General features: G+C 42.1%; 5 protein-coding genes across 8 annotated transcripts in view; 2 read left to right on the top strand and 3 right to left on the bottom strand.

Moving 5' to 3' along the window:
* Positions 1-23,740, bottom strand: part of dtx1 (deltex 1, E3 ubiquitin ligase) — a 33,150-nt gene extending 9,410 nt beyond the window's left edge. The window contains exons 1-3 of the mRNA XM_086111427.1: positions 23,319-23,740; positions 22,401-22,952; positions 5,770-6,484 (exon numbers count right to left, since the gene is read on the bottom strand). Coding sequence (XP_085967553.1) covers positions 5,770-6,484; positions 22,401-22,659 — 974 coding nt within the window. The 5' untranslated portion in view covers positions 22,660-22,952; positions 23,319-23,740. The remainder of the gene's footprint in view (positions 1-5,769; positions 6,485-22,400; positions 22,953-23,318) is intronic.
* A 2,201-nt stretch (positions 23,741-25,941) lies between these two features.
* On the bottom strand, positions 25,942-31,200 carry slc20a1a (solute carrier family 20 member 1a). 2 transcript variants are annotated; one of them, XM_086112246.1, is made up of 11 exons: positions 31,089-31,200; positions 29,621-30,175; positions 29,368-29,508; positions 29,155-29,240; positions 28,819-28,915; positions 28,088-28,207; positions 27,800-28,000; positions 27,211-27,673; positions 26,925-27,110; positions 26,753-26,837; positions 25,942-26,658 (listed from the first exon to the last, which is right to left on the bottom strand). In XM_086112246.1, the coding sequence occupies exons 2-11, from the start codon at positions 29,970-29,972 to the stop codon at positions 26,503-26,505; spliced, it is 1,887 nt and encodes a 628-aa protein (XP_085968372.1). In that variant the 5' UTR covers positions 29,973-30,175; positions 31,089-31,200; the 3' UTR covers positions 25,942-26,502. The 2 variants fall into 2 exon arrangements, with proteins under 2 accessions (XP_085968372.1, XP_085968373.1); XM_086112247.1 differs by having other exon boundaries at positions 29,621-29,771; positions 31,089-31,178.
* A 2,147-nt stretch (positions 31,201-33,347) lies between these two features.
* Positions 33,348-36,995, bottom strand: vgll4l (vestigial like 4 like). Its single transcript, XM_086112546.1, has 5 exons — positions 36,783-36,995; positions 35,493-35,613; positions 35,128-35,404; positions 34,481-34,562; positions 33,348-34,344 (listed from the first exon to the last, which is right to left on the bottom strand). Exons 1-5 carry the CDS (start codon positions 36,847-36,849, stop codon positions 34,043-34,045), a joined length of 849 nt encoding a protein of 282 aa, XP_085968672.1. The 5' UTR covers positions 36,850-36,995; the 3' UTR covers positions 33,348-34,042.
* Positions 36,996-40,995: 4,000 nt separating this feature from the next.
* Positions 40,996-53,774, top strand: syn1 (synapsin I). 3 transcript variants are annotated; one of them, XM_086111949.1, is made up of 14 exons: positions 40,996-41,180; positions 41,493-41,825; positions 43,560-43,620; positions 44,085-44,176; positions 44,736-44,892; positions 44,984-45,073; positions 45,557-45,619; positions 45,701-45,843; positions 45,926-46,000; positions 46,096-46,198; positions 46,290-46,430; positions 46,975-47,044; positions 49,434-49,875; positions 50,975-53,774. In XM_086111949.1, exons 2-14 carry the CDS (start codon positions 41,503-41,505, stop codon positions 51,000-51,002), a joined length of 1,788 nt encoding a protein of 595 aa, XP_085968075.1. In that variant the 5' UTR covers positions 40,996-41,180; positions 41,493-41,502; the 3' UTR covers positions 51,003-53,774. The 3 variants fall into 3 exon arrangements, with proteins under 3 accessions (XP_085968075.1, XP_085968077.1, XP_085968076.1); XM_086111951.1 differs by having other exon boundaries at positions 50,943-53,774; XM_086111950.1 differs by having other exon boundaries at positions 49,434-49,879.
* Positions 53,775-63,407: 9,633 nt separating this feature from the next.
* Positions 63,408-69,963, top strand: unm_hu7912 (un-named hu7912). Its single transcript, XM_086112226.1, has 2 exons — positions 63,408-63,625; positions 65,565-69,963. Exon 2 carries the CDS (start codon positions 65,614-65,616, stop codon positions 68,812-68,814), a length of 3,201 nt encoding a protein of 1,066 aa, XP_085968352.1. The 5' UTR covers positions 63,408-63,625; positions 65,565-65,613; the 3' UTR covers positions 68,815-69,963.
* Positions 69,964-71,054: the final 1,091 nt, after the last annotated feature.

The raw sequence follows: 71,054 nt of genomic DNA, 5'->3' as shown, positions 1-71,054 counted from the left end.
GTCCTGTATTCAATATGATGTGATACAATGAGACAGTCTGACACATGGACGGGTCTGATCCATGCGAACAGAGTTTTGACTTGACTTCACCGCATATGACAACAACTGTTGATTTTTGATATTTTTAAAGCCTATTCTGCACAGTAGTAAAAAAAAAGAGCAATACTCTAAGACAGCGGTCCCCAACCCCCGGCAGCAGACTGACACCGGTCCGTGGGTCATTTGGTACCGGGCCGCACAGAAACTATAAATAAATAACTTCATTATTTTCTTTTTTTAATAGAATCTGAAAGTTGTTTTATTTTGAAAAATAAATATCACTCTTCACGCAGGTCAAGGTGCGCTTCTCCGTCACGTGATATGTTACTGCCAAAATGAAACCCAGGAGCTTGCAAACTGAGTAAAAAACAAAGGTCTTTGGAAAGTTTGTTTAGGAAGGGGAAAAGGCCCAACCAGGAGACAGAAGAGGAGCTTATGACTTTCAAGAAAAAGAAGGCTTCATTATCAAGAGTCCTACTTAAAATATGGATTTATCTCAACGGGAGATTCCCACGCACCAGGCCCACTCTGCATAATATGCGCGGACGGTGAGTCGTAGTTTTGAAGCACTTTGTATTCGTGGTGTATCTTATTTTGAAGGCACGTTTAAACATTCCCATGGCAAACAGAGAGTGTTGCGGCCAGATAGGACGATCCTCGTGTCATGATTAGGGTTTATTATTATGTTTCGAAAACACTGCAGTTTTAATGCAGGTCATATATTATTTTGTTGTATTTATCCGTCACATCTTAAAGGCTGGGCCCTGAAAATATTGTCTGACATAAAACTGGTCCGTGGGGCAAAAAGGTTAGGGATCGCTGCTCTAAGACATCCATCCATCCATTATCTGAACCGCTTATGCTCACGAGAGGCGCAGGGCGGACAATTTGGAGTGTTCCATTAACCTGCCACGCATGTTTTTGGAATGTGGGAGGAAATCAGAGTACCTGGAGAAAACCCACACAGGCACGGGGAGAACATGCAAACTCCACACAAGAAGCCTGGATTCGAACACACGACCTCTGCATTGTGAGGCCAGTCGCCCACCGTGCCAATCTACTCTATTATATGATCATGTTAATCACACTGTTTAAAAAAACTGTCATAAATGCTCAACTTGAGGTTAACAAAACAAATGAAACAAACAAGTTGGATGTGTACAGCATACATACACATATTCATATGCGACTTCCGAACTCTTTGTCTTTTGTGGCATCGGTCTCAATAAAGAATAGATACACATCAAACAACCATAATTCAATTAGGTGACTGCAGAAGAGGCTATTGTATCTTTATTAATGGACAAGAGCTCCACAAATGACCTCCCCGAAGTCACATGCAGTATTCACGTGTAAACGGGGTGGTGCTCACTTCATCCACTCAACGCCACCTAATAAAGCTTTAAATCACTCTGCTCTTTGGCCAGGAGGGACCTGAGGTCTTTGGCCTCGCAGCTTTGAGGAGTTTTGCGAATCCACATCAACTGGCTTCTTTGATGCCTCTCTTTTGGGGCCAGACGAAGGGCAAAAAAAAGCAGGGCTTTCGCCTTGACACACTGTAGCCCAGCAAAATCCAGCTTACTCCTGCTGCATGAGTACTCCCCCCTCCCCACACATAGTTCGATCAAGACTGCAATTTACCTCCAGTACTAGCTTCCCATGACAATACTTCAAAATCAAATAAATAAATAACGGTCCACTTGATGTATTTAGGCCAAACTCAGATCAAAACTCCATTAGGAGTGGGTATACAATTTAGGTTGTTTAGAGAACAGCAATCAAACAATTCATCAATAGGGTTAAATGTATCTTATTCTCAGTGAAGGTACAAACTTCACCATTAAGTGCAGAGAGCTTGTAACTTGAATTAGGGATGCTAGATCTCACAATGAGCTCCACAGAGGATTACATCACAAACATGCAATGTGACGATACAGCTGCCCACTTAGTGACTTAAAAAAAAAATCAAAGAGAATGAGCCAGACTGAAACAAGCAGGCAAACACGTATGTATGCTGTTTGTTGATACAAAGTCAAGACATATTGCATCTTGCAAGCAGTGCACTGCAGCTCATCATTTTGTGTACCGGTAACTTAAACTAGCAGGACATGAGTTTCAAGACATCAGTTTGGGGGTGCTGAAGGAACCCGATTTATTGAATTGGCTTTGATCAAACTGGACTGGAATCATTTTCAACTTTTAATTCACTATTAAATAATATAATCCATACAAACAGTATTCCATAATGCCAAAGTGGTTGTGTTTGGTCAGGTCGGTATTGTAAACAAGAACAGCACTTTGTTCTATCTGGTTGAGCGCACCTCTTTGAGCCCATTCAGTCAAAGAGGATGAACCCAACCACCTTGACAGCTCTTGCACTCTGCCAAATCAAATCGCTCTCTTCTGTCTGACCAGTGTTCATTCCCTCTTTACCAACGGTCTGTATTTTTAAGCCTCATCTTAATATGTGCACGAAACATAAAAACTAAAATAAAATTGAAATTGATTTCCCGTCTAAGTAATCCTCCGCACTTTCCATTCCTCTGCTATCGTGTATTGGATTTTTTTTTCAAGCTCCTTCAAGATCTATCATCACGACTTGTGGTGTTGTCCAAGTCTTCAAAACGGGTTACCTTGATGGCCCCTTGGTGTGTGTGTGTGTGGGGGGTGCGGGGGAAGCAAAGCGAGTGCTTCATCAAAATTCAAACCCATATAATGTGTAATGGACTATGGGTTATGCAATATCGGACCTTTCTTTTGACTTCCTGTTGGGCAGAAGTCTTATTTTGAAGGAATATGGAAGGAGATAACGGCTGATTAGACGGTGAAATGGTCGTACATAGAGACGATTCCGAAGAAGTAAAACAGATTCACCGGCGACAAAATTAACAGTTTGAAGACACCCTGTTTGAAAGCGGCAACAAGTTGAATATTTGTGTTTATCTGTCTATAGATTTATGTTTGTGATTAGAATATGCACTTAATCGCACATTATATGTACGGAGATAAGCGTGACTCATGGCATCATGTTTGTTTTATTTTCTAGCTCTAGAGGTTTATGTACAAGACAAACGGAAATAAAAGGAAATTTCAGACCACCAGTAAAGTTTCAATATTTCAACTGACACCACATCATCAATGCTTGGTTGACATTGGCACCTCTGAAAGGTGTGATGTTAACAGTAAAATGTGATGTAACTGTAAAAGAGTGACTCCCCCACCCTCCCCCGGAAGAAGCATCACAAAGGGTGCCCAGTATCTGTGTTTCCATATCCTGCAATCTGCTGTGTGCAAAAATCTGATGTCTCACATTCTGTGTAAATTCCTGGTGTCCGTTTGCCTCCCACAAGTGAGCGTGTGCGAGTGGTTTGCCTTTGTGCACATGTGAGTGAGTGTGCTACCACGTACATCCTGTATGTTGAGCCACTCGCCTGAGAATTTTTGTACTCAGTTTCACCCCAGCCTCTTCGGCAGCTTTCTCTCTCAGTCTCCACAAAAGTGCCGGATGAGAAAGCCCCCGCACACCTGTGCTCTCATTGAATTCTTAGCATCTTTTTCCATCACCTTTGTAGGCTCATCATGCAGATACAGAAGAGAGAAAATAATCTATTTGCTATTGAGTGAATACTGTGAACTCTCAGTCACGCATAATAAGTCGGTTTAAAGTTAATTTATGTGCTTCTCGTCACAGATATAAGCGTCTCTCTCTCCCCATGAAGGCTAGAACAAAATGGAATGGAATTAGACAAAGAGAGGGTTTTCATTTAAGCTAAAAAATGGGTTGGGACTGCAAAATCACTGATACTAGAAAACCTGATTTCCCTGTTATTTTCCACTGAAGTCAAACCACTCTGCGCAAACCCTAATTTTCCATGATCCATTATTCATTTTTTCCCTGTGGAGCCTGATCTCCATGGCTGAAAGGTCCCCATAGCTAACCCACAGACCGCCTCTCATGCTCGAACCACTCAACAGACACACAGCTAATGAAAGCAGAAAGATGATGACATCACATGCTTCTACAATCCATGCTGCAACGCCACTGTGTGACAGTGACATATGCGTTCAAAGAAGCAGCAAGAGAAGAGACTGGACCGAGGACATAATCAGCAATGCCAGCATTTGTGTTGCTCATTTCATATTTGGTAACTTCTTGTGACCATTTGGTTTAACTTAACCCCCCTGACTTGAAATGTTGAGTAAGTGGTCAGGGATTGCAGAATAATGGCACGGTGTTTGCTGCTAGTGTAGTGCAACTCATTCAGGGATGAGCTTTGGTGCACACTCGCGCCATGTAGCTTAAATTCGGAATTTGTTTGCATTATTGTTTGCGATATTTGCCTTGGCCGAACACTTCAGCAAGTTAAAAGTAGCTCTACAATGTGATCCCACAGAGATCGCCGTCATTACAATTACTATTATCAGTTCCCTTTTATGTAATATAACAAGCATCAAAACAAACGAGCAGGCTCAGTGGCTACATTACTCGCCCTGATATGCAAATAGAGTTGACTGTGAAGATGTAGTTCTCCTTTCTGTTGGCGAGGGCCCAATCAGGGCTTACAGTTTTCTCTCGAGTGTAAACACTTGGTTTTGACACTAAATAAAGATGAACTTTGTAACATCTTCCTCCCATTCTGTAATCCCATAAGGTTCGGAAACTTCATTTCCATAAGGCGAAATTAGTTTCGTTTCTGTAGCTGGACCGCCAAAGTCTCTGGCTTTTGCCGCCACCCAGCTCACAGGGCACCTAACTCCTTTGGCCACTCTCAGAGGTGGTGAGCCCATGGGAAATGGGACCCAAGCTGCCTTTTCGGGCTGAGCACGGCCAGGCCCGATGGGTGCAGGCTCAGCCACGACGCACTCGCCTGTGTGCTCCACCTCCAAGCCTGGATCCAGAGGGGGTGAAATGCCCTCTCCAGATCAGGGATGAGAGACTGCCCCAAGTGAAAGAGTTTAAGTATCTTGAGATCTTGTTCACGAGTGAGGGCAGGAGGGAGCGTGAGCTCCACAGGCAGATCTGTGCAGCGTCTACTGTGATGCGGACTCTGTATCGTTCTATGAAGAAGGAGCTGAGCCGAAAGGCAAAGCTCTCAATTTACCGGTCGCTCTATGTTACTACTCTAACCTGTGGTCACGAACGGTGCGTCATGACCGAAAGAAGATGATCCCGGCCGGATACAAGTGGCCGAAATGGGTTTCCTGCGGAAGGGGTCCGGGCTGTCCCTTAGAGATGGTGGAGAGGTGAGAAGCTCAGTCATCAGATTCGAGCTGCTACTTCTCCACATTGAGAGGAGCCAGAGGAGCTGGCCTGGACATCTGATTAGGATGCCTCCCTGGGGAAGTGTTGTGGGCATGTCCCACTGGCAAGAAGCCTCGGGAATGATGCAGGACACGCTGGAGAGACTATGTCTCCTGGCTGGCCTGGGAACGGCTTGGGATCCTTCCAGAAGAGTTGGAAGACGTGGCCGGGGAGAGGGAAGTGTGGACTTCCCTGCTAAAGCTGCTGCCTCTGTGACCCGATCATATAAGCGCAAGAAAATGGTTTGGTATGGTATACAAGAACTTTTTACAAGAAACCTTAGTCGACTTGTGTGCATATTAACGTACTCCGTCGTTCTTTCTGCGCCACAATGCACGTGCATCTTGATTATGCTATTTTTGTTTACAAGCTGAAAATGGGTCTATAGAGAAACAATCAGTTAGCAAATAAAAGACTTGGCTCATTACCCTGGTGGAATGGTTCCTCTAGGACTGGCCATAGAGATGCGCTGAGTGCCTGGTCGGTTCAGGTTGTTCTGTCCGTTGATTGCAAGTGTGTTGTGGCCATGGGATGACATCACAGGAAAGTTGGCTGGGGACAATGGCACCTGCACCTGCTCACCTTTGGCTTGCCCGCCTCCTATACTGACATTATTGGTGCCAGGCGAAGTTGGAGACCAAAGAGAGGTTCCAGCAAATGTGTTGCTCTGCCGCACGGTCGTCAGGGTCCCTGTGGCACCCATATTGCCTGCTGCCCCTCCGTGGAGCTTCCGTCGCTGAGAGGCAAGGATTGCATTCGATGCGGCTCTCGTACTGTTGACCAGGATACATTGCTGGCAGGAGCAGGGCTGACCGGAGCTGGCGCCCACAGGCCAAGATTGCGACTTGGGGATGGAACCCATGATGAGTGGGTAAGCAAGATCCATCCGTCTCCGAAGGCGCCGTTTGCGTTGGCTCTGCTTATTGGTTTGTGACATGCTGTTGAAGTCGATGAGGTAACAGAAGCCTATAGAGGTCAGATCCAGCCACGGGTGCTGCTTCTCGTAGGCATTCTGGATGGTCACACATATCTCCATGTCATATGGCGTCCATGAGCCATTGTCGTTCTCCCACTCCCACACCACGCCTTTGCCCGGAGCAGAAGACGGTTCGTAGAAGTTCCTCTGCACTGGTCTCATGGTGCCTGAAAAGACAAGAGAGAATTGAAAAGGAACATTATGATAGTCCCAATTTAAACTACAAGGGTGCTTAGCAAAGTATGAACAATATTGTTGCCTTTTAGAAATGACAAACAAAAATACTCTGGTTTATCTGCTCTTTGGATCATTTGAACATTTTGAACGACAATTGAAATTTTGGGAGCTGTCAAGCATGTGAAGCTCTGTAGGTGTTAAATTTAACCAATGATTACAGTTCGCAAGGCCGTTAGTAAGAAGTGAAATTGCTATTTTGCCCTCAACTCAAACTCCAGTTAATCCAATTAGGAAATTAATAGGTGCTGTGGCAGGAACTATAGCTGCTAATCAGGATTACTTTGTGATAAATGTCAGCAAGGCTCAAGGCATATATTACTAATTGTTGCATTAGATCAGTGGTTCACGTTATTTTCGACAGATCATCATAAAACAAGGTTGTGTAGGCTCAAAAAAGCTCAGGAGACTCAGCAGGACCATCAAGTATTCAGAGAATCATATCTGCAGTCCTTTCCTACTCAAAGCAGCAATGCCCTTCTACTCATGGTCGCTTAACTCTCTCGCTCATTACAACGCAGCATAGTGGTCACTTGGGAAATGTTATTCTTAAGACGTTGGCAAGTGCTGCCAGACAGCCCTCCTTTCCAATTCGGGTAAATTGTACTGCACATTATTCGAGTAACAATAGTGTGATGAGAGTGCGTGCAGCGGCCTGATGACCACGAGAATGAGTACAAAAACAGCAGCATTCTTATAGCAACTACGTATGGGCTGCAGAAATTAAATGCATAAGCATAACCACCAATGTGAATTTGAGTCTATGCTTCAAAGATTCATCCGGATGGCTAATTTTATTTGGAGCTGCCCAGAAATTTGTGTCCACACAAAAAGTCAAATATGAGTTGTTGATGTCCTCACCGCAACTCTCCATGTCCTTCCTAACAGGAAACTGAGTGAAAGTGTCAACTTCCTGACTGGTCCTGGGTGATTTTAGTAGCCATCTTTCCTGCCCTGCCCTGCCCTTACTGTCCTCCAGTTGTCTTTAGCTTCCTATCAAGCGAGTGCTAGCTGTGTGATGTATTGTCTCGTCAAACTCCACAAAGGGACTATAACCCCACTGTCACTCGGGGTCAGGGCAGTTCAGGGACAACTCAGCTGTCCTTCCAGGTCTCAGCTGAAGGAAAACTTCCTGCAGCATGTTTGTTGCTGAAGGGCCAAACGTGCTTCCATTGCAAATAGCTTTGTTTTCCTCTTGCAGTGACCAAAGACCTGTCAAAGTGACTCCTGAATGGCTGAACATGTGGAATGCAACTGTAAAGTCCTTAACTATCCGCAGAAGCCAGTTGCAGGAAATGAAAACAGAGGCCATATGGTTTAAATACCATTAATCCGGAAGAGCATTTGCCAGGTCACAAAGGCCTACAATTTTCATTCTAATCAGTTGCAAAGACAGTTGACACGGTTGCGATCGCATTCTTTTAAACATGAAACACAACCAAGCAATAGAGCTTGCTTCTTGCCTAAAGGAAGTTAGACTCGAACGGGAAAATGTTTTCTTTCCCCAAACGAAAGATTTTTTACGTCTCAGTAAAAACAGGGATTCAAATCCAGAGGGAACTGAAGCATCTAACTGCTGTTGCACACCAACATCCTCACATATACTGAGCCCGTCGGCTAATTTAATCTATTTGAACATGTTTCAAAATGTTACAGTGAGAAATCTAATGAGAAACTGGAATTACGAATGTACTGGAGACAACATTGCAGAGTGAAAAAAAAACAATTGTAACAAAGTAATTCTTCATTGGAAGTTGATCTACATTTCTTTTGTTTGCTTTAATGTTGAGGATTAAATATTATGCAGAGGTGTACTGGAATAATTTTAGAGACAAATGACAGTATTTATAGTAATGGCGGACAGTTGGGGTTGGGGGGTGCAAAATGTTTTCTTCGTGGGGCATAGCAGAAACTAATTGAGAAGGCCAACACAAGCAATTGTCTGGGGCCCCGAGATTTCCAGCCCCCCATCTCATAAAAGGTGATTACGGTAATAAATTTTGATTCAACAGTACTTAAAACAATTTGTTGTTTTAGTCTTACTACACACCTTTAAAAAAAATAAACATCCATCTAATGGACTATTTTATCATCTCTCTTTATTCAGGATAAAGATAGCAAAACAAACTAGAGATGTCAAAAATTCAATGAATAAACAACTAATAATAATAAGATAACTACCGGTCATAGAATAGTTCCCCCAATTGAGCAGAGGAGAAAACAAATTATTTTTAATCAAACCAATCAAAGGTCTAAAACTTCCAACTTTTTTCACAATGACATTGAGAGTAAATGACCACAGCAAGAGCCAGATACTCTTGTTGTTGTAGCGCTGCTGTTCGTGTCAGCTGAGAAGGGAGTAGTAGAGATGATGTGGAGAGTGATGTTTCAGAATGAAAATATGAGTATTAAAGCGGTTCAAATGGTGAACTGTGTTAAATGTTGAAATCTCGTTCAGATGATTCACTTGTTACATAATCTTCAAGGTTTTACAGGACATGCAATTTTTTTTTTTCAAATTTACAATATTTAGTTGCTTATAAACAATATCAAAAATGTAGTACACTGATTGTGAGGGCACCATCACATGACTTACCTTGGGCCCCGGAATGACTAAATATGCCCCTGAGTTTATCAATGCATGTGTGAGACAAACACGTCTGATGGAAATGACTAGTGTCTTATGTGCAACCACATGCAGTATCAAAAATCTTTCAATAAAGAGCATGAGATTTATGCGTGTGGTAACAAAAGCTGTTCCTTGGGCTACCCAGTGCTGAGTGTCATAGATAGTTGTGAACGTTAACACTTGTCCTTTCCCTGAGCAGAGTGCCAGCAGCCAACTTCTCAGTGTTCCCCTCCACAGTCTAGCTTGGCTGTGCACCAGCACTGTCTTTCTGAGCCGTTCCTCACATTTTCCACTCAAAAGACTCCATATCCTGGTCATACGCAATGATCAACTCCTGGACAAGGAGCAAATGTTTGTCAGTGAGTTAAGGCCCATATCAATGAGATGAGGCTTTCCTTCACTGACAGCCTCGTAGGGAAGGCATCCAAGAAGTATCCCAATCACAAGGTTTATGCTATATCCTAAAATCTTCCACTATCCTTGAGACTGCAATCACTGCATTAAGCTTATTAAAGTGTATGTGTTCCGGCATTGTCAAGTACAGCATACAATGTCTAGGATCATGTACTTAAATGCAGTGTAAGGTGGAAGAGTTCCGGACGTTGCTGTCACACATCCCACAATGCGCTGCATCAAATGTAAACACTGCCATTTTGGCGGGATGAAAAAAAACATGGCGCTAATTTCTCCGTGTTGCTATTTGATCCTCCCACTATTCCCTGAGTGGTGGAAGTTGTCCTCATAGGTGAATCCACCAGGCAGGCTTCTAGACAGCAGGTGTGTTGTTGTTTTTTTTTTACATGTGTAATTCAGCATTAAAGGCTGTTATTTTTGGGCATGTAGGACGAGGCTGCTTTGCTAGGGTGCCTTCCAGAAAACTTTAGTAATCTTCTTTTTTTTTTTAACCATCATTCAAAAAAATTTATGACTTTTTAATTTGTGGTCTATGAATGTATTTTTACATGCTAATACTAGCCTAAGGGCCTACAGGTTGACACGCCTCTGCAACATCGCGTGGTCAACAGGGAGAGTGCCTCTGGATTGGCAGACCGGGGTGGTAGTCCCTCTTTTTAAAAAGGGGGACCGGAGGGTGTGTTCCAACTACAGAGGGATCACACTCCTCAGCCTCCCTGGTAAGGTCTATTCAGGGGTGCTGGAGAGGAGGGTCCGTCAGGAAGTCGAGCCTCAGATTGAGGAGGAGCAGTGTGGTTTTCGTCCCGGCCGTGGAACAGTGGACCAGCTCTACACCCATAGCAGGGTCCTCGAGGGTATGTGGGAATTCGCCCAACCAGTCTACATGTGTTTTGTGGACTTGGAGAAGGCGTTTGACCATGTCCCTCGGGGAGTTCTGTGGGGGGTGCTTCGTGGGTATGGGGTACCGAGCCCCCTGATACGGGCGGTTCGGTCACTATACCACCGATGTCAGAGTTTGGTCTGCATTGCCGGCAGTAAGTCGGAAACGTTTCCAGTGGGGGTAGGACTCCACCAAGGCTGCCCTTTGTCGCCGATTCTGTTCATAACCTTTATGGACAGAATTTCTAGGCGCAGCCGAAGCGTTGAGGGGGTCCGTTTTGGGGGCCTCAGTATTGCATCCCTGCTTTTTGCAGATGATGTGGTGCTGTTGGCTCCTTCAAACTGGGCTCTCCAACTCTCACTGGAGCGTTTCGCAGCCGAGTGTGAAGCGGCTGGGATGAAGATCAGCACCTCCAAATCTGAAACCATGGTCGGAAAAGGGTGGAGTGCCCCCTGCGGGTCGGGGAGGAGATCTTGCCCCAAGTGGAGGAGTTCAAGTATCTTGGGGTCTTGTTCACAAGTGGGGGCAGGAGGGAGCGAGAGATCGACAGGCGGATCGGTGCAGCGTCTGCTGTGAGGCGGACGTTGTATCGGTCTGTCGTGGTGAAGAAGGAGCTGAGCCAAAGGGCGAAGCTCTCAATTTACCGGTCGATCTACGTTCCAACCCTCATCTATGGTCACGACCTATGGGTCGTGACCGAAAGAACGAGATCCCGGTTACAAGCGGCCGAAATGAGTTTTCTCCGCAGGGTGTCCGGGCTCTCCCTTAGAGATAAGGTGAGAAGCTCGGTCATCCGGGAGGGGCTCAGAGTCGAGCCGCTTCTCCTCCACATCGAGAGGAGCCAGATGAGGTGGCTTGGGCATCTGATTCGGATGCCTCCTGAGCGCCTCCCTGGTGAGGTGTTCCGGGCATGTCCCACCGGGAGGAGACCCCGAGGAAGACCCAGGACACGCTGGAGAGACTATGTCACCCAGCTGGCCTGGGAACGTCTCGGGATCCCCCAGGGAGAGCTGGAAGAAGTAGCTAGGGAGAGGGAAGTCTGGGCTTCCCTGCTAAAGCTGTTGCCCCGGCGACCCGGCCCCGGATAAGCGGTAGATGATGGATGGATGGATGGATGGATACTAGCCTAAGTGACTCTTGGGTTTCCCCCACATAATCTGAGGCAGATGAAGACAAGCAGGCCAGTCAAGGTTGCCCGTGTTGCTGCCTTGGCGCATTCCAGTGAGTCGCCCTTTTACTGGCAAGCTTGATTAAGACGTGGAGTGATACTGTAAACAAAAGCCTTGTCATGGTCAGATTGATTCTTTAATGCCTCAATGCCACAGAATCCCTGATAAATGCCAATTTTATCACTGCTTTTATTTGTAAATCATTCTCTCCTACTGTATCTCAAAAGTAGCAATACCAGAATTACAGTAAAGGAATTTCAAACTATGCAATGTGCAATTGGCAAATTAACTTTAATCTTCAGCAGTTTTGCAGAAGGATGATTTAAATGTTCTTTTCGGGGCATTATTGATGGAAAAACAAGTCCAGAGCTTGTGTATTTGATCCTTGTGCAAAGGTGATGCCGGATTTCCAGAGGATATCAAGAAAATGTTGACAGATCTTGGGAGTGGTTGAGAATGCGCTGAAAAGATGTTATGATGCATTGCTCTGGCTGTGGATATACAAATAACACTGGGTCACACACTTGCATGGTGCCTCTTAGCATCATCAAGCCGCATGACATTAACCCCTACATGCTTAACTGGAGCAACGTGTTGTTCCAAGTCCTTAAAGAGAAATGAAATTAATGCATATAAGCAGTGTGATTTATTCAAGGATGGCATTTGATTCCTAAACCCAAAACGAGCTGTTAAAAAAAAAATCTTCCCCCCCCCCGGCAAAATAGTGTGAGTTCAGAATGTTCACCTTTGTGTCATTGCAGGGGGTTGATATGAGCATTTGATATTTTCTGTATGAGTGATCACAATCACAACTAGGGACAATTTAGACTGTTCAACCACCTTGCATGTTTTTGTAAAGTGGGACGAACCTGGAGAAAACCCATGCAGGCACAGGGAGAACATGCAAACTCCATACAGGAAGGTCAGAGCCAGAATCGAACCCATGACCTCTGTATTGTGAAGTGGACGTACTAACCAGTCCCCACCGTGCCACCACACAAAATATCATATTCTCAAAAATAGAACAGCAAAAACTGCAGTCAACTCTAGATGATAAATGTGATAATTTATTGAGTTGGTTGTAAATACCGTAACTGAAGCAAATTAGAGGTTTGCACATAAAGAAAACAGTGCAGCACGGTGAGAGGGCTAAAGAACACTTTCCAAAAAACACCTCAAAAAATACATCCAAGTTGGAAGAGAAGATTAAGAGACAGAATGTTGCCAAGCTGTTAAAAATACACCACACGTGTACCGGGAGAAAACATCTGTTCGAAACAAATCGGGCATTAGAAATGGTAAGGTGACATTTTTATTTTATTTAATTCACATACCACTGGCAGATAAGCACTGCGTTAGCCGCCATCGTCATACCTGTGCAGTCCAAGTGTTCCACGAGAGCATTTAGCTGCTCATTAACATCCGAGCTGAGATAACAGACCATAATAATGAGGATGACAGTCGGCATTAAGCTGGTTTTACAGCACTGTACGCTTCAATATCACAGTTCTGCTCTTCTTCTTTCACAACATCACACATTAAAGCTCATTTTCTACGCTGATATGACACATTCATTTGTAGCTCTTTACAATGTACTGCTGTAGTGAGCTGCCACTTGGATTCCCGCAAGCTTCAATTGGTCTTTGTCGGCAAACACGATGGATGCACAAAGCCAAAGCCTTGGTTTTGGTTGACAGAGATGGTAAGAGGTATGAGAGAGGAAGATGGTAGGAAAGAACAGGAAACCAACAGAGTTGGAAAATAAAAAGGATGAGGGAGGAGAGAGTGGAGGAAGGAAGAATACTGGAGTAGGTCAATGACTGGTGGATTATCGGTGCCAAGGAACAACAAAAAAAAGGAGGGATGTTTTTCTTTGGCCTCAGCCTGGAAAGGGAACACTGCAATAGAAAAAGGGGCTCATCAATAGGTTCCGCTGCCAAATAATTGGTAGAAAAGGAGGCTTGACTACATCCTCGGGTCTTTCAACTCATACACCCCGGTCTGCGTCTTGTGGGACAAGTCTGCTTTCTGTCCCCAGAGTTACAGCTAAAGAAGAGAGGCAGCGTTTACGCCTTATGCATCACATATCTGGAATAAAATTCAAGATTTGCAGGACCTCTCTGTTCTTAATTCAAACCAAGACTTGAAGACCTGCTGCCTTTTATTAAATCAAATTCAAACACACTTTGACTGGTCCCTTTTGTCACGTCTGATTTATCTTTTTTTTTTTAGCTGATTTAAAAATGTTCTCCCTCCGTAAAGTATTCGTTTATGGTTAATTTGTTATGTAGTTTTATTTAATTCAAGATTTTGATTATATTGCAGTTTCGCTTTTAGATTTATTGTATGACTTTTTGAAGCCCTTGAAATTGCCTTGCCTCAGAAATGTGCTGTACAACAAAAAAAACCTTCAACCGAGCCAAAGGAGCAGAGCAGTTAGATGCAATGTATCCACAGGTATTGGTGTAAAACAATAAGTACAAAAATAATTGGCAGTTGTTTCCAAACTCCATCAGTACAGCTAAGAATTTGTGGATTTCGTGACTGTCCTTGCCACTCACTGACTCACCGTGTGTGGGTATTACAACAAGGGACATGCACATGTGTTGGGTCTACCCGTGTATGCATGAATGCTAAAAAAAAAAAATAAAAAAAAAGAGAGTGGCAAGTGTCGAGGAGATAAGCGCGGCTGAATGCGCATCTCTTGCACATTTGAGTTGCACAGCATCATGAGTGCTCTACACCTCATTATGCTATTGCTTCGTCAGGGGAGAGAGAAACAAACACTTGCAGTCCAATAGAATCCACAGGTCGACACCGTTAGAGCAAAACAGGTTTCTTGTTTGCAGTGTGGCATCACGTTGATAAAACATACAGATAAGTCCAGCAAAACCTTCCTACGCACATGAGCGAAAAATTGGCACAATGATTGATTTCTACACACTCAACCTTATGTGAAACTGACAATTAAAAATGTACATATTGCCTCATCCCCGTGTTTCAATGAGGCTTTATTTTTCTCAGACAATACAATATTTGTCTCAGACAACAGCCAATTGATGACGAAAGAGTTTTGTAATTCTTAAATCAGTTCAGTTTGAAAGCAGCATTGCAAAGCATAGAACAAACAAAAGTAGACAATAATTATGAATATTTATACAATGGGGAGGCGATGGTGGGACTCTTCCGGCAAAGTAAAAAAAAAATTATAATTTAAATTCACATTCCAAATGTAACACCTACGTACGTATGTGCAATGCTCAGATCATCGCAAACACATGGACTAAAACAACAAGATTGCAAGAAAATTGCAAATATAAATAGTATCAATTGACCTCCTCTGAAGAGAAATGTTACATTATTTAACGGTTCTGTAGATCTACATTTTCAAATCACGCTTATAATTTAATGGCTCATGCACAAAAAAAAAACCCTCAGCAAGATACATTTGGCCCTTTGAAATGCTAATTCTGCATTGGTTACACTCTTTTGAATCATGGTAACGCCAAGAAAGAAAGAGACCACAGGATGAGGTGAGCTACACTAGCTTACTTTTCAAGATTTTCTATTGGGCTTTTTGGTGTGGAAAGTACCGTATCTTTTTTTTTTTAGAATAAATTGAGTGCCACAATTTCTCAAACATCCATCAGTCATCCATTTTCCAATCCGCTTATCCTCACATGGGTTGCGGGCGTCCTGGAGCATATCCCAGCTGTCTTTGGGCAGGAGGCAGGGTTCACCCCAAACTGGCTGACAGCCAATCGCAGGGCGGACTTTGACGAACAAACATTCGCACTCACACTCACACCTGGGGACAATTTCGAGTGTTCGATTAACCTGCCACGCATGTTTTTGGAATGTGGGAGGAAACCGGAGTACCTGGAGAAACCACGGTCAAAAATTTAATTATCTGCATAGTAATTGGATAGAGTGAGATTTCCAGTAAATAATCAAAATATAAGGCAGTTTGCTGAAACACCACTAGCCAATTAAAATTTCAGCACTAATAATTCCATTCCATTGCTTAATGCGTTATGAGCCAACAATGTGGCACAGTTCACACTGACTGTCATATGCTTTCTAGCGAGTGTGAAATGCCCACTGCGAGAGCTCACACTGGGACAATGACACTTTCTCAAAAGCACCTTGGGCTTTAATTTTGGATCCAACAATTTCTCATGCTGCCACAGCACAGTCATGGCCTAAGAGTGCAAAGAAATAGCAAAATAGAATGTGACTGTGAATGTGCTTTTGGTTCTCGACAAGTGATGGCAGCCCGAGTTGCATCAGTGTGGTTTTGGTTAAATGACGCTTTGTGTAAACATGAGACTACACGTTTCTGTTGACCAACATTTACTGTGTGTGTATATACAGTATATATATACATATATACAGTATATATATATATGTATACACACACGTCACCCCATGAACATTTGCTTTCTAGAGAATATAGCCGATACTCTGAAAAGCATTACATTAATTCTGAATGTTTTCTGAATCAAGCCTTTGCTGTTGTAAAGCCGGAGAACATGAAACACTGAAATTCACAGCCAATGTAAACGGATGCAGAAATTGTGTCACTAAATGCCATACAGGGCGGCCCGGTAGTCGAGTGGTTAGCACGGTGACTTCACAGTGCAGAGATACCGGGTTCAATTGCAGCTCCGGCCTCCCTGTGTGGAGTTTGCATGTTCTCCCCGGGCCTGCGTGGGTTTTCTCCCGGTCCTCCGGTTTCCTCCCACATTCCAAAAACATGCATGGCAGGCTGACTGAACACTCAAAATTGTCCCTAGGTGTGAGTGTGGCCGGAAATGCTTGTTTGTTTCTGTTTGGCTCCAGAACCCCCCGCGACCCTAGTGAGGATCAAGCGGTTTGGAAAATGAATGAATGAATAAATGCCATACAGATGTGGATGGAAAGGACAAAAAGGACAACGACCCCAACTTTTAGGTCATGCATCCCCAATTTAAGGTTAGTAGCAGTAGACTGATTTTAAACCATCCTTAAGAACCGATATGAGGCATATAAAACTATGTATGGATAGATATGAATCTGATCTGACTTTATTTTTGACATGAGGTACCTCAGTCATTTGTTTCAAATTGGGTCTAATACAGAAAAGACGTTTTTAAATTTCCTACCTCAGCAATCCCAGTCAAATATCAGAGATCTATTTGATAAAACTTTTCATTGTTTCCTAGGAAAGTGTTTATCCGGTTTCCTTCCAATATTTGGAACACTAAGCTGTTGAAATGAGCCCATTTTAAAAAGATGCTTGCAAGGGGTAGCTTAACAGCAGGCAAACGTGCACAGCTTGACAGCGTCATTATGTCTCCCTCCTCCTGGACTGTCACTTTCGATCAGGAAAACGCTCCACTTCGCACTCTGTTCCTCTTCTCACCTAGTCCACGTCCTGTTGACATCCAAATAGAATCCAGCCAGTTGGGCTACAATGACTTTGGCATTGCCTTGGCCCGGTGTCACTTAAATTCTGCTAAAAGCCGTGTCTTCGGTGCAGTGCACAACAACTAGTATACCTCTACTAGATTAACCAACAGTCAACATTTTTAAATATACTACCAAGGATCATTCTCCCCCGCCCCCACCCCCTCTCCTCCCATCCTCCTTACCCAATGTAGAGGAGCATCATGTTTTGCTCAATTTTCTGTCACATGGTGCTGATACATGCAGCACCTAACCTTCCACCCACAGACAGCCAAAGTTGTTCCCATGAACATTTACCCCATACACAGTAATATGAAAAGTATTACAAAATACACCACCGCCTTCTTCAAATATCAGCAGCACTGTACTGAATGTACACTGGAGGTTTTGAACAAGAACATTCTCAGCAAAACACAGCACACATGGGAACATGATGAGACGATGTCTTGGGCACATCACCATCACCGGAAGTGCTGTTACCAGGCTACGGATTGATTTTTTTTTTTTTTAACTATTAGCAATACATCACAATACATTTCTTGCTCTCTCTCTTAGAGCCTTTGCAGAATGCTCAATCGTATGAAAGGACACAAAGCATTGTTTCCTATCTGAATTTTTCGAAGGAAGATTGGACAAAAAGCGAATGGCTAAATTTGGGTTTCGAATGGTCTATTTCCAGCAGTATAAACGTAACAAAAGCAATATGAGCTCCAGTTTTATAAGCCAGGGTGATGTACTTAAAATAAATGGTTGCTCCTGATGCATCACGCTCCAAATACTGGCTAGCAGACAAACAATAATCTAAAACTCTGCAACAACAACGCATGTTTAATAATCACAGTACATGAAGTCAGGCAAGGGACCCAACCACACTGCCGTTTATTGTATATGCAGTATTTTGCTTCAATCACACACATCACTCATGCTCATGAAAAAGCTTAAGTGGGCATTCAGTCAACGAAAGCTTAGTCACATGCGCCAATTGTTCAAGCACACACCTCGTTATCACAGCTAAGTGTTTCAAAGTCAGTGTATGTATGCCTCTTGCCTTTTGCTTATCTTCTCGGTTTTATAACTCTCTTTCTGCATAATTGGGAAATCCTCTCCCTAAGTATTGTTTAGGGAGACTGCCAGCTGCAAAGAGGTACTTGACGTGGAAGCACAAGCTGCATATTTTTTCCAAGCAAGATTTATAAACATGAGTGAGTGTGTGTGAGGAGTGAAGATGCTCTTGTGCGTCCAAGTCGAATTGCACGGCGGTAGACACCAAATGTATCTCCTTCTCAAGGCTGTATCGGGATTACTTCAATAAACTACAACAGAACCAAAAACCAAATTCTCTGTGCATAAATCATAAAACATACTAAATCCAAGTAAAACCTCTGGAGAAAATCCTTCACCAAGAAAGGTACATCAACTGTTTATACAGTCATGTTTAAGAAGAAGAAAAAAAAACTCAAAAAGCCACTTGGGGGTGGGAGAGATCCAACTTTCATTTTGCCTTAATGACATCTAAAGACACCAAGTGTCCCGTCAATTCTCATTTCTACAAAAAAAGTACAAAAGTAAAAAAGACAAAAAGGATCAGACTTTGTCTTTTAAAATCATCATGATGTACTGTGATATGGCTTTTCATTTTGGAAGCAGCTAGCAAGCTATTTTTATGACAGCTCCAGCTGCCTATGCGCAGTGTCAGAATGCCCTTCTCAGGAAACCTTCCGTCACCCTGACCCTTCTGCCAGCACATAATTGCATCCGAGAGAGCCTTAAAACATCAGCACCTTTTTCCAGCGCCACCGTGACAACTTAGCAGTCGTTCCTGAGTGCAGACTGGCGTGTCTGTGTGTCACTTCTGCATCGCGGCATAAACAAAGTCAGAAAGCAAACGCAGTAACTGCAATGTGAAACAGAGGCCACAAGAGTGGGTACTTGATGGCTATGGCAGATAAGCTTGTGTGCTCTACAGGTGGGAGTGGGTGTCGTGAAAGGCGATCAGTCTACTCAAGTGTTTAGAGGTTCGAGCAGCCCTATAGGGAACAGAACAGATCGATTTTGCTTGGCTGTGAGCCAGAAGCTGCCTTCTGCCAGATATTCAACCACACGATGCATAAAACTAAGCTTCAACTGTCGTGTATATGAAGCACTGAGGGGATTCCCCCAAAGGCAAATCTTGTTCATAAGAAGCTGTACAGAGCGAACTGGGGAAAGTGTAGACCATATAATCTAGGAGATGCAATCGATTTATCATTTAGATAACTTTTATCATGAAAAATTGTCCAAATGCTCAAAACCTCAGATTCTCAACAGTAAATATTCAATTGCTGTTGTCCTCTCTGTCTTCAATAAAAAGAAAACATTTGCCTTTACTTTGGAAACCATGAACAGCCTATTTTCTGACATATTACAAACCAATTTTTTATTTTATTTTATTGCAGATAATTCCTAGAGAGAAGAGCGAGACCCTGCTACGACATCTGATGCAAATTTCCCTGGTGGTTGATTTAAAAACCACAGATGAGTAAGGAAAAGGGGAGTGGGGGAAACCAAAAAAAAAACAAAAAAAAAACACTTCAAGCACTTGCAGATGAAGCCAACTAACAACCATGAGGTTCCTCTACTATAAAACCATTTCTCCACTGGGACAGTGTCGGGAGCTCACCTACAGAGTCAAAAGGGTAGCGAACATTCAATACACTTTGAAACCAACACGCTTGAATCAATGGCTGCGGTCTGCAGTTCAACCATTTGTAAGACATGGGTGGCGTGTACACAATGAGAACAAAGAGGGAATGGGAGAAGGTGACCGGGCTGCTGTCTGTCAGAGATACATGTGACAGGTTTATATCAACCGTGGGGGAAGGTAACACACAACATCACAACAAGGAGCAATAAACGTCAGGCCCCGGTGTTGTGCTCCTCTCCGATAAATGACGCATTAGCTCATCTTGCAGCCAACACAGACACATGGCGCTTTTCGTGCCTACACCAGTCAGTAACCATGTCGACACTACACACAACCTGACATGGATGCGCCCTACCTTTCCAACAAAAAGCAAAAGCAAGGATTTAATACGAGAATATGTGCAACCCGAGGATAAATATTTCAAAGCTGTCAGAAGAGAATGGTAGCATGTCATCGTAAAGACTAAGTCTTATAGATTTTTTTGGTATTAGCAAGGGAGTTACACCATTCAATGTAATAGAGTGGAATTTATAGCATGAGCAAAAAAACATTAGTAGAACACACACACACACACACACACATCAGCTAAAGGTGTTCTAAAGTGATTTGGAGTCTTGTTTTGTGTGCCAGAATAATATATGGAGCCTCAAAAAGACACTTCGGTGCACCTCCACTAGCAAATAAAATATCCAACACAGGAGTATCAGCACTTTTCTTTCCAAATAAAAGTGATCAGTTTTGATTGACATCTCAAAGTTCTTTAAATATTTGATATCGTCTGTAGTGTAGAATTGTATTGTACCCCAGACACAGACAACTATCTTTGTCAAGACAAACTGATATATTTGCAGATGTGCTTAATGTTGCAGGAGAACACAAACAAATTAGTGTACATTTACATTATACAGATTGATGCAAATGCGGTCACCTTGGACGCACACGTTAGTCACTTTGTATCGCTCCTCGGATGTTATGTAATACCATTAAGTTATCTCAGAGAAAGTTCCTGTTTTTTTCTCCAGTTTGATAGGTCAGTTTCCTGTAATGACACTCACAGTACACCCCACAAAGTGGTCATGATAGGAACATGGTGGAAATATATTCCGAATGTAACTATCTTGGCTCAACAGCAAAATGAACTCGCGCGTATGTGCACTGGCTGGTGAGAATGTACAAAGGTTTCTAGGAATACAGCAAAAACCAAAACATCTGGCCACATTTAAAAGGGGCAACTATCATCTGTCAAATGACACAGACCCAAACAAAGACTGGTCTGACTGCTTTTGCTTTGAAGTGGCATGTGGTGAACTTTCATCGTGTGATATATGTTGAATCTGAAACTTCAGAGCAGTGGCTCCCTCCTAAATGGCATCCTCCACTCGCTTCCAAATGGAGTCACATTCCCCACATGAAAGGAACATGATAAAAAGCAGCGCAGTTCCAACAGTAATTGTGTATTTTAAATCCGATTCTTGCATCTACTTCAAACTCATCACATGGATCTGACATCTGGAGGGGAGACCTTTGCGCCGAGCTAAGGCCCCATTTACTTGATGATTGTGTCTCCCCACCGACACGGTGCCCTTCAGCAAGGTCACGGCATTCCAGCAACACTTTTGAATGAATAAATGATTGCGGCACCTTTTCATTTGGGCATCTCATGCCGTTTGGATGCTCCTAACGCAGAGGTCCCAAAGCAGGCGGGGACACTGACGACTCTCGTTCATTCCCTTGAACGTTACGTAAGACTTGTGTGGCACACACATCAAGGCCGAGTTTTAATCAGTCCCAAAGAGAGACCATGTGACATCATATGCAAAAGCAGCACGATTTCCCTAATTATAGATCCACATCATATTTAAACAACTGTGTATGGGCCACACTATCCTTGAGCAGGAAAAGTCAAAACGTACATAAAATGAGTAACTGTGAATTGTATCTGTTCAGTAGCCATGTATTATTCTATATCTGTGCTCTTTTAGTTTCGGTGATAGAATTCTTATGGCATACTTTCATTCTGTTTTCAATTTGCCTTTCTTCTTTTTACCCTCTTTCATTTGAGACCTGCCACGACATGGGGCTATGATTTTACTGAGCCACAAAGATATGAAAGCAATTGTTTTTCCGTTTGAGCACCAAGATATTCTTAAAAAGTAATAATACTGGACAGCAGTGCCTTACAAAAGAAGGATCGGTACGTCGATATTATGTGTCAACACTTGTTTTGGAGAAGCTCAAGCCTGTGGTAGCTGACTTTGGGCGAAGAGCAGAGTACGCCCTGTACTCAAACTCAAGACAAACATGTTGATACAAGACAACTATTATCATAATCATTCACACCTAAGGTCTTCCATAACCCAAACTAACATCTGTGTAAAAAACTGACAGCTCTGTAAAATGATCAGCTTCTCTGATTGTCTTATTTTGCTGGGAATATTTGAAGAAAATGAATACAGTCTTTCAAAATGTATTTGCAGGAAAAAGAATGTCATCTAAACATTCAAAATGGTCCAGTGTTTGATCTCTTCATTTTTTTTAAACAGAGCTTTATTTGTTTTTGAATGCTAGACAGAAAAGCCAACTGGATATTCCAAACATCCTTTTGTGAAAGTGACTCATCTCTTACCCGTGTCCTGTCGAAACTGATGCATTGATTGCAGGTCGATGATGTATGGAGATAGCTGGCCATCTACCTGTCCAAGAACTACGGTTCCTCGGGCATCACCCTTCAGGATGTTCTCAATATGGTGGCACACCGCTGCACTGTAGGGCCTCCAGCGCCCATGTTCGTTCATCCACTCCCAGACCACCACTCTGGCCAGATTCTGGGGAGGGTAGCCCAGCCCATTTGTGGGAAGCAGTAAGCCTGGACCAGGGCGAGCCATTGCCCCTTGCGGGTTAGACAGAGAACCACCTGTCAGTCAAATTTCACTCCGGAACCTTGTCATCAGCGCCACACTGGAACCAGCTTAGCTCAGCGACTTCAGTGGTCTGCTTTCAAGCAAGCAGCCTTGCAAGGTCCATGATCCTCTGCTGCTTTCCGTAGCAGGCTACCTATGGCTTGTTGCGGGCTCCTTGATCAACAGAACAGCAGCCTCCAGGGTCCGACGTGGCAGATGTTAATGAGGAGCTGCAGCAGTTGCTCTTCATGAGCAGATAGATGGGGAGGGGTGACTTGCTGTAAGATAACAGGAAGGTGCACTGTTAACAAATGCTGAGTTATGTATTTTTGAGACCCAGTTGTATCCATAGCATGTAACCACCGTGTCTACTTTAAGGACAACATTGTACAGTATTCCATACAGCGACTCCGTCTTCACTGTTTATGAGCTGCATGAAGGGGAAAAATATTGATGATCTTCAGGTTGGAGTGGGGTGACTGATGCGATCAAGAGCCTAGCAAAGAGAATATCATTTTGCCAAGACAATGTAATTAGATTTGTACAGAAAATGACTTTGGCTGAGACGATTCAGATACAATGCCGCATGTTGGGCTCATTTAACATGCACTGTCGTTACGTTGAATTCATAATGCCATACAGACCTGTAAGTTGCAGATGTGGTGCCTCACAGCTGTCAAGCAGCAGCTACATTTCACTGGCCCCGCTTTAAAAAAAATCACAAGGATAAAACGGGGGCGGTGGGCTAAGAGAACGAAAATATTCCAAGCAACGTGATGCTTCACAATACATTTGTTGATGTGAAAAATGTCAAAACGGTCTTCTACAACCGCTCACCGCAACAGCCGTCCAACATTAACGCAGAAAAAAAAAGGAGTCGTCGCTCCTTTCGTGTCGCTTGTTTGCGTTGCCAGTTTGCTGCCCCGCAGTCCTCGAGTGCCTCGTTGTGCCACTAAGTCAGCCGCGGGGACGCGAGAAGTCACCGTCCAAGCGCAGAAGTCCGGCTGACGTCACATTTTCCCAGCCTCAAACAATTACAACGTCGCTGCTCGAGCGCACCTGTATGTTGAGCGGTTGAAAATTTGGTCAAGCTCTGAATACCATATATATGATAAATCTGTTTCCGAAAATTTATTTCAGAATAAAAGCTTGAGAATTGACATGGACAAGGTGAGAAGAGGAACAGAGTGCGAAGTGGAGCGTTTTCCTGATCGAAAGTGACAGTCCAGGAGGAGGGAGACATAATGTGCGTGTTTGTACGCGCACGTGCATGCGTGCGTGTGCGCGTATGAAATCATATGATATTGTTTATTATACTGATTATTCCCAACGCATGAATAATGCATAAAGTATATGCATAACTACTGTATGTAATGAAAGTGAGGTCATTTTGAGCGACATGGAACATTCAATGTGATAAAATCTTGGCGCATCGACCTCGATTGCTGCTCCGGCCTCCCTGCGTGGAGTTTGCATGTTCTCCCCGTGCCTGCGTGGGTTTCTCTGGGTACTCCGATTTCCTCCTACATTCCAAAAACTTGTATGGCAGGCTTATTGAACAATCTAAATTGTCCCTAGGTGTGAGTGTGAGCGTGGATGGTTGTTCATCTCTGTGCGCCCTGCAATTGGCAGGCAACCGGTTCAGGGTGTCCCCCGCCTACTGCCCGAAGACAGCTGGGATAGGCTCCAGCATTCCCCGCGGCCATTGTGAGGATAAGCGGATCGGAAGATGGATGGATAAAATCTTGATTTTTCTTTCACTCAATATTTTACATCGTTTACAATCAAATACCAGCACATGGGCAATCGATTGCACATGATTAGGTATTGTGCATACACACGCCACGGAAAGTCCAGCGAAGCATTTTTTATTAAAAAAAAAATCTAATTCACCAGAATTAAACGACAAGGGTCTAATGATCAAAATTCTGAAAAGATGCTCGTGTTCACTGAACATTAATATAGGGTTAGTTTTCAAATGGGGTGGAGGCCTACTCAAAATGTGAATGGGAGAAACAGGACTGTTTTTTGGTTTATATTTTATATTTTAGATTAGATGAAATAAATCACACAACTATTATCATATACAGTATTGTGTTCGTGGGTAAAACATGCGCACTCTGGGTACGTGAAGGCACTTTAGTGGGTACGTTTGATTATACAGTATATTTAAAAAGTAGCTATATATATATATCTCTCTCTCTCCATCCATCCATTTTCCGAACCGCTTGATCCTCACTAGGGTCGCGGGGGGTGCTGGAGCCTATCCCAGCCATCTCCGGGCAGTAGGCGGGGGACACCCTGAATCAGTTGCCAGCCAATCGCAGGGCACACAGAGACGAACAACCATCCACGCCCACACTCACACCTAGGGACAATTTAGAGCGTCCAATCAGCCTGACATGCATGTTTTTGGAATGTGGGAGGAAACCGGAGTACCCAGAGAAACCCACGCAGGCACGGGGAGAACATGCAAACTCCACGCAGGGAGGCCGGAGCAGCAATCGAGGTCGATGCGCCAAGATTTTATCACATTGAATGTTCCATGTCGCTCAAAATGACCTCACTTTCATTATATTATATATAAAATATATAAAAATATATAAATATATAAATATATATTTATATATAAATATATATAAATAAACGAGCTTGATCACAGCTGTTACCTCCCTGCCTCTAAAAATGACACTCATCCTCAGTGAAGAAGTTCAAGTGTCTCACTGACTGCGACCAGTACTGGGTCAGTAAGCTGAGATTGATCACAGCTCACTCGTGACCCTAATGAGGAAAATGAAAATGGATGGACAAAAACCATGCCTACTTGGAAATACATTGAAAGCTATGATGGCCTGCAGGATTTCTTTTCCTTGTTACAGTAAGAAGCATGTTTCTACATGAGGATAATTTTTTTTTTTTTTAACTTTCACCATTGAATCAGGTCGTGTCAGCCCTTGAACACACTTTTACTCAGTGCACTAGCTTGTTGCCTGTTATTGCTGCAGTAGCACCATCTTGTGGTCGTATAATTAACAAAATAGCAGTCACATGTTTAATCATGGAACTCGGCGAGCGCTTACCTTCCAACATTTTTCGATCACATGATCAGTGTTAGCCGTTCTGCCGTTGTTGGGGGTCGAGATTGTGAAGATAAACTACTGTGTTTGGAAGTGAAATACGATTAGACCAATCCAAGTTGTGTGATGTCATGAGAAAACTAGCCTTTGTTTGGTTTGAAAATCAAGATAAACTGCTGAACATTCACTCTTTCATATGGATGTATATTTTATTTTCTTTACAGAAAATGCAGGAAACCTGTCCACATACATTGAGGATACTGTCTTCAGAATGTACTCAATCACTTGCTCAGTCTTTTTAATCTCCGTTGTAAAGTGTATGGGAGGACAAATACACAATAATGACAATTACATTGTAACATAATATTACACATACACGTTGGTTGTCATACAGTTCTACACCACTGCAATCTACCGTCAGCATAAAACAAATATAATTAGCTGAATATCTGTGTGACATTAAAACTTCAGCTCAATTTGATCTCGATATGTACACGAGTATCTCATAAAGGGTGTACAGTATGTACATCTTGCAATGTTTTGTCTTAATCATCTAAAATGTGTTTATTTCATTTTTTTAAATTTCATGTGTCGCGCAGACAGATGCAGCATAACATTTTTTAACTTCAGAATTACAGTCCATGACAATAATAACACATTTTATCACATAAAGTAAAATGTAAAAATTTTTTCATCAAGAACAATCGCTGGCTATCGATGGCATTTATAATGCATGGAGTGAAGATTCTGATCACAGAATGATGTGAATGAAGAGAGCCATGATGGCAGCACTAATGAGACCTGAGATAGGAACAGTGACAAACCAGGCAATAAATATGTTCCCGAACAAATGCCAGTCCACTGATTTCCTTGAGCGCAGCCATCCCACGGCAACCACGGATCCCACCTGCGATCATATCATTTGACAACTGGTAACTGAGCCAACATTTGATTTTAGGCATTCATTCAGCCACATAATTTTTTGTTTGCATTTTCATTACCTTGCAGTGTGTTGTACTGACAGGAAGCCCAACATTGGATGCCACAACAACTGTTAGGGCGGAAGCCAGCTCAATGCTGAAGCCACTAAAATAGAAGATGATACTGTATGTATACATGTTTCAACTATGTCACGTAATGATGAGTGTGAGGCAGCAGAGTACTATGTCATACCTAGACGGTGTTATGGGGGTAAGATCTTTGCCCATGGTCTGAATCACCCTGCGGCCCCATATCCAGAGTCCCATACAGATGCCTATTCCGCCATATAGAACTAGCCAGATAGGAGTCGGTTCATTGGATGCAACCGAGCCACTCTCATACAAAAGCCAGAGCGACACAAGTGGACCAATAGCATTGCTGGAGAAAAAAAAAATGTTGTGCATGATTTAGCAGCATCTTCAGTAATAGCTGTAAATCACTAAACTAGATATACTGTACTAACAATTCCCTGGATTACCTGACATCATTCCCACCATGTGCAAAAGAGCCAAAGCAAGCCGTTAGTATCTGAAGGAACTGAAAAAGGGAGGAAACAGCTGCTTGGTCGAGCTCCAGCTTATCTTCCTCGGGAGGTTGCTCCCAAGTGGACTCCTGTGTCACACTGGCAACCTCCACTGAATCTCCTCTGGCCACTGCTGAACTGTCGCTGCTGTAGCTGTCCACTCTGGACCACCTCCTCCCGTCATCATTGTCCTTTTTCTTAGGGTCTCCCTGAATGCCATAAATGGCCATGGTGTAGGAGGTGTAGCTGTTGTTTCTCCGAATGGGCTGCTCCTCTGTGTCACTGTCACCAAGGCAGTCACCGACCTTAGCCATGTGGAGCTTGTGCAGCAGGTCTTTGTAAAGACCCGAGTCTTTCTGGATCGCGTGCAATCGTCCACTGTGAGGGTCTGTGACCATCATGGGACCAACATTACTGTCTGTAAACATAAATCATATCATTTCATTTGAGAACATTCCTATGGGTCAACTTACATGTAATCGATTTGACAACTTAAAATGTGTCTAAAAATGTGAAATAATTCAGTCAATCCAATCTTTCTCACCATTACTAGCATCCATGTCTTTGGTCTCCATCTCTAGATCAGCCTCTTCGGAACCTCCAAGTTTAAAAGCAACATTGTGACTGTCTTTAGGAGGGCTCTGAGGTGGAGGGTGCTGCGGTATTGATATGTCCACCACTTGAGCATGGTCATTAGTGTTGTTCTCCATCAGAGGAGTCTCACAGGGAGCAGCACCTAATTTTTCTTCTCAAGAACCACATGAGAGGTCTTCAGCTGCATGTTCAAAAAGTGTGCAGTCCTTTGCGTTTTATTCATAAGATAAATACTCACGTTGTATTTTCCTCTCAAGGCGCGGGCAGACATTAAACCAAACGACCAATGCTGTGATGACTCCGCATCCTATCGAGACGCACAGTGTACCCCACCATGGCACCCTGTCAAATCCCAGCACTATGCAGAAAACGAGCATAAGGCACATGTCCATCTTTGCATCTTTTATTAATTCACAAACAATGCCCTCTGTTCCTAAAAATGACACAGGTTAAAAAGTATATTCTTTTGAATAGGTGAGAAAAGTGTGTTTTGTTTTGTTTTTTACAGAAGACATTTTTCGGTGGAAAAACATCCACAAAATTTGCCATTGAATTAAAACAATATGTACAGTATTAGAAAGAGAAAAAAAGTGCTATTGACAGTAAACCAGTAATGCATGTTCCAGCAAACTAGTGTAAAAAATTACGCCCCTCCGAGTTCAAAAGTAAATGATATCCTTGTTTTGTTTGTTTGGTGTTGTTACAGTCTACTGACAACAATATCAGTGAAAGTACAATCATCAAGAGGAGAAGAGACCTCTCCAAAAATATCAAATATTTTGATGCAATGACTAAAAGTAAGAATTTTGTGCAACACTCTCACAGATGATAAAGACTGCCTGCAGTGGACATGTGCACAGGCGTTAAGATAAGATTAGTGTAAAGAGGGCCACTCCTCTGTGACATAGCAATAATTACTGTATGGTTTCTTACATTCCACAATGATGTAAGTGCATTGGAGTCACTCACTTGGTGCTCCTGTGAACATGATTGAGAAGAGGTTGATTGCCACAGTAAATGCGTAGAACAGTGGAAGAGCTCGGAGGCCATTGGGGAGCGGGTCAGCCTGCGGCATTAAATAGGTGAAGACTTGATAAATATATTTCTGTGTCAAGATTCTTTGCTGTAAAGCATGACATACAGCACAAATGTCAAATCATTGCTGATTGCTGATTTCTCTACATTCTGAAACATTTGTCACTATAACAACAGTATTTTACTTTGCTGGGGAGATATATACCTGTATATACACATGCCTTACAACAAAACTGCTTTAAATGACAATGACTAAATAAAATACCTTACCTTATTAAGAATGAATTTGCGAACAAAGTAAAAAAGAACCCCTGACAAGATGCCAGACAGCACTGGTGACAGGAACCAGGAGGCCACTGCCCCCCGCAAAAAAACAAAACAAAAATGAACAGCAAAAACAACATATTCCTGAGATTTTAATAACATGTCCAATTCACACATTGCATATGGGTAGAAAAAAATATATACTGTATATATAATCACCTATACGGAGAAGCTCAACCCATTTGACCCCATGCTGACCTCTAGCTACCATGGAAAAACCTATCGTGGCTCCAACAATGCAGTGAGTTCCAGAAATGGGGAGCCTGAGGAATGATGCAGCCAATTGCCACACAGCAGAGCCTGTAAAAGCAGAACAAGGCCTGGATTTCAAGGGTGGGAAATGACGTCTCCGTTTCTTGATTCTAATTTCAGGTAAGCTCAAGTCATAAACTGCACTGGATTGAAGTCTTACCACACATTGCACTTATTGATCCCACCATGAGGACGTGTTCAGAGCCGTTGTACATCTCGACGTCAATGATGCCTTTTCGGATGGTCTCACTGACTTTGGCCCCCAGCAGGACCGAGCCCACTGTCTCAAAGATGGTGGCCAGGACACAGGCCTGTCGCAATGTCACCACCCCGGAGCCGACAGCCGTACCGAAGGAGTTGGCCACATCATTGGCCCCAACGGAAAAAGCCAGGACAAAGGCAATCACAAAGCCAAATATCAAGAGCCACAAGTAACCGGACATGTCCGACTGGGAGGCCAGAGCCACCGTGGTGGTGGCAACAGTGACGGCCACCAGTGTGGTTGAATCCATAATTGCCTTGCAAAGAAAATTTAAATCCTGAGTCAATTGAATGGAGTGGTGTGCGATGGCTGGTGTAAAAATATTAAAGTCAAGGAATCATGTACTACGATATAGGTATGTATGGCTTGTCTACAGGAGTCCAAACAAGATGAAAGGCTATCTGGAAGAAAGCAATGGCATCCATTGTGACAGCGAACCTGTGGTGAGGTGTGCTGCAAAAACAGAAGTGCATGGGTTACTCAACAAGAATGCAAGAGCCATAAATGGGTGTTTCTTACATTTACAATATTTTATCATGACCATAACATTGTACAAGTTTGATCATGACGACATTTTAATGTTACAGAGATGATTTAGAAATCGAGGGAAAAGGGAAGTTGTAGTTGATAAAGTAAAAGTATTTACTTTAAATTTAAAAGCATAACTGCAGTGTTATCTGTCTCAGCAGTTTTAGTGGTGGGTGGGGGAGCAGGGAGGCGGTTCATCCGGTCACGCTTCTGACTTCAGTAAGCATAACGCACTTTCATTCATGCCTAGAACAGCAGCAACAAGCCGAAAACCTCACATCAGGTGACATTTTCCTTGAAGATGTTTGAGAAACAGTAAACAGAAAAAAATGGTGTGTTGTATTTGATTTTGTCCATTTGTCAAGTGGCTGCACATAATAGAATCCATCATCTGGATTTAGATTCACTTTTAAGTAGATGCAGACTCTATTTTAAAAAAATGTATCTGGCTCCAGAGGATTTTATTTCATGCAACCACTGAATGAAATAAAATTGAATAAATTCAACACATCATTTTTTTTCAGTGTACTCTCATGTTGGAATTATACTGAATGGAGAAGGTTAGCTTTGTATCATTTCGTCTGTGACAGTTTTGTCATGACAGTTGTAGTGGAACTACACCAACACTGTTTCTGCTACAAAATAAAGTACCTGAGAGCTGTGAATAAGCGATTCTTTCAGAGTGCCAGAAGTAACCATCAAAATAAAAAGTACTGCTATTTTAATCTCATTAACTGTTCTTGCATAACACAGAATGAGTAACATGATGGCAAAACAAACAAACAAACAACAAAAAAAACACTTTTGACTTACATTTGAATAAAAAGCTTGTACTCACATTTGAACCAGGAGTGAAAGTTGGCTCTCTTGGTTGTGTGTCCCACAGTTAGGAGTAAACCAGATTCTACACCAGCAGTGGCTATGCTTGCACTGTAAGAAGTGGCCTGCCCGTCTCCAGTTTATATACTGAGCAGGTTGAGTGCACGCCTTTTTAATGTGGTCATGAGACTTATGCTGCCCAAAACTCTTTGCTTCTTTGTTCTCATGGTAAAAAATAATGACAGTGTTCTTCAAGGAGCATCTGCTGAAAAGATCGTGGAACCCAATTTGGTTTCCCATCAAATTCATTTATATAATTTACTCCAACATAATAAACATATACAAATAATAATAACACAGTAATGTATGTAATTTAGGTTACATATATAAGACTTGAATCTTAAGGGGTACTTTTGCATTACATAGCAGCCCACCTTTTTGAAGGTACTTTAGTACATTGAGTGTTTCTTTTCATTAGATTGTAGGGGAGTCAAAGGTCATCATAGTATATATCAGTATAAAATAAAATACCAATCAGTATTTTATTAGAGAAAGAGCCCTAATGACCTTGATAACAATAAATATACACATTTATCAAATTGTTTTGTCATTGGTCCAGGGAAAGATTTTGATTCCCCTTCACATCACAGGAACTGTGTTCTGTCATGAGAGTTATAAGTATCTCTGTCCTATGCAGACAAGTACTGTATAATAGACTAAGCAGTCAACGAATGCCTGTATGGGTGATTCATGAGATGTATGTGTAGCTATGGAAAGAATGATGCCATCTCAAAATGTCTAACTGTTCAATCTGTTATCCACTAATGGCTTTTACAGAAAAAAACTACCGGTATACTCAAGTTCACTGCGTGTCATCAAAATTTGTTTCTGAAATGCTCCGGTGCATCCAAATCTGCTGATAGCTTCCTCCTTATTACTCATTTATTGAGTGCCAGTTTAGGTAGGTAAGAAATAATGAGCCGTGTGGAGGATGTGACCTCCTCTAAAGGCCAGTGATCCTCGACTGAGACTGACACGTTGGACAGTTTTTACTGTTAATGTGTATTCTAAGTCACTTTGAACAGTATTTGAGCCTAAAATTAGGTAATGTTGGTAATTAAACAGATTTTTCCCACGTAATTACTTCTGTTTGCTGTCGATAAACACATGCAAATATTACAGCTGAGTTTACTCGGTTTTCATTGCTCCCATATCTAGGTCAATCAAGCTTCTGTTGTTTCCCCATTGACGATTGTGTTTCCTGGAAGATTTGATATTCTGAAAGTGGAGATGATACAGGATGGGATTTGTTGACATTGTTCTAATTATACTTTCCTTAAATTTGGCCAATTTCCCCGGATTATACATTTACACTGTAATTGCCACTGAGTGATCATCTTTTGTTGCTAATGAGTCAAATACAATGAGCATTTGCTTTGCAGTATCGTGAGGATATGTTTAAAACAGTTTAATGGCCTATTACGTTTTTCAATGTTCGGCATGAATGTAAAACGATAAAGTATACAGGCAATACAGTTGGTATTTGATCATTTAGCGCTGACGGAAATTTCCAAAAATCACTCACCATAATAAGAGGATTAAATATTCTTTTTCATTGACACTGTCAGAGGAGGATACTTTTAAATCTATTTTTATCAATGTAGATATGGTTTAATCTCAAACACAATCTCTTTTTTCAATCGAATTGTATTCACCTTGGTGCAATGAATGTATGTGCCTCTAGATGGTGCTAGAGCATAGACTCGGAATCCCCAAGGCAACCCGCATTCCAAGTAGACATAATAGCCAACTTTAGCACTTGTCATGATCAGCAGCAGTCCTCTATTCAATACCTTGTTTATCATATGTGATGTTGCAGGTGAAAATTTGTATTTTGATATAGACGGGAGTTTGAGCCATTTCCATTCAAACATTTCACTCCTTAAACTGTGACACATCATTCATGAAACCCCACTGTTTGAAATATATGAAAAAATATGAATGAAATACAAACTAAGGCATGATTAACCTATTGAACGTGATCATTTTTAAGGCCAGACAAGATAGGGCATGCAAATAAGTAACCGAAGTGCACGGCTGGTTCTCAAGCCCAACCCTTCCATTCCCCTCTTCCCTCCCTCCGATCCCTTGCCAAACAGGATCTGTAGGATCTCACAGTCATTTTCTCAGGAGACAGGAATGTCAGAACACAAGATCTTATGCATGTTTCTACACGTAGGCCACATTCCCTGATATTTGCAGTAAAAAGTCCAGAGTGTGTGGTTCACACATCTATTTAATTTCCACTTTGTGGTAACACCTGTGTAAAACACCACGTGTGCACCGGACGTGTCCCAGACACACACTGACTCACTGGACTTGTCTGCGGCACTGCCCTTCCCAGTTTTAAGAAGATCAACAATATTCACATTCCCAAAAGAGTTTTCTGCTTGATGTTTTGCTTCTATTAAAATAAATACATAAATAAATAATTACCCATATCGTGGGTATGTTGTGAATGAGAAGCTTTGTGTCCTTACAAATAAAAACAAACAAACTAAAAAAAAACAACAACTTTATTTTACATTTTTATTTTTTTCCAAAGTCTTCAAAGTCTTTTTAAGGTCTCTCTTTTGTATCAGAAATGTAATCACAAAAATACATATCAAATATAGGCCTGCCATGTAAACCATAAAATGAAATTAATATAAATATAATGCAATGAAATGCAATGAGACATGACAAGAAACAAACATGGGAAATGTGAAGGAATTATTTGATGATTCTTCAATCATACCAGTTGGTAGGCTGAAGAAAGAAATGTAATGATGCTACCATTGCCTGCATCAGTGAAGGCACACAGTGGTCCAATCTGACATCACCCTTAAAAACCGCCCATTGGTCAACAAGCGGCGTGAAAAACTTACTATGTCAAAAGTCAATTCCCTGCCGAGGTCGGAGGTCAATTGTGAGTTAATTTACAGACCAATGACTGGAGGCTGGTGGCGATTTGTTCGCAGATTCTTTCACGGATGGATGTGGGCTTTGTATATAGGCCGGTGAGTGAGTAATGCTCGGACTGCTGGGGGGTGTAGAGGAGCAGGAGGAAGACTTGGACTTAATCTGCAGCCACTTATCTCCCAAGGCCTTGGCAAAGTGGTCGTCGACTGACACGCTGATAGAGAGCTGCTGGGAATGAGTTTTCTGGTAATTTGCACCAAGGCTCCTCTGGAAATGCTCCTCAACCACATGGTCATAGTTGCATTTGGAGATTACTGAAACAGGAAACACGTAAAGATAAAAAATTGAACACAGAGCCTCCAGTGGGTTTGTGCGAGGGTGAGTATAATTTCATTATTTGTGACGCACAATCAAGTGTATGGGTGCTCAAATCACAAGAGTGAGACGGACCTGATGACTGACTCTGGTGGGCATCGGAGCTCCCGGCGGGCTTTCTTAATGAAGAGACACAAGTGATGACAGAGGGACGTATCTGAAAAGAAATGTATGGTGATGGTTATTTAAAAATAAAATGCTGGTGTGACCTTTCCGGATTCATAACAATGCAACTCTATGTAGAAACCCCCTTCAATTTCCATAGCATTTCTTTTGAAATGATATTCACTCAATTGTATTTCCATCATTCGGGACTGATATCGCATTCGGCGATGAATATAAAATCTCTCAATCTTTCAAAAGTAGTTTATGAATTTAACCTGAAGACAAGATGATTTGAGAACTGCTTGAACTGGTTTGCCAACAGAGAACAGATCCCACCCGCGGTACATAAACAGATAAAAGTCTGAGCTTTTTGTTTGGTCTTGTTGATGGAATTCTTTCCCTTCATTGCTCACATTTTCTTCCTGAATCTGGATGGGTTGCATAGCTTGGACAAGCTAGAGCTTGCGTGTGTACAACTGCATTCACTGACTGCACAAGACACTGGTGGTTATCCTGGAACTATGCTGAGACTGGAATGAAATAAAGTGTATTCTACTGTGTATTTGCCATAGATTATGACACCCTGATTGACCTTGAAATTATATTTCTTTTTTTACCTGCATCTGACTTGAGCTGGCGTTTTTAGTTTTCTCTTTTGTGGTCTCTGGGTCCTGGTCCTTTCTTGGTTTCTTGATGAGGGCAAGAGGTTCATCAATGACTGGGGTGTAGTACACATGAGAGGGCAGAGGGCTGGTTGAACTGGGTGTTGGGCTCCAGGTGGAAGTGGGACTTTGAGGGCTAGTAATCATGACTGTTGGTGGTACTGGTGGTGCTGTTACAGTTGCTCCTCTCTGCGTAGCTTTACCATTGTTTCTGCCTAGCACCCGTTCGCGCCTGAAATAAATGAACAAAAAATGGTCATATTACCATGAGAAATGTTGGAAACAAAAAGTGTGAGCTTGAATGCAACCACTACACCAACCTTTCCTCCAGAGTGAGACATCTATCGTGGCTGCGCTTGCGTTTGGGATACACCGTGGGGGTCCGAGTTCGTTCATTTGACATATGTCTGAATCTGTCTTCACTTCTCAGATGAGGCTGACCTGAAAAAAAGAAAAACATTAAGAATGGGAACACAATATGCCATATATTGTAATCATTTGCTAAAAACAAATTCTGAATTGGGATGTGCGAATTATGGGACAACTTCAATTTAACAGTCAAAAAGGGCTGCTTGTTTTGATCCACTGCTTGTTTTTTCCCGGGCTCACCGTTTATTGCAAACTCCGTTAAGTTGCAAAACTCGATCGACCTGATCTGTGAGCGTTACAACACGACACAGCTGATTCAATGCTAACGGTAAATGTTGTTTTCCTGCTTAATACTGGCATTTGTCCCGGTCACGCCTTCAAAGGGGCAATCAACACATTTTGTAATGATGGAGGAATACACTTTTATCATAGAATGAATTTTATCTGAGACACCAGGTGACACATAGCGGCGACAATTGAATATAATCCTGTTCCACTTTGGTCATATTTATAATTTGATAATTTGTGTCATGAATACATGTGTCATGTTATGCGACAGCGTATTCGGTTTGCCCTCATGTTGTGAAATGACTTGCAGAGTAAATCATAGAATGCGTATTGAGACGTTTTCTTTGGCTACTGTTTATACCGGCTGCTTTGTTAACACGTTCAAATTCACATTGATGCCAGTCCTTCAACTATATTCAAATCATGGAGTTAGTGCGACAAAAGAAAACTAGCCTGCCACAAGCTTGGTGATTCAAATACAATGGAGGATGATCTATTTTGCATTGTATAAAAGGCTGTTCACAGAGCTTTAACGCTCCCTACACCTGTGAGCTACTCCCTGCCATTGTGGAGGGAGGGAGGTGGGGGTAGGTTTAACCACACCTTTGCTGATTTTCTACAGCCTCAGGCATGGATATTTTCCCTCATTAGGAAAGGAATAGGGTGCATTACTCTTACATTTGTTCATTCAATGACGACTAATCACAAAGAGCCAATTCAGGTTTAACATGACAACACATCTGAGAGGATCTAAATCTTAGACATATGGTCAGCATTATATTCTCTTTCCTTAGAAAACACACGACTTACAGGATATGATGTGACGGAAATATAGCATTCACAATTTAACTTTAAAATTTTAAATTATGTTTCTGTGATCGTCGTGTAAAAATGACACCGCTCAACCATAACATTACTGTATGAAGGATTTAAAAGCAAAGAGCAACGCTTACCCTCTAAAATGTAGACCTTGAAGCCGCTGCTCATGCGAGTAATATAGTGGAAGTTTGCCACAGCCATGTCTGCTTGCCTTTTTTTTAAGTACAGTCCTTGACAGAGAGTAAACACCTGAGTGCTCGACAATGCGGGACAAAATGAGCCTCAGTGGTGGACTGTGCTGGAGATTGGAGAAAGGTAGTGAGATTGTGGGTCTGCGCTCTCAGCCAGGTAGCGTATCAGGTGAGTGCAAACAGAGGATGATGCTTCCCAGGGACACATTCCCTGCATTCCTATTGGCTACTGGGAGAGCCAATCAAAAGCTCCACATTACATTGTGTTGTTGTTTTCCTTCAGGAGGAAAGCAGGCACAGGTTGAAGATTGGGACTCGAGCTCCGAGGCTGGTAAATGTCAGAATGCTGGTGTTTAAATGAGAATTTGTATGACACCCTCTTCTGTATAAATTACACTCAAGAATCGATATTAATTTGTCCTTGAGACATGAAGAAAGTGAACTGAAGCTTTTGTGCCCCCAGTACCTGCGCCCCCCTCCCCAGCCCCCTCTGGAGTGCAATCTCACCAAACAGCATTTTTTTGTGTGGTGAGCCCACCAGAGTTCCAAGCCCTTCTACAACTTGCCCATACACGCACACATCTGCCGTGTGGCACACTGCTAATCCACAAGCTTCTGTCCCTGGCCACATAATGACACCCAAGTCTTGAACAAAGAACGGAACAACGCCTCATATATTGTGACAGCTCGAATGTAAAATCAAAACAGTGCTGGATGTGTTTTGTATTTCATTGAAACAGTTGCTCAGCAAGATTGGGTCAAACGTCGGGGAAAAAAAGCGGCTCATTCATGCCCTGGAGTGTCAACACGTACAACATGATAGATTACATTTAGCTAAATAGCATCCTCCTTAGGCACTCTTTGCATCACCCAAGTTACATAGAAGTATTATTCTGTTGTCGATATGCGGGCTCTTTCCCAATGGCAGCTCGAGACAGGTTTACTTGATGTGGCAAGTGGGTTGCAGGAGGTTCAGTTGGCAGGGCAGAGGTTAAACACACACACACACACACACACACACACACACACACACACACACACAAATGCACACGCATGCACACATATTTGTAATTCAGGTGACCCTTGATATATAGATTCAATTGATGTCAATGCGGTTTGATTTTTTTATGCCATAACTACATTCATTACTGTACATCATTATCGCAATGACATTCATCACATGCACTGTATTTAAACCTACACAAACAAGAAGATGGTAAATTATTTAAGGAAAAACACACGCCGCTACCAAAATATATTTGAAATCTTAAATCAGGTTTACAAACACAAACATGACATGACAATTGCGTCAGCTTGGAAAATTGTTACTGCATGATTCCACTTTTTCCCCCTTCAAAATTTCCAGTGGCTTTACATCAAGTGCTGGACAGCTAGTCACAAATAAATGTTTAAAGCTTCAATTCTTTGTTGCATAGCGTCAGTCCACACTATACACATTGGGCCCCTTATACTCAGCTCTGCCCCATTTTTGTCCCATACGCAAAGCCATACTTCATAAATGTACATTCGCAATAAAGTTTTTGTATAATTGACTGAGTGCCTGCCTTCTTCTGCCTAAAAGTGATCTTGTGATGAATCAACCCTGAAGACGATGCCAATAGAATCATTGCTCTAACAGTGTTTATCAATCTAAATTCAGCCAGGGGACATTTTTTTTACATTTGAAAATTCTCAAGTTCACATCGCCCCCATAAATGTCACATATGTACTGCATCCTGAAATAATAATGATCATCTCATCTCAATTTGGACCTGCATAGTTGCTATTCTTGTATGACTGTATACGAATGGCAATAGGTGGAAACACAGATTATTTGTCCCTTCATGCCATCTAGTGGAGGAGCATTTGATATTTCTGCCTATCCTTTTATGTCCCTGGCATACGTAGTTGCGCAACACATTTGGAGATTTTCTGAATACATATTCAATCATTTATCCATTCATGCGGGCAGCACGGGATCAGTTCCCACTCATTCACTGTGCATATGGGTGGGAATTGTTGTCTCTATATGTGACCTCTGACTGACTGGCGGCCAGTTCAGGTTATAGTCTCCCTTGCCAAAGTCAGCTGGGATAGGTTCCAAAGCAACCCCCCACCCTGTTCAGGATAAGCAGTGTTGAAAATGGATGGGTGGACAATTCCAATACCTTTGCTCGCTTGAAAAGTGTCTGGCTTTAAACAAAAGATGCTCTGTCCAGAGTTGTTTAACATAGCTAGATGAAAATACCATGAAATAAAAGCTATAATTCTCAATACCTTTGGAAGAGACTGTATCTCATCAGAAAGGGCCCACCAATAGGATGCACACGGGCATTAAGTTACTCCCAAGTACAATATCACCTACTCACTACTCAGTGATGGGACACTGCTGTAGAAAGAATCATTTTTAATACTATTTTCTGTTTCCTATAAACTTTGAAATCATTAAATTATTGTCAGAAATCATTTGAATGATCAGTGTGTGTCATGGTTTTGAACTGTTTGTGTTTTGTTGTCAGCTCCAGCGGGAGGAGAAGGCGTTCCCTTCAGTGGCGCACCTGTCAAGCATTATAATCATTATCTACTTATGGACTGCCATGCTGTAACATGTGGCGGTGTGAGCCAAACAACAAACCAACCCTGGACATGTGCCGCCGGACAGCCGAAGGAGCAAAGACTTCTCGAGTTTCCGCAAACACCTGTTTATTCTCAAACAAATAACAGTTCCTCAGCCTCACCACACGCGATTCATGAGCACAGAGGTCGTGTACACCCGGCCGAGTCCATGACAAAAAAAAAAGTGTTCTCCGGACCACTCGCATGGTAAATTAAAGAGGCACCATGTAGCGAGATACCGTACTTTAATAATGGACAATGCCAACAACCCCATGTCGAATTATTCACCTTGCTCATGAGTCACGTACCAAGTGCAATTCTCTAGATGCTCATGATTTTGTTTGTCGGTTCTTGTTCTTGTTCGTTCTTGTTATGAGTAATATCTAAGTCTCTTATTCATAGTGTTATTTTGTTTCTTCGTGATTGGGTTTTCTTGACAAGCGATCTATTTTGTAGATTTTTTTTCTTGCCGGTTGCAAGCGCTTTGCCGGTATGCCTGGCTCAGAGTACCAGCAATCTCATTTGTACCGTGTCAATCTTCCTTGTTTTTTTTTTTTTGTTGTTGTTGTAAATACACATTTTTGTCAAATACTTTTATCTCAGTCTACATTTGGGGATCCACTCCTATGCAGATTATTCCGATCGTAACAGTGTGCATCAAAGTGATAGTTCTTTGCATTAATCAGTACCCAGTATATCTTAATTTAAAAAAACATAACATCTAAAATTTTGGTAACTCTTGCGTTATACTGCAAAATTTTCATGTGAGATGGCTAAGTATAAAATGAATGAATGTTCAAAAGAACAAGAGGATGGGGCTGTTTTAAGACTAACTCCAAATGTTTTGCACATACGGGGAGGCAATGTAACATCTATAAAAAATGTTAATGCCACTTTTCTATAGCACAGGTTGTGTAAACATCTCGGAGTGATGCAGTGCAGCTGTAAAATACTGTGTACATTAAATCTGAGATTTTTTTTCAAAAGCTCTTATATTGCTCACATTGTATTGTGCAGCTATAATATTGCTGTCAAAAAGAGAAAGAACAACAATATTGTATGAAGTCGAAATACCACTGTTGCTTTGGGTGACGTATCGGGGATGCAGCAGAAATGCAAAATCCATATGCGTGTTGAGGCAACAGGAGGCATCATGTCTGACAGAGCGCCGCCCCTTTTTGCGGCTTCTCTCCTCAGCATCACTTCGCGTCTTTGCTCATAAACTTCCATAAAGTCGCACATACACTCCACATTTCCGGAAGTGTTTCAGGCAGAGCGACCAGGAATAACTGAATCGCATGCGCTGTTATATTCTAAACATAGCCAATCGAACATCAATATAGATAGATTAGCATGGTTTTTCAAATATCATAATCGAGTTTGTGTCGACGGCGCTGATTTGTCATTTGAAGCTGAAAATAAAAGCAAATAACGGAAACGTGTTGTCCTAACCTACGTAACTTGATGCAGATTCTTTTTGCAGGCTATCCAACACCGCCCGCCAGCCTCAATTGAACGCACCGCGGTGACGCAGGGCAATGTGGAAAATTTGTGACAGGAGGGGAAGGGCACGGCAGTGTTAAGCAGGAAGCACTTTTGATTGATGCACGACCTTCGAGGACAAACCTGTGAATTATAATACACCTAACCGAGGGCGGTCCTTCCTGTGGAACACTGTAAAACATCGACACCGTTTTAAGGCGGATCACTTGGATACACTCCCAGGTAGGCTTTGTCGTACAAGTAGCTTCATTCAGTAAACGCAGACACTCAGACCATATTTTGCTTAGTCAAATCAAATCTCACTGCTCACTCCAATTTCATCCGTGATGAGTCACTCTCAAATATAGCGGCATCGATTTAATTCTGAATCGTGAACAATATAAATGTATATTTGCTCATAATTGGCTATACATTAAGTTTCCCGTTAATGTATGAGGGGAAAATAGCCCATGGTCCTTCCAATTAGACTTGACAACTTGTGCGACGCATCCAGTGGGCGGACACGTTTTTTTCTTGTCGTCTTTCACACCTCAGAGTCTCCATCATGAACTACCTTCGTCGCCGACTCTCGGACAGCAATTTCATGTCCAACCTGCCCAACGGCTACATGGGCGACTTACAGCGCGCGGAGCCCCTGCCTCAGCAGCAGCCGAGCCCCGCAGTGTCCCCGGGGCCCTCGGAGAGACGCCAGCCTGTCAGTCAGCAACAGTCTGCGGGCGGAGGCTCCAGCTTCTTCTCGTCCATATCCAATGCTGTCAAGCAAACCACGGCCGCCGCCGCAGCTACCTTATCCGAAGCGGCCGACCGGGCGGGGGTCTGTAGCAGTGCTAAGATCCTCCTGGTGGTGGACGACCAGCAGACCGACTGGTAAGAGCAGAAGAGTCTAGACTGCAATGTGGGTCACAACGTGTCCCATTACCTTTGTCTCTGTTGAACAGTATAAGCATATTGTAAATGTAACGTTTTTTCCATAACCATAAATATTCATACATGTTCTGCACGGTATAAAAGGATGCATAGCCCTGTTTGCACGCATACCTTGAGCTCAAGATGATTGACCTATTTTTCCCCAGTAATTGGTATAAACAAGGGTCTTAGTGTCACTTGCTTCTATTTTTACATTTGATATCTAAAAGTTAAAAATAAGACAAACGGGATCTGCCAATGTGACTGACACAAGCACGACGATGCAAGCTTTGAAAAATGATCCATCAAAAACAAGTCTTGCAAATGAACATCAGGTATTGTGTAGGACATTATGGTGGTTATGCGGTTAGCATATTTGCCTCACATACAGTTCTGACATTTAGGGTTAAAATCTCAGCCTTCTTGTGTTTTTGCTCGTTTCCTTGAGGTAATCTGACTTCCTCCCACATTCAAAAAAATTGTGGTTCATGTTTCCATGCATTCTCTATACCACTTGTCTTCACAAGGGTCCCACAAATGATCTCAAGCCAGGGTCCACACGGACAGGCAATTTAGTCTTCCAATACTCCATTCGAATGCGGGAGGAAGCCTGAGTACCCCCCCCCCCCTCCACCCCCCACCATACAAACAGAAAAAGAAGTACACAGAAGATTTATTTAAGCATGACATCTGTGTACATTAACTATTATTTTTCATGGCCAAAAAATTAAATGTTTCCATGCTGTTTCAGGGTACTACGTGCACTACAGATACCTTAAGCTAACCATAATGAATGTAATTGACTTATTTTTCCCCAAAGTGTAAGAAAGCAGGTTTCTGTCACTTATTGTATTTTGCATTTGATTTTGAAAGGGCAGCCTTACATGCTGATGTGACAGACACAGCGTCAATGAAACTCTTGTGACAGAAAATGATCATGAATAAATCTAGCAAATGATGGTTGATATTGCTTACATATAATTTCCGGCAGTGGTTAGTACCTCTGCCTCTCAGTTCTGAGGTTCAGGGTTCAAGGTTTGGCTCCAATTTTCTTACATGGAGTGTGCTCAGTTTTTTTTTCTCCAGCTTCCTCCCACATCCCCCAAACATGCAAGTTAACTCCATTGAGACTCTAAATTGTCCATAGTTGTGAATGCCAATGGCTGTTTGTCTATATGTATCCTCTAAGTGGCTGGTGACCAGTCTAAGGTGTACCGTGCCTCTTGAACAAAATCAGCCTGGAGAGCACAGCCTTGGGTGACTCTAAGATAAGCAGTCTAGAAAACCGATGGTTCGATCATGTCCGTGTGCTTCTCCGCCACGCAATAGTGAGATGATAAAATTGATTCACCGGTGGTTTAATGAGAATATCAAATATCAAGTGTCAAAATGTTTTCGTTTTATTACGAATGGCCACATTATTAGGTACACCTGCACAATCTAAGTCCAGAACAATAGCCGTTTCTGTTCTCCGTTTTGATTGAAGCTGAATAATTGGATTGAATTTTATTATTTTTGGGAGGTTGAAGTTTCCACATAGCTCTTGCATAAAAACAGTATTCAAATTATACAAGCTTGTCAATGTTTTCACACTCAAAGAAATTTCCAGTCAGGATAAGCAAAGCACATGACACCACATTGTATGTGTGACGTTAAGGAATAAACATTTGATTTCTTTCCTTGTTTCTCATATAGGGTGAGAGTTTTTAGAGGAAAGAAGGTCCACGGTGGTGAATATGACATCAAGGTTGAACAGGTAGGTGTTACATGATAACATTTTGTACATCCCTATTTTTGTGTTCACTTGTGCTGTCCAAAGAGCAAAGAGCATTCACATTTATCCGTGAGGTATTATTATTAGGATGTACTTATTTGTTATATGAGTAAATTACATTTATAACAACGTGTCCAGTAACATTTTAAGTAATATATATTTTTGATATTGCTCATTTTCAAATTGAAATATTATTATTGACTTTGACAATATAGAAACATTCAAAAGGTTTTAATTCTTTGTACTCCTTCTCTCTGTCTTGGTGGCTTTGTCCTCTAATTTGGTCCTTCGTTCTAATTTTCATCAATTCCCATGTATGAAGGGTATTAGGAGGCTGACTGACAATTCTGATTGTACCTTGCTTTGTTATGATTTGTCACGGTCAACGTGGTTGTACAGTAGATGAAATTGTTTGTTGTGTCTAAATCTCATCAATTTCTTTTTAGGCAGAATTTTCTGAAATCAACCTGGTGGCTGACTCGTCAGGCACCTACACAGTCAGCATTGATGCAATTAGGAGCGGTCATAAGGTGACCAAGTAAGTGCAAGTTCACTCTAGATTGGTGTCTAATATGGCTATTATGCTGGTACAGTTTTGTCTTATGTTGATAGACACTATATAGACTACACCCACAAGAAATGAAAATGAAACAATGGCAATATCCTTTATGATATTTTTTTGTGGTTAAAGTAGACTTTGCCATCTGTCGTTGTTCATCCCAGAGGTGCTTGATGGGGTTGAGGTCAGGCAACAATGTGCCAGTCAACTTTCAAAACCAAGCGAAACCAAGAATGCTTTTATGGACTTTAATGTATTCAATGGAGCACATACATGTTACAGAAAAAGAGCTACCCCAAACTATTACACAGTAAGTGTATAAGTGTACAATGTCCCAAAGTCAGCTGTGATAGACTCCAGCTCACAGGCAGCCCTCATAGGGATGGTGTATAAAACAGATGGGTTTGTGGATCGAGTCTTGGTTCCTTGAAAACAATTGTCTTCACACTATTTTTTCAAAGAGAGTATTATCACTATATACATCTGCCATTTACTCGATTTGCCTTCTTTGTAACATTTTGTAAATGTTTCTTTCCAGATCCTTTAAACCAGACTTTGTGCTGATCAGACAGCATGCCTTCAGTATGGACAAGAATGGAGACCACCGAAACTTAGTTATCGGTCTACAATATGCGGGACTGCCAAGTGTGAACTCTTTACACTCTGTCTACAATTTCTGTGACAAACCATGGGTGGTGGGTTGTTTGAAAGTCTCAAACCTTATTCTATTTGATGATCTGCATTGATGTTGGAAAAATATTTGAATTGTGTTTTTGTTTTTTCTAGTTTGCACAGATGTCAAGGTTACACAAACAGTTGGGTCCAGAGGAGTTCCCACTGATTGACCAGGTTTATTATCCAAACCACAAAGAAATGGTAAATTCCAACATATGCTTACACACAGACACACGCACACACAAGGCCTCCACTTCAACATGCGGGCATGATTACCTTTACGAGACCAGCACGTCAATATTCCATCATGTGCACCTCCTGGCACCAATCACGTATGGTCTGTGACTTGTCTCAGGAAATTGAGTTTCAGCTTCATTTGAGTTTCTGCATTTGTCATCAGGGTTGTCAAATTCTGGTGAAGAAAGTAAAAACCCTGCCATAGTTTGGCTTTTGCCATGGGTGCATCAATCAAGAGCTCATTTACCTGCCAGTTGAGTCAAAGCACCTGTGGCTAAAGCCAAACTGGCAGGGTTTTTACTTTCTGGACCTGGATTTGACACCTCTGTTTGTCATATAATGAATGTGATATCATTTGATACAATCAAAAATGTCCTCCAGAAATACAAGAGAGATGCTTTCTGCTTCATGAGAGTTGAAAATAATTTATGTCTACTCTTTTATTAGATAACGTCCTCTCAGTTCCCTGTTGTGATAAAAATGGGCCATGCTCACTCAGGAATGGGAAAGGTAGAACTACATTTCAGATTCTTCATTGAGAATGTGTGAGAACATGTTTACTTTTTCATATTTGGATGCTTGCTACCATAGGTGAAAGTGGACAACCAATATGACTTTCAAGATATTGCCAGTGTTGTTGCCCTGACCAAGACTTATGCCACATCCGAGCCATTTATTGATGCCAAGTATGATGTCCGCATCCAGAAGATTGGTGAAAATTACAAGGCCTATATGTCAGTGGACCATTTAAGTAATCACTTGAGCTCCCATCTGTTCAAAAAGCAAATGCTCACATAGTTTTATTATCATCAACAGGAGAACATCCATTTCTGGCAATTGGAAAACCAACACAGGCTCATCAATGCTTGAGCAAGTGGCCATGTCAGACAAGTAAGATTACACATTATGTTAGTTTCACTTGACTGGTGCTTGTGCTGTGAAATGTGTCATTCACACCAACAGTTATGCTCGACATAATGCTACAGGTACAGGATGTGGGTGGACACTTGTGCCAACATCTTTGGAGGTTTGGATATCTGTGCCGTGGAGGCTCTTCATGGCAAAGATGGAATGGACTACATAATAGAGGTCCTTGGAGGCGGGATGATCAAATCAAAGAAGTGCAAGCTGTGCGGGCTAAAAAAGTGACCTACGAATGCATTGTCCTTTTGGTTTCTAGGTAGATGACTGCTCAATGCCACTGATCGGTGACCAGCAGGATGAGGATCGTATACAGATTGCTGAACTGGTGGTTTCGAAAATGAACCAGATGATTCTACCTGCTTTAAGCTCATCCACAGGCCGCATCACAGCAACACAGGTGCACAAAGCATTGAAGCGCAACGTTTCTTTAACTGAAATATTTGCTGAAGGAGAAATATAATCTTAACAAAAACAGCTATATAAATTTATATATGTATATGTGTATATATATAAAATATACACACTCAGTATATTATGCAGGGAGATGGGCACATAGATGTACAGCATTGTCTATACATGAATATATAATTCCAGGTTCTTTGTCAGTCAAAATAAAGAGAGCTCTATCTGCAGACTGCAATCTCATGTCACTCACACTTTTTATCGAATGTGCAGTTCGAACACATCACCACTGGCCCCATGGGGCCATGAGTCAGGTCTAGCGCCATTGAAGCATTTCCTTATGGGACAGGTTGTTTTAGTGTCAGTGGAAAATCTGAGCACGACCATGCATATTGGCTGCTGCCATGCAAAATTAGTTACGACAGCAGGAAACATGACACTCGAGGGCAGAGGTAAAAGTCACATTTAATCTGCTTATTTTAGGAATAAATAATGTAAAACTTTGTTGTCCATCCATTTCTTGTTGTTTTGCATTTTAGAAAGCAGTTTCTCCTCAACCTGTGTCCCAACCTAGAGTTCCACAGCCTCAACAGCGACCCTCACCTCAGGGTAAGAACTAATTGACTACAAAGACAAGATATTCAGTGTTCAACCTGATGAACTATATTGTGTTTTTTTTTTTTTTTGGCAACTATTTTCTCCATTTGATTTTGATGCCTCCACCACATTCCATAAAAGCTGGGCAACAAAAAAATGGGTTAGTCATGGTTTTGAAAAGTCAAGGTTTCGTTAATTGCTAAAAGTGTTTGTCATTGGTAATGAGCTTTTATCATTTTTGAGGGGACTTTTCAGCAGGCAATATCCAGCTGCAATATGATTGGCTTCTTGTAGTCTCAACTCAACTGTATTTATAGAGCACTTTCAAACAGCCGTCGCTGCATACAAAGTGCTGTACATGGAGCAACTAACATATATACAATAATAAAGCAATAAATCAGTAACAAAGTGGTAGAAGGCACCAAACAGTAAAACTAAGATCAAATCTGAGTCATGCTGAGTCAAATGCCAGAGAATACAAGTGAGTTTTGAGGCGGGTTCTAAAGATGGGCAGTGAGGGGGCTTGCCGAATGTTCAGTGGGAAGTCATTCCAGAGAGAGGTAACAGCAACGGAAAAGGCTCGATCCCCTCTGAGCCTCCGTTTAGTTTTTTGTACTTCTAATAATGTCTGGTCTGCAGACCTGGGGCGCCGGGCAGGTGTGTCGGGCGGATGAGCTCGGAGAGGTAAGGTGGCGCGAGGACATTTAAAGATTTGAAAACAAATAATAGGATCTTGAAAAGAACTCGAATATGTATAGGGAGCCAGTGAAGGGATGCCAGAGTAGGAGTTATGTGCTCCCTCATACGAGTACCGGTCAAGAGGCGAGCAGCAGCATTCTGGACCAGCTTGAGATGCTTAATGGGCTGACTCCAAAGTAAAGTGCATTGTAGTAATCGAGCCGGGATGTGACGGAGACATGAATTTACTGTCTCAAGGTTCTCATGAGAAAGGAGAGGTTTTACTTTAGCCAGCTGCCTAAGATGAAAGAAGCTGGATTTAACAGCGGCACCAATTAGTCATTTCTAAACATCTTCTTTTTGAAGTTGATGATGAGAGGCCAAAGTAAAGAGTTTTGGTAAAGCACATACCGGATGCCTTGACTCTGTGCATAGCATCATGAAATCTGAAGAATATCCAAGTATTTTGGGGTACAATGTACTGCCTATTGTCAGAATGGACGGTCTCTGGCGTGTCATGGGTCTTGCGGCAGGTCAGTGACCCAAAGCACACTTCAAAAAGCACCCTAAATAGCTTAAGACAAAGTGCCGGATAGTTCTGATGGGGCAGGCAATAAGTCGGGATCTAAATCCTATAAACACCTGTAGGGAGATTTCAAAACAGCTTTTGGTAAGAGTTACCCTTCAAACCGAGAGACCTTGGTGCTGTCTGCAAACGAAGAGGGGGGCGAAAGTTCCAGCCAGTTGGTGATTACAAAAACTCATTTATTTCAGTTACCTTTTTTTTTTTTTTTTAAATAATAATTTTGTCCAGTCTATTTTTGGAGTTCAGTGTGGAATGGCCAATTTGTCTTTTTTTTCACAGCTTTTTTTGTGGTGTTCCAATGCAAACAAAAGAAATAAACATCAATACAGAAACATTTGTAGTTGCTGCATCTTTCAGTGTGACGTGGTGTATTCTCTGTTTTGGGCCACAACTGTATGATGCCATCTAAGTAACATCTTTTTCAAGGACGTCTTGCATAATCCATCAAGATAATGCCAAGTCACACTCTGCAGGTGTTACGACTGCATGGCTTTGTTGTGAAAGAGTGCCACTACTAGAATGTCCAGTCCAGACCAGCCTCCCATTGGAAATGTCTGAGGTTTTATAAAGCACAAAATATGTCACCGGAGACCCCGGACTGTTGAGCAAATTAAGTTATGCATCAAGGAAGAATGGGAACAAATTACATTTTAGTGTCCACAGTTGCCAAACTCTATCATTCAGTTAAAAGAAAAGGGGATGTATGAAGCTTGTCCTAGCATTTTTGGAAGGTGTTGTATGGATTAAAAAATATATATACTGTATATATATATAAAGTTACACACTTGAACATGAAATATCTTTCTAGTGTTTTCATTTTAATATCGGTTAAAAAGGATTGACAAATCATTACATTTTATTTAGGTCTTAGAGAACACTCCAAATTTATTACAATCAATATTTGTATTTGAATATTATTGTTTGAGTGCCTTCACCATAAGTTTACATGATCCACACTGTAATAAAATCAGCATTTGCCCTTGAAGTCTAAGGTTGTATGTGTTCAGTGGTACATGCTCATGCTTTTTCAGAAATTATTTTTTTAAAGATTAGCGCTGTTTTGAGAACAATTTCTGCTCATTTCCAATTCCATTCAGGTGGTCCATTTAATGGACTGTGATTGTCTTTTCCCATCAGGTGGTCCTCAAGAAGGTGCTGCTGCTGCTGCACAGGCCCAGCAAGCTGCAGCGAACCCGGGTTCAGCTGAAACAAGTTCCCAAGCCAAGGTCAATCAAGGGCCTCCAGGGCAGGGTGCTCCTCAGCGAAGCCAAGGAGGGCCTCTTCCAACTCAGAGGCAACAGTCTTCCACACAGCAGCAACAAAGACCTCCTTCGGGGGGTGCTGGTCAGAAACCTCAGCAACAGAGACCTACTCAGCCCCCTAGACAGCAATCACAAGGAGGGCAGCAGAGAACCGCTGGCCAGCAGGGGCGCACTGGTGGGACCACTACACAGCAGCCACGACCAGCCGGCCAGGGCCAGGGAGGTCCTGGGGGACGCCCACCACTGCAACAAAAGCCCCAGCCCCCACAAAAACCCAGTCAGGACAGCATGGCATTTGGCGGTTCCCCACAACTGAAGTAAGTAAGTGTCATCCGGACATCATATTAATGAATATTTCTGGTCGGCTAAAACAAGTATGACCACCCGTTGTTGAAAATGTCTTTCATTTTTGATGATGAGAACCTTACACCTCAGATCTTTTTGCATTGATATCGGCATGAGATACATCTATTTTCTGTTTGTTATGATTCACTGGAATGTGCATGATTCTTGTTCTTCAACAATTTCAAAATGTTACATTTCAGTGATCAAGACCCATCAAACAAATACTGAAAGTGAGGCCTGGTTGAACATTTTTTGGTGCTATAGTAAAACACAAAACCAACAAAACAAATGAAAAACGTACTCCCACATTCCAAAAATATGTGCCCTGCGTGTTTGTCTAGCCGTGCAATTATCTGGCGACGGGTCGATGGAGCAGTCAGCTGGGATAGGCTCCAGCACACCTGCGATCCCAGAACATATAAATCTTTTAGAAAATGGATGGATTGTGAAAAGAGGTTGACTGACCTCGGTGGAGAAGCAGTAGCTCACAATGTCTATGCTTGTGGATCTCAGAAGTGTAGGTTGACCTTGAAGTCAGGGATCTCGAGTTGTTCCATACCAAACTCATCCAAGGGGTGCTTATACCAAAGTTTGACAACAAAGTTAAATACTGTATCCCCACTGTAAGAAATGGGATTCATATGGACCACGGCAACTTGCATAGATCCTGATTCATGTTTCTTTAAGTGACCAAAATATGGAAGAAAATCACTTAATGCAATTGATGTAAGGTAGTGGTAAATAAATCAATAAATGGAGCGCTTTGACTGAGGCGAACTCGATTAATAAATAATATAAATGACAGCCATGTCCACCAAGCATCACATAGCATCCAGTGGCATCATTCATTTATGATTCTCTCTTTCAAGCATACCCTGAATAAAAACAGTGACAGTGAACGCATTTCTTGAAAGTCAAGTTTCCACTCATACCATTTCTCCTCTTTTCTCACCATGGTCCAGTCTTTTCAGTCCATGGGTTTGCTGCATGACGTTAATAGCCGCTTCCTCTCCTCTATTGCCATCTCCTGTCTTTATAGCAAATCTCTTACCAATACCTTCAACATTCCAGAAACCCCAGCGCCACGAGCCAGCCTTAACCAGCATGAGGTGAAGGCTGAAACCGTACACAGTCTACGCAAATCTTTTGCCAATCTCTTCTCAGACTGAGACATCATCATCATCATCATCATCATCATCCTCCTCCTCCTCCTCCGCCTGGGCAATCAGCCCCCATCAGGGAATTGCCCCCCACCCCCACCTCACCCGGATTCCACACCCGGTATGACTCTCGCTGGTGCCTCGCGAGGTTCACATCCAGGGCCCTCGCCTGATTATTGTTGGAGGGTTGTGGGGCGGCTACTCCCACTGCCCACCGTTTCGGTGGGGTGAGCGCTGGGCGCCTCACCTTCCGGTGAGACCCCACCTCCTTCCCCGCCGGCTGGTGGGCATTTAGCCGCGTCTGAGGCCAAAGAGCCCCGCCGTTCCCCCCTCGCGCCACTCGGAGGCATCCCACCACATGAGGCATCATCATCATCATCATCATCATCATCATCCCCTGCTCCCACTGAAAGAAAATGAGCCTGGCACACAGAAGGACTGCTGCTGTCCCCATTCATATAAACATGATATTGAAATGTACGTAATCACTGAAGAGCGCCTATTCCACAATGAACCAAGAAGACGAAACCAAGTCTGAAACATTCCTGCCTAGCCACAATCTTAAATTATCCCACACACACTACACAAACGCCTGTATATGCATGAGCACACACGAACTAGAATGGCCGCAAAATACTACTTCCACTTGTTTATTGGCACTGCGACTCTTAAGTTCAATCTTATTTTGATGTACCAACCAACCAAATTCAATTACTGGTATGCTCATAGTCGCACGCATCTGTAAAGTATAGAATGTCCGGCTAGTGTTTGAGTTATTGGGCACCATAAGGTGATGTTTTAGCTGCATGTCAACAGGGGGCAATGGTTGCGTTTTCCAATCTTGCACATTGGCGCTTGTAAATGTATTGTCACGTATGTTCGGCTAGTTGAAATGAGTCTTGCCAAGTTAGCCTTGTAGACCTTGTGAGTGTGTTGCCCCACTTTCTTCCATTTTTTTTCTACTTGCACAAAAAAAAACTTGAATCAAATGGAGCCGTCTCAAGGATGTCCACTTGATTGCGACTTGTATTTCTGAATTCTCCATTCTGTTTCCTGTGGTTGTTTACCAATGATGGAGGAAAAGCATGCATTCAAATGAGGAAGGTTTTTTTTTTTAATTTACAATGCATTTGCACACAGTTTAAAGCAGAGTTATACTTGAAATCGGTTAAAGTAAGTGATGCAGAGACTGTATTTTCAGGTTTTATTCAACTACTGTACCATTTGACAAAGCAGCAACTTGGCTTTGGCTTGGCAAAACAGAACAATGCACTGGGCTGCAGCACAGAATGATGCAGTTAGCAAATGCAGTGAGCAAATTATTCACAGATTTTTAACACATCTGCTCAATTTAAAATCATGTTAATTAAAAATGTGTAGTTTAGAAATCAAAAACATTATGCACCTGGCGAATGGTTGCCCAAAAAATATGAAGCCAAGGACTGTCACATGTATACTGTACGTCCATCTGTAAAATAAACACATACGGTACTTTGCTAATAATTGTATGTGCAGATTTGTCGTCAATAAAGCACGTGTGCTGATATAATTGTTTCTCCTCTGCACTGACAACCAAATCTATGGTCATTATTGCATATGTACATCCTGACTCGAAAGGAAAAATAAACTCTAGGCACTAAAATGTCTTCCGGGGGAATTATTCCCACTTGAGTGTGTATCTATTATGGCAATATCTTGCTTTTTAGAGAAGACCCAAAGTGCAAATGAGTCCTGGTTACCCAGTAGATTCCTCATGCTGTCCTTGTGTGTTGTAGCTGCAGTGAATCCTTGTGCTCTGTGGTGCATACATGTGGGAATGTTCTGTAACGAGTCAAAACAGATTGGCGTGTTGCACAGAACCTTGACTGATGCAGATTGTCACCTTTATTCTTCTGCCGCTATCTGTGCTAGTTGATATTTAGTGTGTTTCTGAACCTCTTTTTTGTGTGTGTGTGATTTATTGAATGATTTTGTTGTGCAATTGTGTCTGAATGATTTTAAAGATATATTTTCCTTCATGAAGCAATATGGTGCTTGTGAGTTAATGCATTGGCTTGTGATTCAAGGCTTCAGAACTTTGGAATGACTCTTCAGTGTGCATGTCAAATGGTTCTTTTTATTTTTTTAGGACAATTTGCCATGTCACTTGACAGGTAACTGTAACTGTTTGTCAGATATTAAGTGTATTGTAAAATATTGTTATATATTGTTTTAAATTCTGTCATGGTAAAACTTGCCACTGACCTGTGATATTATTATTTTGTTTTGAGCAGATTTCCTATATGGGAGCTCTATTTGACTGTGAATGTAACTTTTTGCTTTATGCATTGTTTATTCATTGTGGAAAGATAAAATCCTTGTAGATGTGAGTGGGAAATTGAGATGATTGCCAATTGATGCCTGACATAATATTAAAAAAAAATCGCTGAAGTGCTGGCTTATACAAAATTAAAATATATAATGTAAATGATGGAGGATTATAAAAGTATATGTAAATTGATGTTATATGCAATGTTTGTATTATATGATGTGCAAATGAATGTTATTGAAATATGCACATGCCAATAAAGTCAGTGACCAACAAAACTAATAAAATTGACTCTAATATGCAGAATGTTTTAAATAATTACTGCCAACTGGTAACCAGATTTATTTTTAATTAAAATGTAACCCACGGAACATATAGGGGGTAAATAAATAATGGCAAATTATTTTTGATGCTATTGCTTTGTTCTGTACATAGATCTCCTTTCATCGAATCTTGATTACAATAGCAGTGTGCCTCACGAATCAATGAAGTAATTGTACTTGTAGGCATTTGACCACAAGGTGGCGTAAGCCCGCATTGAAACTGCCAAGAACAAGCTACTACAGTACTGTAGACTGTGCTGATTAGATAATTCATAGAACGAAGAGAAGCAGAACGGGTTCGTATTGGTTTATATTGGAATGAGCAGTTGCATATTATCCATTTGAAAACAGTGACAAATACTGTACTGCATTGTTAAAAAGCTTATTGTTAACACGGTTTAAAGAAGCAGCAATGTAACAGCTTTCCATATGAATCCATGCATTGTCTGTGTGCCCACCGTGGATAAATGATGGTCTTGTGAGATAGCACTGCCTGCTGTATTAAAAATACAGCGCAATTATCATTATTTATTGCAATACTTTAATGTTGTATGACAGGAACATGATTGGTTCAACTGACAACTACATAGGTGCAAGTCTGAGAAAGTCTTTAAATATTGAGTGATGTGGGTGGCATAGTAAGCACATCCGCCGCAGTTCTGAGGTCAGTTCTGAGGTTGAGGGTTTCAATTCTGTGTGGAGTTTGCAAAGCATGTTCTTCTCTGGCTTGTGTGGATTTTTTGTAGGTATTCCGACCTTCTCCCAATAATAAGAACATGTTTCTTTGGTTAAAAGAAGACTATAAATTGTTTTAGGTATGTTCGTTTGTTTGTTTCTATTCAAATTTTCCGGCAGCAAGTCCAAAGTGTACTCCACCGCTTACTCGATGTCAGCTGTAGAATAGTGAGGCTAAGTGGTATAGCAAATGGGTGCTTGAAGTTTAGTTAAGCTAAACAGTCAAGCACTTAAGACTGGCATCCAACCCCTTCAACTCAATAAAACAGAGATTATAAAATAGGCCCTCTTCTTTAATATCACGTATTCCCAGAGGAGTGAAAGCTGTTGAGTATGCAAAAGGATTCCATATCCAGTATTTTTAGTGAATGTGAATGTAATGGCCCAAAACAGAAAGGTCCACTGAGTCTACCTTGTTCCATATCCATAATTGCAGATGGCTGCCTACATATGATGGGTTTTTAATGTAGTGTGAAATACGTTTAATTCTTCCTCACCAAATCAATGTATTTCTTGCTGCATAAGTTTTCAGTGCAGACTTAAGTAGAAGGACAGCAACATCCGAATTACAGGGAAGTTACATGACAACACTCCATAAGGTTAGTGTGTTTTTACAGTGCTATAATATGCTTGCTTGCATTTCTTAAGATGACCAGTGCTTTATTTAATTATTTCATTGCAAATTAAAGTTTGCTTAGAAGGGGTGATGCCCATACAATCAGAAAAGCCACTGCGCCGTTCACTGATGATCAAAGCTACCCAATAAAATATAACAGAAAAGAAATGAAATATTCTCCCACATGTACATGTTTTAGCCATTCACTTACAGACTATAATACAAGAGGTCTAAAGTAAAGCATGGGAGGGAAGTGCTAGCAATATATGTGCTCTGTTATTAACAGAAAAGCGACGAAAGAGAGGGTGCTTGGAGTGATGCAGGAGGCCTCACTGCTTCTTGGAGGTAGGTTATTTCGAGAGTTGACCCATTTAAACAGCCCTATGAAGCTGAGAACACAAGTGCATCTGGATGACTGCAGCTGCCAACCACAATACGTAATTACATGCTGTCCATTTAAGGTGCAATTAAATCAGCAAATTGAAAAAAGTGTCAAAGCTGATTTGCAAGTGTAATTTGATGGGTGGGTGAGCAAAATAAACGACTGCATTTGATTGTATGTTTAAACGTCTTGCTTTATTATTTTTAAAAATACATTTTGGAGGTCTGGACTCGTTAATAGGATGCACTGATTAACACAATGAAACTTTCCGTGGAAATTGAACCAATTTGGTAACTTAAGTGGCTCAAAAGGTTTTTTCTACCAACCAACTGGCCAACAAAAGTAATGATGTGGATGAATCACTTGGACAATTGTAAACAATTAGAGTATGTGAATATGTGAGAGTATGAGTGTGGAGAACACAGTTTCATTAAAACATCAGTGGGATGAACTACAAACGAGAGGTCACCCCAAGACATGTTCCTACATCTTGCACCAAGTCATCTGTGGAAGACTGATAGCAGTTATAGAGACATCGGCAGTGCTGTGCAGTGTGGTTCATGAGTTGTGAGGCATAACAGCTACAGACCGGTGGCGCTGACGTCTCACCTGATGAAGACGCTGGAGAGACTCGTCCTCGCCCACCTTCGACCGCTGGTGAGCTCGTCACTGGACCCGCTGCAGTTTGCCTATCAGCCTGGCATTGGCGTGGAAGACGCCATTATCGACCTCCTCCACTCAGTGCTATCACACTTGGAGAAGGCTGGGAGCACTGTGAGAATCATGTTCTTTGATTTCTCCAGTGCCTTCAACACCATCCAGCCCAACTTACTGGGAGGCAAACTGCAGAACGCGGGAGTGGACCACCATCTCACAGCATGAATCATAGACTACCTCACAAACCGGCCCCAGTACGTGAGGTTGCAGAGCTGTGAGTCGGACACGCTTCTCTGCAGCACCGGACCGCCGCAGGGGACTGTTCTGGCTCCATTCCTGTTCATCCTCTACACCTCGGACTTCAGACATGCCACTCCAAACTGCCACCTTCAGAAGTTCTCCGATGACTCTGCGATTGTTGGCCTCATTACAGAGGGGGACGATCGGGACTGTACAAGGGACTGACGAAGGACTTTGTGGACTGGTGCCAGCAGAATCTCCTCCAGATCAACCCTAGAAAAACTAAGGAGTTGGTTGTGGATTTCTGCAGGAAACAGTCCTCACCAGCACCGATGAACATCCAGGGTATGGACATAGAGAGGGTGACCTCCTACAAGTACCTAGGTGTTCTTCTGAACAACAAACTGGACTGGTCTACAAACACGGACACCCTGATTAGGAAAGGACAGAGCCGACTCTTCCTACTCAGGAAACTGAGGTCTTTTGGGGTTCAGGGGTCGCTCCTTAAGACTTTCTATGACTCGGTGGTGGCCTCGGCCATCCATTATGGCATTGTCTGCTGGTCAGGCAGCATCTCGGCCCGGGACAGAAAGAGACTGGAGCGACTGGTCAGGAAGGCCAGTTCTGTCCCGGGCTGCTCCCTTGACACTCTGGAGGAGGTGGGCAACAGAAGGATGCTAACTAAGCTAAAAGCTATGATGGACAGTCCCTCCCACCCCCTCCAGCCCACCCTGACAGCACTTGGTATCTCCTTCAGCCAGAGACTGTTACACCCGCGCTGCAAGAAGGAGAGATACCGACGCTCGTTCCTACCGACTGCTGTCAGGCTGCTGAATAAAAATAATAACAATATTAATAATAATAATTAAATGATGTGAAAAACAATTGTAAATAGCATTGCGATTTATCAATTTTGTATTTATATTGCACTTAATTGAACGGTGTTCGTTTGTTTTTTCTTCTTTCTTCTTTCTACCCACATTCTTGCTGCTGTAGGCTGTAAATTTCCCCAGTGTGGGACAAATAAAGGATATCTTATCTTATCTTATAATTACCTAACTCAGGGGTTCCCAACCTGCTTCTCCAATGAGTCAATGAAGCCTTCAAAAGAGATTCGGCACCAAATAAAAGTGCCCTGAGAGTTTAATACTTGGTGGCTAACCCTGCTTTGCTCAGGCAAAAAAAATTCAATATTGCTAAAAAATGTATCCCTCCCGTGACTGAGACAGCATTGTTGTTACCCTTGTTATGGCGTTGGCGCTTCTACCTAGGTACTTTAAAATAAACACAGTGGATTCTGGTTAATTGTAGTATCATTGATTTGTTCTGACGGCCCACTAACACCCCACCCCCATGTCGGTGAATGGTTGCAACTTGCCGTTCTGTGAAGGGTATGAACTTTTATGGACCGGAAAAAAGATTGGGGACCACAGAGCAAAACGATTTTGCGCTTGTAATGGATATCATTGTGAAGTGTGAGACAAGGTTGTGGCTGACCTGTGTAGCTATACCAGTCCATCCATCTATCAATTTTCTGATCCGCTTTATCCTCACAAGGGTCGCGATGCTTGCTGGAGCCTATCCCAGCTGTCTTCGGGCAGGGGGGGGGGCACCCTCAACCAGCGGCCAGCTATACTAACATATACTTAAGTATTTACCACCATTTTCAACATATACACTTTAAAGTACTATTTCAGAGTGTTTGTAGTCACTAGTCAGTGCATTATTCACTTATTTCCCTCAGCCCTCTGTTTGCTGTGTTTGAATGGTAAAATTGACTTGTACCAACCACAACACACAACCTAAGGCCCTTGCATTGTACTGTTGTTGAACGGAGGGTAAACACGGTCCATGTGAAGAAGGGGATCACTGTTTCCTCCTCACTGAGACACAAAAGAATTGTTTTGTTCTATTTGATAAAATGGGACTCGAATGATGACTGTATGCTAAAAAGGCAAATGGTGAAATCAGCCACTGTTTAAAGAACGAATGAAACTGTGACTAAGAACATTTTTCTGTAGGTGTGATGTGACAGTCTTACATAAGAATTTCACAGACACAGTGCAAACACAAATAATTCCGATAATCAGAAGCCCTTTACAGCCACTTCTTTATCTTCCCCATTCTAAGCTTACGCACATGACAGAGTCATTCGTTAGCCAACATGGCAGATGAGGAAGGATGAGAGAAGAGTGCGTGGTAAAGATTTAATTAAGCCTCACCATGGGATGTCGCGGAGTGACTCCGGAGAGCAGGACAGAAGAGTTTGTGTTTGCTCAGTGCAGCCGGGAATAATATCCACTCTATTCTAAATGTTGACCCACATGAGTGTGGGTAGTTGTCAAGGCATCTTCCCGTCTCTCAACCCTCCCAGAAGGTGTCTCCTTATGGTAAACCTTATGTTAACAGAAATGTAAGTTGAACATATAGAAGAGGATAGATATACACATGCCACAGCATTCATGATTTGAGACAGAATCCTACTTCAAATACACTTGCAATACATTGTATTTGCATGTAGTTGTGATTTTCAACAATGACGTGGATTTTTATAGTTTGGATGACTCCCATCAGCGCATTACTTCATTCCTTTTGAAATCTATTCACTCTCTCTTGCTCCTTCCTACTCAGTGTGTGTTACCATGGATACCACTCCCAAATGATTTGGCTTATATACAGATTTGTTGTGTTGTGAGTGTTGCTTGGAGTAGATGGGAATGTTCTTTTTTTCTGAAAACAAAGTCATCAGACTTTGCCAAGTATGATGAGCCAGATTTCATTTCGAGGTAAAATGTGTGCGCGCGTGTGCGTGTGTGCGTGTGTGTGTGTGTGTGTGTGTGTGTGTGTGTGTGTGTTGGCCTCCAAACTATTCCAACATGCTTTTATTTCAGGTGAATGAAAACACTATAGGGATGATAGATAGATAGATAGATAGATAGATAGATAGATAGATAGATAGATAGATAGATAGATAGATAGATAGATAGATAGATAGATAGATAGATAGATAGATAGATAGATAGATAGATAGATAGATAGAGATAGATAGATAGAGATAGATAGATAAATGGGTGCAGTCCGTCATTTGCCCGAAGTTAGCTGGGATAGGCTCCAGCACCCCCCGTGACCCTGTTCAGGAAAAGCGGTGTTGAAAATGGTTGGATGGATAGATGGATGAATGGATGGAATACTATTTCAATCAATTCGGACAACGTATCAACGTAACATGCTCCTCCAGTGAGCGATGGCGCAGCGCCGGCGTAGCACTGGAGCAAATGTTGCCATGTGAACACCCCTAAAGGTTCTGTAAATCTGCTTTCCGCTATGCTGAAACTATAAAATGAATCTGGGGTGAGAGGAGTGGACAGAGGATTATTCCATTGAGGATTTAAAAGCTTCAAGTGGACTTTAGTCAAGAAATGCTCAAGAGAGAGATTGCCAACAGTTTCCCAAAACCCTTTCCTGCTATCCTTAAGTCTCAGTGTGCCACTGACATTAAGTAGGCTGCACTTACTGTACACTATCTATTCTCATCTACTGTAATTATATGTAATTCAAGAGTTGAATGTGAGATAATAAACATCGTTTTATATTGAGATGTGTTTGCACTGTTTTGGTTTACCATTGAGGCTAGACACATTACGTTCAAACACACTTCTAAGTCACTACACATTGCATCTACAGCGCATCCTATAAATCTCCATACAGAGGAGAAATAATCCATTCCATACATATATGGTTCTAACATTACATTTCAGATAACCCAGAGAATGCATTTGAAGAAAGCAACAAATTGAAGTTATCGGTTTAGCAAACAGTTGTATGCTAATGTTAAGTTTATTTTTCCTCTAGATACACCTCTAACTCTGTCAGTCAAAATGGATATCTTTACAAAGGCTTGATTTTCTGAAGGACAAGAAAACGTTTTTCCAAGAAGCTCACTGACATCCTATGATTTACTGTGATTCTCTTGAGACCTTGTCATACTACACGACTTCATCGCATACTTCTGTCAAGATTCAAACCATCAGCACACGTCCGAGGAGGAGGCAGGGCAAGAAACTGTCGTCCTGTTGACGGGGTATTATGTAAATGTGTGTTGTTTCTATGTAAAGAAAGACAAGAAAGAAAGAAAAGAGAGTATGGACCTGTTCCTGAATCGTGGTGAGAGTATATGCGAGAGTATGATGGACTACGAATTCTCCAAAAAGAGTTGGAGGTACCAAATTTGTTTCATGACACCACGTTTGCACATCGGCTACTACTTTTGCAGCAAGCGTAGCATGAGTTGAAATGATAGCTGTACTTTCCAATATTTACAGTACAGCTCCATTTGCATTGCGCATTTCACAACAACTGCAGCTGTAACAAAGCACTTTACATTTAACATAAAACAGCAATAATACAACAACAAAATTGACCCAAGCTGAGACAGACTTTTCATCATCAGAGTGAAGCGGTGTTTCATTAATGTTCATTCTTTGATGGATTAAATGGTTATTACACCTTGAACACAAGTACTTCTAATCAGGAGAGAGCTATTGATTTTCTATCCACAAAGCCTTCAAGGTGCCTGAGACACCTGCTAACAGCCAGCTGACAGACACTTATGCCTGCAAACCAACAGCTGACATGAACTGATGCCAGTGAGCAGTGCTGCATGAGCGTGAGTCACACATGCTCACATATAATCCACTCGGTGGGGTTCTGAATGCCACACAACGTGATTTCCACGCTAGAGTCATACACGTGATATAATGCAGGTTTGCAGGATTGTTTTGAAACAAGGATGCATGAGTTAATTTGTTCTTGATCAAGCATGTGCCAGCAACAAAACTGCATATCCTGCAACAAAATGTTTTCTTGGCTGATCAGCACAGCTCGTCTCTTGATTTGTATCTACCGTGGGAGCGCTTCACTAAACACATTTCCTGCAGCAGTCACATGCAGTGGGCGGGATGAGGCTCGCAGCCAAGTGTCCCCACCATTGATCATAATGATGCAGAGGCTATGGTAAGGTGAGAATGACGCCACAAAGGGTTAAAAGAAACCTCAACAAAAAAAAGATGGTTGATAAATCTGATCTGATCAATCTTTACTGCAATATATTAATTCTAAATACAGTATTGCAAGATTGTATCTTTTCTACTTGTTTAATTGGAAACTTAATGAAAATGCACAAATACAACCCGGAAGAAAGCCATAATATACTGGAAGTCATTTTCTCCCCCCTTACACACAACACTAATGTTACTCATAAGACAACTTAAGTGGCTTCATGTCAAGGTTCCCATCTCGATTGTTTTTGCTTCGAGATTGTTTCAGGCTCTGATTTAGATTGGAAAGGTTTAGGTTCAGATGCTTTCCACCCATGTTGTGGTTTTGTTGAATCTTTCACTCTTGTCTGGCATCCACTGTTCTCCGGACAACTGCTCTGTAAAGGCCTAAGCGGGTTGTTAGGCTATGTTCACACTGGAGCTCGTTTCAGATTTTTTTGCCCATATGCAACCCTTACCTGCTTTTTTTCATGCAGTGTCGTCAGTGCAATACCGATTTTTTTTCAAATTCAACCTGGGCCTCTTTTGTATGTGGATATAAACCAGATATGTATTCAGTGTGTCTGCAGTTTGAATGCTCATCTGTACACATCTGACCAATACGTCAAGGAAAAAGTCAGAAAAACCCATTTGGAGAAAAATAAGACACCTTGAAAAGGGCCAGCAGATTGGATCATTCCCTTTCCAGGATGACCAGGCGACAATGGATGCCGAGTGGGCAACAGTTGACACAGTATTATACGACACAATGTGTGATAGAATGATATGAAAGTCAATTCAACAAGATGAAAACGCTGCAGGGAGATGCCTTCGGAGAGTTGGATCGACATGACAGCATTTCTTTTTTGTCCATGTCACTTGAGGTCGTCACATCGTGGATGCATTGCATTCACATTTGTTTTGGGATATCGCAAACATGTGGAAGAAGTAGCTTTGGTCGGATGAGACCAAGTCGTATTTTTTTGGCCGAAACACAAAGCGCTATGTGAGGCAGAAAACGAGCACTGCTCATCACCCTGAACATACCATCCACACTGTGAGGTGGCAAGTCTGGTTGCTTTTCTTCTGCAAGGATAGATGGATGGATGGACGGATGGATGGATGTCATCAACCATAGAGGTTGGAAAAAAAGTAACCATTAGAAAGTCCCTCCATCCATTTTCCGATCCACTTTATCCTCAAAAGGGTCGCAGGGAGTGCCGGAGCCTATCCCAGCTGTCTTCAGGCAGGAGGCGGGGTACACCTTGAACTGGTTGCCAGTCAATCACAGCGTACACATTTAGACAAACAACCATTCGCACACACAATAACACTAAGGGACAATTTGGAGTGCACAATCAACCTACCATGCATGTTTTTTGGAATGTGGGAGGAAACCAGAGTGCATGGAGAAACACACGCAGGCACGGGGAGAACATGCAAACTCCACACAGGAAGGCCGGAGACAGAATCGAACCCTGCACCTCTGCACCATAAGGCTGACGGGCTAACCAGTCGAACACCGTGCCATCCATTAGAAAGTCCATCCATCCATCCATTTTCCGAACCGCTTGATCCTCACTAGGGTCGCGGGGGGTGCTGGAGCCTATCCCAGCCGTCTCCGGGCAGTAGGCGGGGGACACCCTGAATCAGTTGCCAGCCAATCGCAGGGCCCATTAGAAAGTCTTCAAATGTAAAAACTATCAGAAAAATAAGTCAAATATACTTCAGAGCATAAACAAAATATTTCTACGTATCTCCCATTATTGTAAACTTGAAACCCAACGTTACCAAAAATATCTAGGCCTAGCGACATGTACAGTATCTACGTCATTTATTCAATTCATGAACCGTGAACGATGAAAATGCACGAGTTGGCGAACATCCCCATCCTTACCCTCACACGCACATGCCGGCACACGCACACGCGCACACACACGCGCGCGCGCACACACACACACACACACACACACACACACACACACACACACACACACACACACACACGAACGTAACCACGCCTCTCCACGCAGACTCAGTTATGTCCCCCTCCTCTTCCTCCATCACGTACAAACACACCCACGCACGCTCTGTTCAACATTAAACACGACTGGAGGAGGGAACGTCTTGAAGCTGATCGAGGTAAAGCATCCGAGACAGGAGTTCGACGCATTGAGGCTCTCTGCTGGTACGGCAGGCTGCAGCACACATCTTCGACTCCTGCGCCTTCCCATCTCCTCATCTGATCAACTACAAGGGAAACCGGTAAGTCTCGATGTTCACTCGCCAATTCTTATTTTTGCAAACTTAGCCAAAAGTCTAGCCCCCGGTTACTTTGTCCCCGTTCAAACCTGATGATTGTCTTTTTTTTCCCTTTCTGCGCAAATGATGTCATTGGACCACATCGGACGTATCGGGCCCATGGTGCCGCAGTACCAAAATGAGCACGACACTAAAAACAACAGACGACTTAACACCGAGCCAGTGTTTACATCCATTAAGGAATGGCTAACCTTATTCCAAATACAGCAATATAGGTTGCGAAGTTTAGCATTTGGTAGCCCGAATATCCACAAAATCAGAGAATTATGATAGAGCGCTCGTAAAAACACATATTACAACATCAGGGCCTCCCATATTTAAAAAACACGATTGTGTTGCAAGTATCAATTTGCTGATTCAGTGTCCATTTTGTCAGAGATTTTGGCCCTTGTGCGGTGAATGGTGCTGTGTGCCGTAACTATGGAGACAGGATGTGGCATGCGATTTTAAAACTTGAGGGGTGAGAAAGAAGAAAGAATGAAAGAAAGGGGGCTGCACATCTATTGAGGAGCTGCATTTGACCGTGAATAGAAAAAAATAACTTTGCATTTCGCAAGTTTAGGCATCCAAGCCCTACAAAAACTTTGGAAAAAAAATCTAAACGAGTGCGAACATTGAGACTGATTCTGCATGGGTTTATGGAAGTTCACCACGGATGATCCTTTTTTTCACGGTTTTTAAAAAATCTTATAATTAATGCTGATATTAGCATTAATTATAAGGTGTGCGTCAGGACTGCAGAGTCATGACTGCATTCAAAGTTGCATTGTACAAGTTACAAAGCTTGATTGAATTTAACAGTCAGTCTGCCCACTCTTATTTTAATATACTTTGATTCGTACAGGACTATTGTGAAACAACAGCTAATATTTTCACATCTATTTTTTAAAATTAGAGGTATTTTAAATAAATGCATATACTGTATGAGCATTTTCTCAAGTACTTTTGACAAACAGTCCAGCGAAAAGAAAGTGCAGCATTGTAGGCTTGGATGCTGAGATTATTTGAGTGCGAGCAGACGCGATATTTAGGTGTGTTGGCGAGACATGGCAGGGACATGGCTGGTCAGTTCTCGCTCATCACAATGAACAGATGGCAGCTCAGGGTTAGCTCATGGGTGAGGGCCAAAAAGACACCCTATGCATGTGTTACAAATGAAAAAAAAAATGTTTTGCTTTAAAATGGAAAAGAAATAGTGAAATATTCACATTCCTTCAGTTTGAGATTGATTGTATTTTTTAATGCACTGATGGTTTTTATTATTCGTTCAAACAACTTAATTTATAGCAATGCTACTAGCGTTTTTTTCAATATATCTATACAATCATTTAACTCACAGGTGTCAAACCCAAGGCCCGGGGGCCAAATTGTTGCAACAAATAACATTGAAATGTTGCAATCATTTTGCTACCCTGTTTATACCCACTTGAACAATAATTGAGCAAACAACAAACAAATACTGTAGTTGACTTGAGTAGTAAAAAGTATAAATCTTGTTTCTTGGTTGTTTTAACATGCGCCGAGATGCATAGGCTAAGGAAGTTTGGATCTGGTGTGCATACATCTGTTTACTTCCAATGCTTCATGATGTATACAGATCCCCCCCCCCCCCCCCCTCAAAATAATAATGGCAAAAACACTGTTCATCATCTCACATGAACCAGAAAGTGGCCTGCTAATTAACAAAGACAACATTCCAGTTTTCTTTTAAAAAACAATTCATCCGAGGCTGATGTCTGTGCTGTAATAATGTGATGTACTAGTAAGGGGGGCCAGGCATAAGCCAGTTGCACATGTGTATTTTCTATGAGTGTACAGTTCATAGTCCCTGATTCTCAGGGACATAGAGTATTTGACTCAATCTATCTTCTCCTTCCTTTAGGTTGTGTTGAAATGTCACACTGAATGGAGGGCATTGAAGTTCCATTAAGATGACCCGGACACATCCTCCTGATATCCTGACATCAACTCTATATCAGGACATTCCTTTATATCCAACCACCGATCACGTAATTTCTGCTCACTCTTCTTTGCAATGTGACTTGAAGATGATTGATAAAGCAGAAATCATCAACAAAAGACACTGCCGCAGCTTTGACTTTCTTGAATCATTGGACGACCCACAGTCTGTGTCTTCCCCAATGGAGTATCCTTTTAAGCGTAAAGAACAACAGCCAGAACAGCAGACATTACACAAAGATCTAACATGGAACGGACTCGATCAACCAGGATATCTTCGCTTCTCCTCTCCAGATTTATTTAACTCCAGGCAAACCCAACAACAAACCAGTCAAGACAAAACCAGCCACCTCACATGGTCGGATTCTGTAAATAGAAAAAGATCTCGAAGTGCTCCCAGAATCAAATCTACTCTCACTCCTGTGCCCATCTCCGTGTCTCCTCTGGAGGCCAACCAAGCCAAGGATGCCCCAGACACTTTGAGGTCCTCTGAAACACAAAGAGAAGCACATTCCTCCAATAGGGCCTTTCTGAACGAAGTCCACCCTATTAAACTACAGCCCCATTCTCCCCTCTATGTCTCTGACTGTTTTGATGAGGGTAAATCAGCCATAACGCCACATGTCAGGTGCCGTGTTGACATTAAACCAGATGCTGCTGTACTCCAACACACATCGAGGCAGGTCCCCAATCTAAGGCCTGATCGACTCGCTTGGCAAAGATACTCACAGGCTAGTAGCAGTCGAGGTTTGTACGCACCCCGACAGATTTCCTCACCTACGCCAACTCCAAGTGAATGCTATAATGGAGATTTCAGACAAGGATATCACTACACTACAAGCATGTCTCCTGTCTCTTACCAGCATCTAGACATGTACCGAATGCCGTCACAAACAGCAATGTATCTAAATCAGGAGCAAAGAGCTTATTCAAACCCAAACATCCCAACAAAATTTTTCTATACCGAGGACCCAGTCCGCTATCCAGTTCATCCCTTTTCTCGGACATACTTTCAGGATGATAGGTCCAGTTTAGCCAGCCATGGAAGCACTATGACGAGTCAGTATGATCCAAGGAATCGATGGGTACATACGCTTCCTCCCAGGTCGTATTACACGGATAATTTTTCGCACCAAGAGCCAACACACTCTGTATATAGTACACCCTACCCTACGAGTGAGGCAGGGTCCTGCTTTTCTCAAACACCTTCAAGCTCTTACTTTGGAGATGACCCCCGTTTCAATCCGTACCACCAAAGTTGCTCAAATTTATATTATAACAAGCCGTTTAATGCTCAAGAGGAGCGGTACTTTCCATCAAGGCAATACCACACAGAAGGTCGAAAGCGACCCCGCACGTCGCAGGCTTTTTCGGATGACTGGTATCGCTCAAGTATATCTGGTTATTCCAACCAGTCTTCTCAGCTCACCCCACCAAGAGTAAGTACGGACACTTGTATACCACCATGGTACTCTACCTACGGCACAGAGACAGGTAGACTTAGGACAGAGGCCAAAAATCACTCCAAGTCTTGGGACAATATTCTTTATCCTCGCCATGACAGGGAGCAATCAGTACTTCGTGGAAGAAGCTACGAGAACCTATTTAACCAAGCCAGGCATGGCAGATCTCCCAATGTCTCATCTCAACCTGTTATCCTTAACCTTTCAAGCTCGCCAAAACGTTATGCTGCCCTGTCTCTCTCTGAGACATCTTTGGAGCGAGGTTCAAGCAATCTGTGGAAAAATAGCAAGAGTGGCCACTGGTTTGTGACTCCTGAGATCACCATAACTGACAATGATATCTGCGCCGGTAACCGTGAGCAGCGTGGTGTGCACGCTGTCAACTGGAATACTCTGGACAGTGAAAAGAAATTTGCCCCAAGAGTGATTGATGTTAAGAAGTCATTTGACACAGCAGAAGTGACCAAAGAAAGGAAACGTAACAATGTCTCCCTTCAGCAGAGTCTGGAGCAACTTGATGAGTTGTTAGCCGACTTAGTGGTTGATTATAAACCACCAGCCAGCAGGAAGCAGAGTGGGGACTTTCTGGATCAGCTTAAACAACTGATTACTGAAGATGATGAAAAAGTCAAGGGATCTTCTGAGATTGAAAATCTTGAATGTCTGAACACACAGCTCCCGTCTTCAAAATCCAGTCCTGACACAATCAAAGACCCTGACAGCGGGTGCGATGCTTTGCAAAGAAGTGCAGAAGAATGCTCTCCGGACCACAGTGTGGAGGAAGAGGAAACCTTGGTGTGTGCTAACAAGAAGTGCAAACGCTCTGAAAATATGTTCAATGCTTGCTTGTACTTCAAATCGTGTCATAGCTGTTACACCTTTTACTGCTCACGAAACTGTCGCAGGGATGATTGGGAGTCCCACAAAGCAACGTGTCTGTACGGTCGCGTGAGCAGTGTGTGTCGCCATACTATCAAGTTCTGTCGAGAAAATTCTGAGATTCATAAAGCCTTCTCTCGTATTGCTAAAGCTGGTTACCTCTCCAGAGGAAGAGGTGTTCTCTTTCTGGGTTTTGCCAACCCAGAGACCACTGAGAACTTTCTCCAAGTTGGGCTTGAGAGCCTTGTCATGTCGCCCACATACCTGTCTCTCAGAGAGCTGGATGGCTTTAAGGACAACTTAGGTGACTACTGTAAGGAACTGCAGCAGGCAGGTAATGAGTATGACCCCAGGGAATGTTTCCTCTTGAATGTATCTGTAGCTGTTGGTGAACTAGTGCCTAACAGACCCTCACCAAGGGTCCAAACACCAACAGTTCGAAAATATGCAAAGGTTTCCTTGGCTTCTTCAAGCCCAGAAAAAAAACTACTGAAGAAGGATAGTGAAATGGAAACTCTCATCCTTACTCCACCTCCAGGAACGCCAGCCATTGACCAGGAGGGGGAGGAGGGAAGGAAAGCCAGGGAGGTGTGCTTTGTCAACATTCAGCGTGAGCTCAGGGTCAGGGGAGTCTTCCTTCGACACGAGTACCCCAAAATCTATAATCAGCTATGTGAATTCGTGGAGAGCAACAAAAGGTTCACCCCAACAACCATTTACCCATTAGATAAGAGAACAGGGAAACAGTTTATGTGCATGATCATGGCCGCATCTGAGCCGAGAACATTAGACTGGGTGGACACCCCCCATCTCTTGGATGATATTATTTAGAACAGCACAGGATCGGAATGGGAATGATGTCAAGTTACACAAAATGTAAATATTGTAAATACTTTTAATTTGGAAAATTGAAGATTGACATGCAATAATTTGCATTTGGCCAATTTCCCGCCCTCTTTGGACCTTTAGCACACTGACATTGACCTATGATACACCCATGCACACCCACATACGTATGCCTACTCTTGATTTGATTTTTATGCTCTCAGAGAACTTTATAGGCTGCATGCAAACTGGGCACAACAGAACAATCCATGTTTTTGAACATGTATGAATTATTCAGTTTCTGCTCTACAATGTACAAAGCACACATCATTTATAGTATTCGACACGCACATCTTGCCTCCACAAAATAGCCAGATAACAAACTTGTTTCCCCTCACACAAATTTATCTGAAATAATCGTAATATTACAACTGGTGACTAGTATTGGGAGTACATTCATTTAGTAAATTGTATTTGTGTGGCTACTTTTATATCAGTCTTTCAGTTATTGTTTGATAGAAAATGAAGTACAATCAAGACAGCATTTCACTTTTCCATCTATGTATTTCGATGAAATGTGCTTAGGTAAACTGCTTTGTTTGGAAGTGGCCTTCATTTGAAAATAAGTATTTTAAATAGAGCAAAATATAATTTTTAAATCTTTCTTCTGGCTAAACAGGTTGTTTTAACAACCCCTTTAAATCACACATTGCTTAAAGCATGTTATTTTTAAATTCAGGTATGTTCTAAATATTATGCTTTATTATTCAATTTAAAACTATTTATACAAATAAGAATAAGTTACCTTATTGACTATAAAACCACTTGAATAATACAAACTAATAGTACAGTATGTTTTTAGACAATATGCAATACGAGAGCAAAAAAATAAACAACGTAGTCAAATGATTATCATTATTGGTATGGACTTGTTCTTTTGAACTATGTTTTGTGAAGACTTATTTTCTTTAAATGGTAAATGATAAGAATGTTCCTGAAAAAAATCTAGATATATGCCTGCCTCCGTTGTTATTGCTGACGAAGCTAAGATTGCTCTTTTACTGGATTATATCTTTGTGCAAGATTTAAAATTTATATTTTGTGATGTTTATAGCCTATACATAGATATATAATAAATGGAGTTGAACAAATGAAGTCATTTGCTTGCATTCATTTTACATACACACATTTTACTTCTTTATTGATCTATGTTGATCATGAAAGTCAGTAAATTATTTCCCTCAAAGTTAAAAAAAAATATTGGGGATTTTTTTTGTGTGTAAATTTTTATCTTGTTCATGGTACCTGAATTATTCCATCCATCCATTTTCTGTTCCGCTTTATCCTCACAAGTGTCGTGGGGGGTGCTGGAGCCTATCCCAGCAGTCTTCGGGCAGTAGGCGGGGTACACCCTGAACTGGTTGCCAGCCAATCGCAGGGCACACAGAGACAAACAACCATCCACACTCACACTCACACCTAGGGGACAAATTGGAGTGATCAATTAGCCTGCCACGCATGTTTTTGAAATGTGGGAGGAAACCTATGCAGGCACAGGGAGAACATGCAAACTCCACACAGGGAGGCCGGAGCTGGAATTGAAGCCGGTACCTCTGCACTGTGAGGTCGACGCGCTAACCACTGGACCACCATTGGTTCATTTTCAAATGACGTAATATAGTGTACAATGTGAGGCTCATTCACATTAAGGGAGAAAGGGGGACTAGACCAATGCAAAGGGCATTGGGAAAATAATGTTAGAATATCAGGTAAATTGGGAATTTCTTCATTGTGAGACAAAAAAAACCTTTTCTTATCTTATCTTAAAATACTGGAGGGGCTTAGGTGGATAAAGCTACACGGATATCTGACGGGGCTAGAGCACACTTTAGCTCCGGTAGCACAATCTCTGATTTTGAGTCATTTCAAATGACTTGCTCAATTAGCTACCAATGAAAAGTCTTTGCACTGTTTGTTTTGCATTACTTATGGCCAGGGTTTGCGTTGTTTTCCTTAATAGTCTACCATCTAGCGGAGCAGTGCGTTTATTACAGCATCGTAGTCAGTATGCTGCAAAAAAGGCTCCGTATTAAATAGAAGCCGAAATTTGTACTTCCAATTATTTACACTGACTCCACTTATGGATCATTTTCGGATAATTGTAATAAATAAAATAAAAAATAGCAATGCAATCCAACCGTAAAAAAGTACTTATTGTGGAAAACAATTTTGTTGCAGTTCGTTCA

Source organism: Hippocampus guttulatus, chromosome 5, assembly GCF_054856545.1.
Source record: "Hippocampus guttulatus isolate MCC_2025c chromosome 5, RoL_Hgut_1.0, whole genome shotgun sequence".
Lineage (NCBI taxonomy): Eukaryota > Metazoa > Chordata > Actinopteri > Syngnathiformes > Syngnathidae > Hippocampus > Hippocampus guttulatus.
The sequence above is the reverse complement of the archived record's forward strand: the minus strand, read 5'-3'. Positions and strand labels throughout refer to the sequence as shown.

What these genes read in the sequence shown, in the direction of transcription:
- slc20a1a (XM_086112246.1), bottom strand. Translation starts at nt 29,972, where the DNA reads ATGGATTCAACCACACTGGTGGCCGTCACTGTTGCCACCACCACGGTG. An exon ending in GGTTGAGCTTCTCCGTATAG is followed by an intron (nt 29,241 to 29,367) that starts GTGATTATATAT and finishes TGCGGGGGGCAG; the next exon opens with TGGCCTCCTGGTTCCTGTCA. An exon ending in CATGTTCACAGGAGCACCAA is followed by an intron (nt 28,208 to 28,818) that starts GTGAGTGACTCC and finishes TTTTCTGCATAG; the next exon opens with TGCTGGGATTTGACAGGGTG.
- vgll4l (XM_086112546.1), bottom strand. Translation starts at nt 36,849, where the DNA reads ATGGCTGTGGCAAACTTCCACTATATTACTCGCATGAGCAGCGGCTTC. An exon ending in TGTCTCACTCTGGAGGAAAG is followed by an intron (nt 35,405 to 35,492) that starts GTTGGTGTAGTG and finishes CATTTATTTCAG; the next exon opens with GCGCGAACGGGTGCTAGGCA. An exon ending in CCACCAGAGTCAGTCATCAG is followed by an intron (nt 34,345 to 34,480) that starts GTCCGTCTCACT and finishes TTCCTGTTTCAG; the next exon opens with TAATCTCCAAATGCAACTAT.
- syn1 (XM_086111951.1), top strand. Translation starts at nt 41,503, where the DNA reads ATGAACTACCTTCGTCGCCGACTCTCGGACAGCAATTTCATGTCCAAC. An exon ending in TCTGTGACAAACCATGGGTG is followed by an intron (nt 44,893 to 44,983) that starts GTGGGTTGTTTG and finishes TGTTTTTTCTAG; the next exon opens with TTTGCACAGATGTCAAGGTT. An exon ending in GCCGCATCACAGCAACACAG is followed by an intron (nt 46,431 to 46,974) that starts GTGCACAAAGCA and finishes TTTGCATTTTAG; the next exon opens with AAAGCAGTTTCTCCTCAACC.
- unm_hu7912 (XM_086112226.1), top strand. Translation starts at nt 65,614, where the DNA reads ATGACCCGGACACATCCTCCTGATATCCTGACATCAACTCTATATCAG.